The 67,670-nt window shown below is 40.4% G+C and overlaps 1 protein-coding gene across 4 annotated transcripts; it reads left to right on the forward strand.

Annotated features, from left to right (window-relative positions):
- The first annotated feature begins 6,162 nt into the window (after positions 1 to 6,162).
- On the forward strand, positions 6,163 to 56,635 carry angel2 (angel homolog 2 (Drosophila)). 4 transcript variants are annotated; one of them, XM_069931321.1, is made up of 11 exons: positions 6,164 to 6,373; positions 6,702 to 6,803; positions 10,126 to 10,625; positions 16,844 to 17,097; positions 37,934 to 38,003; positions 38,386 to 38,804; positions 39,499 to 39,610; positions 39,742 to 39,820; positions 44,810 to 44,928; positions 48,187 to 48,344; positions 51,637 to 56,635. In XM_069931321.1, the coding sequence occupies exons 2-11, from the start codon at positions 6,739 to 6,741 to the stop codon at positions 51,703 to 51,705; spliced, it is 1,845 nt and encodes a 614-aa protein (XP_069787422.1). In that variant the 5' UTR covers positions 6,164 to 6,373; positions 6,702 to 6,738; the 3' UTR covers positions 51,706 to 56,635. The 4 variants fall into 4 exon arrangements, 3 of the variants coding, with proteins under 3 accessions (XP_069787424.1, XP_069787422.1, XP_069787423.1); XM_069931323.1 differs by lacking the exon at positions 6,702 to 6,803 and having other exon boundaries at positions 6,163 to 6,373; XR_011355713.1 differs by lacking the exons at positions 44,810 to 44,928; positions 51,637 to 56,635 and adding an exon at positions 40,773 to 40,855 and having other exon boundaries at positions 6,166 to 6,803; positions 48,187 to 48,245.
- The last annotated feature ends 11,035 nt before the right edge of the window (positions 56,636 to 67,670 follow it).

Here is a 67,670-nt window from a genome sequence, read left to right on the forward strand (position 1 = left end):
ACTGACCAAGCTGGAAGATTTGTATTGGCACAATGTAAAATTATGCAGAATCATGGATGTTTATGAACATCTATGCACCAAATTATGATGATCAAAGATATATTTTTTAAAATAGTAGTGGTGACTTCAATTTTTGTCTAGATGAAATACTGGATAAATCAGCTAGAACATTAGGGTACATGGTTCACATACAAGGATTGATTTGTTTTTAATGGCTGCCAAGTTTTTAAAAAAGTAGAGTAGTAAAAACAAAATATTTGGTGAGACTTCTATCAGATCATTCACCATTAACTAACTATTGCAATAATGGAAATACAAGAAAGTGGATGGAGATGGCATCTCAAAACCACACTGCTGAAAAGGAAGGACTTTTGTGAGTTTATTAAGAACTCTTCTGTGAAGCTAACCTTTCTTCTACTGATAATAGCTATTTTTAATATGGGATATGCTTAAAGCTTATCTAAGAGGACAAATTATTACTTATACAAAAAATCATAGCCACAAAGCTGGATAGGCTAGAGAAAGATATAACAAAATTGGAAAAAGAATATCAGAGAACAGGGTCACAAGAAAAATATAGGCTGTTGGAGAATTTAAAAAATTACAAAAGTATAGAATGGATAAAATATATTAAAAACCAAACAAAAATATTATGCATTAGGAGAACAGGTGCACAGTTTTACCTTGGCAGTTAAAGGCAGAGGAGTCATCTAGAATGATAAATGCAATAAAAATAGAGGCCAATATGATAGCATATCATCAAAAAGAAATAAATAATTTTAGTCAAATTTTATACAAAATTATAGAAATCAAAATTATTAGGAGATGAAAATGAGATGGATGACTTTTTTTTAACCAAAGGTTGATCTTCCAAAATTAGAAGATAGAGAATGAATTTATTTGGATTCATCTTTCACAAGAGAAGAAATTGAGGAAGCCTTGGGTGCTTTACAAGCTAACAAATCTGTGGGGGAGGATGGGTTTATTGATCCCTCTTATGATGGATGTATTGGACCAGGCAGTTGAGACCCAATCCCTCCCAGATCCTTTCTCAAATGCTATAATTACAATGCTACTGAAGAAAGGTGGAGACCCAGTAAAAACTTAATCATATATCACTCCTTAATCCTGATTATTAAATATTGGCAAAGGCATTAGTTAATAGACTGGGACAATATCTAATTAATACATGCAGATTAGGTGGGATTTTTCAGAGGAAGACAATCTTCAAAAAGTCTAAGTAGACAATTTAATATAATAAATACGGAAAAATCAAAGATGAATCCAAATAAAACCATCTCTCTAGATGCAGAAAAAGCATTCGACCGACTGGAATGCTTTTTCTTTTTTAAAACATTGGAAAAATTTGGTATATGCAGAAAATTTATAAACTGGAAAAGAACTCTATCATAAACCACAAGCCAAAAGTATAACAATCAAATGTCAGTGCTTTTTCCCTTGAGTAGATCGAGTAGATGTGGGTGTCCTCCTCCAGCACTTTATCCTAGCTATTGAACCACTGGCAGTGATTATAAGGAGAGATCCAAATATTAATGGCTTCAAAGTTGGAGAGGAAGAACATACAATTAGTTTATTTGCTGATGATGACCTGGCTGCATCCTTGATAAAATTACAAAAATTAAAAATTAGAAAAATATGGAAAAATATCAGGTTATAAAATAAATATGGAAAGAGTGAGATAATGCCATTGAAAAATTTTGATTATGAAAGATATCAAAAAGTTAGTAGATTAAAATACAAGATAGATGGAATCAAATATTTAGGAATAATAATTTATAGAACTTGTATAAATGTAATTACACCACTTTTTTTTGGAAAAAATAGAGAAAGATTGATAGAAATGGAAAGACCTGCCAATTACTCTAGAGGGAAGAGTAAATTGTATTAAAATGAATGTGAAACCAAGGTTAATCTTTTTCAATTGTTGCCTATTGCACTACCTAAAATTTTCTTAAATTATTGAATAATTACATAAAAATTCCTATGGAATAATAAAGAGCCAAGAATTTAATAGCGGTGAAGTCTTGGATATGGGGCACAGGATAAATGTCCGGTATGGTGGCCTCATTGAGGCGTCACTAGTCTCTGCATGGCCTCCTACCACCTGCTGCCTTGGGAACCAAGGACTATCAGAGTGCCGCACAATTCCGAGTTCCTCCAATTTTTTGAACTCGTCCCTAATTAGGTTGAGTTTCTTGGGGGCATTGAGGGGAGGGCCCTCTGTAACGACTTGGTGCCTCACCCCATGTTTGGATTCTGCCAAATGGAAGTGAGGCGTGGTGATGGAGGGGAATTCTGCTAGGACCAAAATTAGTTTCAGCAGTACTCACTGAGTGCAGGTGGGCCTGGTGAGTTCAGTGTCCTTGAGCGAGAGTGACTGAAATGTCTGGGTGTGCACCAGCTGGCACCCCTTAATATCCACCAGGAGTGGGTTGGCCCACAGGAAATCTGCTCCCAGTAATGGTTGTTGTACGGCTGCCACTGTAAAATTCCAAGTGAATTGTCTGTCCCCGAAGCATAGGGGAATGGTGCAGGTGCTGAATGTTTGGATGTTGGAGCCCTTTGCCACTCAGAGCTCATACCCCACCTTGCTGCAGCGGGCCTCCAGGATGGGTGGGGGAATGATGCTGTATTGCACCTGTGTCCACCAAGAAATGTTGGCCCGGCAGGGTGTCTTGAATGTTTTGCGGGCTATGCAGTTGGCCAATTATCACAGCCTGAGCATTTCCCTGGAGAGCAGCATCGACAGGTCTCGGAACCCCACCATCGGTGATAGAAGCAATACTGCTCACTGGTGGGGCGTGGCGTTCGGGAGGTCAGTCAGACTGTCAGTTGGCAGTCTTCCTGGCCGGGTGCTGATAACGCTGTTCTATAACCTGCTCAAGCAAAGCATAAGCTTCCCTCTTCGCCACCCATAGTAGGTCTGCTCAGACAGCCACCTTCCTGGGATCATCAAAATCTTCCTCTGCGATGAGCAGCCGGATGTCCTCAGGGAGCCTCTCCAGGAAGATCTGCTGGAACAGTGAGCAGGAGGTATGGCCATTGTTGAGAGCAAGCATGTCACTCATGAGGGCAGAAGGGGCCCTATCCCCGAAACCATGAATATGCAACAGTCGGGCAGCTTGCTCGCGCTTTGAGAGCCCAGAAGTGTGGGTTAACAGCTCTTTGATGGCCACATAGCTCCCTTGTTCCGGGGGCTGCTGGAGGGAGTTGATGATGCAGGCTGCGGTGTCCTGATTGAGGGCGCTGACCACGTGGTAGTAGCGCATATCGTTGGCAGAGATTGTCGAATGGTGAACTGTGCTTCGGTTGTGATGTGCAGAAGCCTGGTGGCTTCAACACTACACCATTGATCACAGGTTGGTCTTCTGTCTTCGGATCCAAAGCGCCATTTGGACCAGTCGGGGGGTCACCACTGTAGCGAGGTTGCTACGGCTACAGCTAGGTTATAGCCCTAAGGCTGTAGGTCAAATTCGCAGAAGACAGAGTGTATTTGACAGTTTATTCGTTGGCAGTTCTGCCGTTTATAGTCAGCTCGGCTGCTTGAGTGAGCTGGCTGCCGATTGGTTACCTTGGATGCCCAGGCCCCGATTGGCCCCCTGTCATCCTAGATCCTGTGATTGCCAGTTTCACCACTCTCCTGGGTGCCCACAGAAACGAGTGCTTCAGCCCGCACGATACTTTGCTGGTTACCATGTTCAACGGCCATTTCCTGTGTCAGTCCAAGGTACGGGCCACTACAATGACATAGTTATTAAAATATGGCAGCCATACTTGGATCATTGCAGGACCCAAATGTAATAATAAATGCTGCTATAGTATAAATGCAAGTGACTGGGGGGAGGGGGGGTTGGTTTTGTTTGTTTTTTGTAAACAAAAAGTTTAGATATTTATTTACATATATTTGTGTGAGAGATGAGTAAAACTGATATAAAAATATGAAGATGAGGAAACTAGTATAGATATATGTGTAATGAATAAAGCCAGTATGAATAGGATAAGAATAGATATTAGAATGTAGGAAGTAAAGTTAGTCTGAATAAGATAAGGGTCTTCTAGCCTTTTATTTTTTTAGACAAAATCAGCAAGTTCACCATGAATAAGATAAGGATAGATAATAGATAATAGAATGGAATAAAGTTAGTCTGAATAAGATAAGGGTCTTCTAGCCTTAGACGAATTTGCAAGTTCTGCATAAGATTTAGTCAGTCAGCCCTGAGAGTCGGGAAGGTGTGAATAAGGACAATGACATGATGGGACACCAACAGGATACCCCCTGGTCCAAGTTCACAACTCTAGGCAGGCAGGATTGCCTAATGCCAAACTCATCCAGGAGGCAGAAGAATGTAAGGGGGGGGAGGGGTACTTCTATACTGAAATCAACTGTATAAAAGTTGGGTGAGCCCCAGTAGCACCCAACTTTGCATTGTTGTATAATAAATGTTCTTTGTTCTCAATTTTTGTCTCGAGCAATTTCTGTGAAGGTACTTCTGTTTCTAACATTTGGAATTGGAGAGTTTTTCTATGTATATTTATGGAAATATACTCTTTGCAGACGATGCTGCTTTAGTTGCCCATTCAGAGCCAGCTCTTCAGCGCTTGACGTCCTGTTTTGCGGAAACTGCCAAAATGTTTGGCCTGGAAGTCAGCCTGAAGAAAACTGAGGTCCTCCATCAGCCAGCCCCCCCACATCTCCATCGGGCACACAAAACTCAAAACGGTCAACCAGTTTACCTATCTCGGCTGCACCATTTCATCAGATGCAAGGATCGACAACGAGATAGAGAACAGACTCGCCAAGGCAAATAGCGCCTTTGGAAGACTACACAAAAGAGTCTGGAAAAACAACCAACTGAAAAACCTCACAAAGATAAGCGTATACAGAGCCGTTGTCATACCCACACTCCTGTTCGGCTCCAAATCATGGGTCCTCTACCAGCATCACCTACGGCTCCTAGAACGCTTCCACCAGCGTTGTCTCCGCTCCATCCTCAACATTCATTGGAGCGCTTTCATTCCTAACGTTAAAGTACTCGAGATGGCAGAGGTCGACAGCATCGAGTCCATGCTGCTGAAGATCCAGCTGCGCTGGGTGGGTCACGTCTCCAGAATGGAGGACCATCGCCTTCCCAAGATCGTGTTATATGGCGAGCTCTCCACTGGCCACCGTGACAGAGGTGCACCAAAGAAAAGGTACAAGGACTGCCTAAAGAAATCTCTTGGTGCCTGCCACATTGACCACCGCCAGTGGGCTGATCTCGCCTCAAACCGTGCATCTTGGCACCTCACAGTTCGGCGGGCAGCAACCTCCTTTGAAGAAGACCGCAGAGCACACCTCACTGACAAAAGGCAAAGGAGGAATAACCCAACACCCAACCCCAACCCACCAATTTTCCCCTGCAACCGTGTCTGCCTGTCCCGCATTGGACTTGTCAGCCACAAACGAGCCTGCAGCTGACGTGGACATTTTACCCCCTCCATAAATCTTCGTATGCGAAGCCAAGCCAAAGATTTATGGAAATAAACAAAAATATTTTAAAAATAGGATGACTAAATGCTAATGTGTACTGGATTACAGTTCGTACTTTTTCAGGAGATTTATTTTCATTAGACATACTTCCATCCACAGCAAATCTAACTCAATCCCAGTGTTGTAAGTTATAAAAATGAGTCAAGATGGTGTTTTACTCTGAATCGAACACACGAAGGGAATGATCGCAGGTGGAATTTAATGCAGACAAGTGTGAGGTGTCGCATTTTGGGAGGATAAACCAAGAAAGAATCCACAGGTCGCCTTCCTTTGTGCGGTACCTCCTGCATGGTTATTAATGAGTCTCATTTTACCCAAGATACAATTTCAGTAGATTGAAGGTCATTAATATTGTGAAATGGACTCGTCCAGTCAGGACCGAAACAAAACAGCCCACGAACGTAGAAACGATGCACAATTTACAACTTGACCCCCCCCACCCCACCCCACCCCACCCCGCGGGGGACGGAGACTGGGATTCGGAGGGAGGTCTGAATTCGCGACGTTTTTTTTTGCTCGCCGCCTCCGCCATTTTCGCCGAGACGCACCTTCCGCTCGATCTGACCCGCGCGAGCACCGTCGCCACCCCGGCGCGCGCGCTTGCAGTTCTCTCTTGCCCCGCTGCGAGGAGGCGGCGCACTCGCTGTTCCCAGAATTCCCAGCCCGCCGCTTCTTGATGGCGGTCGGTCGAGAAACGTGGAGGGTTCGATTCGGCATGAAAAGGTCGCTACCTTTCAGGCCTCCAGTTTTTGGCCAGTGAACGAGCAGATGAAAATCGGATTCTCTTTCAATCGAACATGGTGACTTTTCTCTCTCAATTCCGTAAGTGGCAGTTTTTATCGTCTTTTCTGGGGATCCCAAACAACCCTGTCTTACGTCATAGTGATGGGAGATGGAGGTTGTCGAAAGTCCATGTTGTCGTTGTTGGTGGCTGGAGAATCGCCTTTTTGATGTGTTTCAAGTTCCATTATTATCCTCCACGCTTTTGCACAAAAATATATACCGCGCCCTACCCGAGCAACTCTATTTTATGCCCTCCTCGTAGTTCAGTGAACCATTCAACAATAAAGATATGGATTTGGATTGAGTTGCATATTGAAGATCTGGAATTTTTTGTTTTACCTGATTGTTTGTGAGTTTCAATTGGTAGATACTAGAAGAAGAGAGTTTGGAAAGCAGTTCGAAGAATGAATGGCCATAGATTTGTACCTTTTGGGTACTCTGCTGGGCTGAATACACAAGACTTCAGAGGGTAGGAATTCACTTGGCATTCATATCCATGTCATCAAATATAATTTACATGTAGAGAAGTTTTGTATTAAATGCTGAAGAAGCTCAGCATTTCTATGTTTTTACTCCAATCACACCATCTGTAGACTTTCATGTTTCAAGATAAAGTTGTCCATATTTTTCTTCCTCCTGCCACAATTCAATTTTAAATTCTGGTTGATGCTAATTGTGTTCCATTGGCAGGTTTATCAGCTCCATGACAAAGTGTATCCTCATCAGACCCGACCATTTCTACCTTCTTGCACATAAATTATTCTTTCATCTCAATGTAGTCTCACTGTAGAAATGTTCACTTATAATGAAGCTGTATTTTCTTCAGTAGTTAAGTATACTAATTAGAACTACATTCTCCTGGTAACGAAGTGATCTAAAAAATTATCGTATTTTTGAAAGCTATTAGCAAAACATTAACTTCCATTCAAGTTGACTTTCATTTGCAGGGACTTTTTTAATGCTTTAGCATTGTTAAAAATGAACTTTAATTTGAGTTGCTATTCACTGCTTCACATTGTACTGAGGTTCATTACATTGCAGTAACAAAAAAAAGTTTTGGAAGTAGTGTTACAATAAGTCAATTTGTATTGTGACAACTATAAAAACATACTGCAAAGTGAGGAGAAAAGTACATTTAAAAAAAAAAAAAATGCATGGGCATCATCATTTGCCAGGGAAAGAACCATTTATGAGTGATAACTGAAGGAAACAAATATTGAATCTGGAGGTTTGTGTTTTCAACCTTGTCTATCTTTTGCTTGATGAAAGAAGAGAGTATGAACTGTGCTACTATGCTAACTATGCCACCATCATAATTTAACCCTCCCCACACATTTACAGATAAAGCCTTACTAATAGACAATGATTTGCCAATAAAGATAAAGCAGAGATAAGGAGAGTCACCAGAACATCGAGATGCTTCAACCAGCTTTTCATCCTGAGTGATGCCATTTTAACCAGATGACCATATTAACAATTACAGCACAGAAACAGGCCAACTTGGCCCTTCTAGTCCATGCCAAACACTTTCTTCCATCTAACCCCATTGACCTACACTCAACCCATAACTCTCCATTCCTTTCCTGTCCATAAACATATCCAAATTCTCCTTAAATACTAATATCGAGCCTGCCTCCATTACATCGTCTGGAAGCTTGTTGCACACACCCACCACTCCATGGGTAAAGAAGTACTCTCATGTTTCCTCTAAACTTTTGCTCCCTAACTATCAGCTCATGTCCTCTTGTTTGTATCTCCCCCTTAAAGGAAAAAGCTTCTTCATGCCCACTCTATCTATACCCCTAATAATTTTAAATATCTCAGTCAAATCCCCTCTCAACCTTCTACACTCCAAAGGATAAAGACCTAACTTATTTAACCTTTCCCTATAACTTGTACCCTGTAATCCCAGAAACAATCTAGTAAATCTTCTCTGCATTCTCCATATTGTTAATATCTTTCCTATACTTTGGTGATCAAAACTGCACACAATACTCCAAATTTGGCCTCGCCAATACCTTCCACAATTTTAACATAACATCCTAGTTCCTGCACTTTGCTCTAATTTATAAAAGCCAACATCCCTTAAGCTTTCTTCACCATCCTATCCACGTGACTTCACCTTCAAGGAAATATGTACCATTATTCTTACTCTGTTCTACTTCTTTAATCATCATCCTTTCCATAACTTCCCTACTTATTTCCCTTACTTTACACAGATCAATATCCTCCTTAATGAATACTGAAGAAAAAAAACTTCAAAATCTCCCCCATTTCCTTTGGCTCCACGCATAACCATCCACTCTCATTCTCTCGGGGACCAATTTTATCCCTCACTATCCTTTTGTTTCTAATATATTTGTAGAAACCCTTTGGATTTATTTTCACCTTGCTTGACAAAGCAACCTCATATCTCCTCGTATCCTTTTTAATTTGCTTACGATTCTTTTTACATTCTTTATAATCCTCTAACACCTCATTTACTTCGTGCTGTCTATAATTTTTGTACACCTCTCTTTTTCTGAACCATATTTCCAATAACCCTTGAAAAACAAGGCTCCCTAAAACTTTTAACATTTCCTTTCATCCTAACAGGAACATGCTGTCTCTTTGAGACAGTAAAATTTTAAAATTTCACCTTTGAATTCACTCCATTTTCCTTTTACATCCTTCTCATAAAACAATTTATCCCAGTCCACACCTTCCAAATTCATTCTCATCTCAAAATTAGCCTTTCTCCAATCAACAATCTCAACCCTGTGTCCAGACCTATCGTTCCCCATAATTTTTTTTGGAACCAATAGTATTGTGATCACTGGACCCAAAATGCTCCCCAGCACACATCTCTGTCACCTGACCTAGCTCATTTCCCAATAGCAGATCCAATACTGCCCCTTCTCGGATTGGTACCTCTATATATTGATGTAGAAAACTGTCCTGCACACATTTAACAAACTCCAAACCATCCAACCCATTTACAGTAAGGGCGTCCCAGTCAATATGTGGAGAGTTAAAATCTTCGACAATCACTACCCAGAGCTTACTACAAATATCTGCTATTTCCTTACAAATTTGTTCCTCCAGTTCTCTCTTCACATTAGGTGGTTGATAATCCACCCCCATAAGTGTTAGCATTTATTCAAACAATTTTATTCAAACAACTTCTCTGAGCAAAGCACAACTAAAGCACTTCGCTGGTTGAATATTTGTTTCCATCTCCAATTATTTATTTTACATACATACATACATACATACACACACACACACACACACACACACACACACACACACACACACACACACACACACACACACACACACCCTTTTTTTTGCTAGTTGCTTGAATTCCAGATAACGGATTTTACTGTACCTGTATTTACTTTTGGACCCTGGGAGGTTTCAGGTTTTTTAAAAAAAACAGTAACAGCCTTTTAAACCAAAAAATGTTGAATGGTTAGCTAAAATTTGCCTTCATTCTTTAAAAAGTTGTAAAAATGGGCAACATTTATTTTTTTGCTTGGCTTCATGGAGTTTTGCTGAATCTTCACAAATATAAGCTTGCTGAATGTTATGATGATTTGAGCTTGCCGACTCCCTTCCAGTTGGTCACACAACTCCGAGGAGAATTATGCAGAGAGGTTAAAGAAATTTTAGATTATAGAAATTGGTCCTGCAATACAGACTATTTTCTTGTAGTTAAATTTAACTTGTAGTTAAATTTTAAAAAATCACTTGTTGCAATACTTTATAGATACATTTTGCCCTGGTAAATAAATATTTGTGTTTTCCAGCTACCACATGATTACTCATCATCTACAGAACTTTGGAAGGAGCAGCATTGTTCACTCATCAGTCCCTCGATGGTTTTATAACATTTCAAACTTTTCCTGTCCTCGTTGGATGTCCAATTTTTCCCCTCGGATGGTAAACCCATATGGTTTTGGAAGTTCTCTCCCCTTGCATTGGACTCCAACTTTCTACTGGAATCTGTCTTCCTATCAGAGACCACCATTGTTCTTTCATGGTGGCTCAATGGCAAGGAGTGGATCCTCACAACAAACTTTTAATTCTTACACAAGTCGATCACTAGGTTGTTCAATGGAGACAAATGTGGACACACCTCAAGCTAAACGAAGAAAACATGATCCAGCAAATGAGAAGGAAGAAAACCTTTTGGAAATAAACAATGCAGTTCAGGATAAAACTGACCCAGTTGCTTTGCAAGACCATGAACTGGAAAATTCATGTAGCTCTAGCATGGTTGAAGATGAAAAAACTAAAAATATAAAAGGTAAAAATAAAGCATAATCTTGTTTAATTCGTTTTGGTGTGAAGTACTTCATGATTTGTATAATCTTATGAGGGCTTCATGCTTTTAACATCCATAATTGGAAGTGCGATTGCAATGCCATTCTGTCCTCCGATCAAAATTGGATAGGGGAGGTTTATATAATGGTCTTTTCTCACATCTGTTCTAATGTGTTTTAAAATCTTCCCCATTTCTTTTCCACTCTGCCAATGTTAACAAAATGACAGTTAACCATAAGTATTCAGTCCCAGTTTTTTTTGTACAATAGCCTTATCAGTGGATTTTTTTTGAGAATTAATACATCACACTTGTTCAATATTCTATCTACCTTTTTTAAAATATAGTGACTGCATGTGTATCATCCACAAAGTACACAGCATTTACAATGTTGGCTCAGTTTTGACACGCAAGGGAAAAATTTGGACAGGTACATGGATGGGGGGAACGAAATGGTGCAGGTCAGTGGGACTAGACGAAGGTTCTTTTTCTGGGCTGTAATGTTCTATGTTTTGAAGGAAATGAGGACTAGAGGAACTAACATAGAAGAGGATTGAGATCAGCATAGAAATTATGTTGAATGGTGGGGCAGATTTGGAGGACCAGGTAGCCTACCCTTTCACCTATTTTCTCGAGTTCTTGCAACCTACACCATCACTACCACATCACTACTATCAGATACCGTTCGTATGAGTACTCCAACACACTTTTGGTTCACTTTAAATGTTGGAGAGAAGGTAAATGTTTCAGTAAATTTGGTAAGTTCAAAGGGAGTGTTGGAGTCAGGGTGCAGGTGAGCCCCAAGGAAGTTTGCAGACTAGTTCCCTGGAATGTGGCAAGTGTAACCCAATGAGTCAGACCTGAACCATCCAGTTTTCTAAATAGATAGTGTATTAGATAGAGTTTTACTGTATGTTGTCTTGTCACTGGATCTAAATCCCAGTGCCACCTACCAAACAGCATTATGGTAGCACCTGAAGTATATGGTCAGAGCAGTTTAAATTGGGTATAATCCACTATCTCAAAGACAACTGGCAATAAATGCTAATTTTATCAATGATGTAATGAACCAAAAATATATATATAAATAAATAATGATCCCGATCTTTCTTTCAATCTATATACAGGTATATGTACCAAACTAAAGTACATTCCCAAAATGTGTTGCTTCCTGAAACCCTGACATTTTTCAATATCCATTTCAACTACTAGCTAACTGCTCAGTATCAAGTGGGATACTGCTACTAGAAATATATAGTAACTGCACGGAAAAAAAACATGAAATTTTGTTTAAGATCTTGGTAACTGATAGATAATGAATTATTTGATGGCATACAGTCCCCGGATATGTGAGACCCCGCACCCATTTCAGCAGGGAATATTAAGAAGAATGTTTTTCATTCCGTTCTCTCTCACTTTGCTGTGTGGCTTCCCGCCAGGCTGTCCAGCCCCAGAGCCCTGGGTTCACACCAGCAACCTGCAGGTGATGGCGAATGAGTTCCTCCTGCACCTCTTGAGCTGCTGGGGTGGGGGGCCTTCTCTCCAAGGAAAGTGAACGGAGGTGGCTCTGGAAAGCACGGTCTTGTGCTACTGGCAGGATCCTCTGTGGTCTGCCTTCTCACTGGAGGAAATGAGTGGCTGCAGTGGTTCCGGAAAGCACGGGGTAACACTGCTGGCGGGGATGTTATGGTTGGCCTTCTCACCGGGAGAAGGGAGCAGAGCCGGCTCAACCTTCTCACTAGGGTAAATAAGCAGCGGATCCTGAAAGCACAGATTTGCGGCGGGGGCCGCCATGGTTTCACCGGGGAAGTGAGCTGCGGCAACTCTGGAAAACACGGTCTTGCACAGCTGGCGGGGGCTGCCATGGTTGGCCTTCTTACTGGGGGGGAGAGAGCAGTGGTTCCGGAAACCACGGGCCACCCGAGGGAAGGTGGCCCACAAAGCTGTGGGTCCACTTCCTGGAGAGCCGCAGACCTCTGCAGGCTTCTCAAAGCTGGGCAAGAAGCCAGCAACTTGCTCAGTGGTTATTACAGCAATGCTAGCGCATGACAGCGGCGGAATCCCCCCCTGATACTGAGCCATGTAATGACAATAATCACTGTTGTCATTGCTCACCATAACTTCACAAGTAAAATGCGGGGGATATTTTGGTGGGGGGGGGGGTCTTGTATACTGACAAATATGGTGCTTGTGAATGGAGAAAGAGGCTATCAACTACCTGCTGAGTTGTTGGCCAATCTCTAGAATGCGCATGTATTAAAAGTGACAGGACGTAATTACCACCTTAGATTTGTTTTGGAATGCACTTCACTCTTTGTGTCCAATAGGAAGTGAACATAAGTAAAATTATACCATTCACTGAAATTCTTGACCTCCGAGTTAATACCAGTATAATCCTATAACTTGCTGTCTGGATGTGTACTTGCCCTCATGTTTTCTGATGAGAGATTTATTCTGTAGAAAATTGTCAGAAATAATTCAGTGAATTTGTTGTCAATGTCTCTTTAAAAAAAAATACTTCTAGCTACCTGAAAGTAAATAAAGTCTTCAATGGAGTTCCCAGCTGAATTTAACTGTACCATTCAGTGGAACTGCATTCCAATAAATAAGTGCTTAGTTCCTAAATCCAATATATGAGTTGTACTTGAGCTTGAATTAATGTATTTTCACACTTTCAACAAGTATCTATGGAATAGGATTTAACTAAACCTGGCAAAGAGCCATGATTTGTAGCCCTAAGGAAATAAGCACGTAACCTGATTTGAGATTCCTCGCACCCAGACTGTCCATACTTGTGGCTTTTTCATCTTGTGGCTAGTGAAATTAATAATGAGTTTTCCATGTTGATTCTTAATTTAGATAATCAGTCCAAGATGTGATGCAATAAATCTGCCCAATATCAGTGAATTGTACAGATTTGCACTTTTATCTTAGATCAACAACTATGCCATGTAAGGTGGTAACTGGAAAGAATTGTAAACTCCGCTGTTTAGAAATACAAAGGAATGGCTTTCAGGTACCCTAGAATGACCATTATTGAAACTTGATTTATTGGCTTTAATATGCCAAGAGGTTCAAAATTGCATTGAAAATAAGTAAGAGATAAAAATTGTAACAGTCCATTTTTATTTGAAAGAAACTGCAGCTCTTGTAAAAGTTTTTACCACACTTAGTGGGTTTAAAGGATGGGAAGAAAGGAATGAATTAAACATGAATTATGTTTGAGTCAGATACAAACCATTTAAAACAGACTATTTTATATCTAATACAATCATAATGGCAAAGCCAATGGGGACATGGAGGTAAGTAAGTGACTGAAATCTTGCCCCATGAACTATGAGATGTTGTGGCCGTTACGGAGATGACATGAGGAAGGGCAGGATTGGCTGATGCAGGTACCAGACTAATAGGATGGGAGGTAAGGGAAGGGGTAGCTTTATTGTACTAGGAGTAGTTTATAGGCCCCAAATAGCTCTCAGGACACCAATAAGCAGACAGAATTTGGAATGGTGCAGAAAAATCACTGTTTTAATTGTACCTAAATGACTTGTTATGTACATGGTTTCATAACTCCAAATGAAATGGGCCAACGACAATTTTTCTCAAGCAAAATATTTCAGTAACAATTGGGTCAAGAGCAATGGTTCTCAACCTACCCTTCCCACTCATACCAACTTAAGCAATCCCTTACTAATCACAGAGCACTTATGGCAGAGGGTATACTTAAGATGCAATGTGAGATTTTTAAAAAAAGGTTGCCCACCCCTGACCTAGATGAAGGAGCAAAACGATAGGTCAATAAGTTTGTGGCTAATAAGAAGGTTGGAGCTGTGGATGGTGCTGAAAGTTGTCATGGGTTACAAAAGGATAGAGATGATGCAGAATTGGGCAGAACTGTGGCAGATGGAGTTCAATCCAGATAAGTGTCAGATGATCCATTTTGGAAGGACAAATCAGAAGGCTGAGTACAGGGTTCATGGTTAGTTACTTAAGAGTGTGGATGAACAGACGAACATTAGGGTCCAAATCCATACATCCCTCAAGATTGATGTGCAGGTTGATGGGATAGTTAAGATTACCAATGGGATGTTGGGCTTCATTGATAGAGGGTTTGAATTCAAGAGTCAAGAGGTCATGTTGGAATTTTCAAATCTTTGATGAGACCACACTTGGAGTATTGTGTTCAGTTCCGGTCACCTTATTAAAGGATGGATGTGGAAGCTTATGGAGAAGATGCAGAGGAGATTAACCAGGATGTTGAGTGGATTGGAAAATGTGCTTGATGAGGCAAGGTTAGCAGAGCTGGGACTTTTCTCTTTGGATCATAGAAGGATGAGAGGTCTTCAAGATTATGAGAGGCATAGATAGGGTGGACAGCCACTGCCTTTTACCCCAGGGCAGTAATAGCAAACACCAGCGGACATGTGTACAGAGCGAAGGGAGGCAAGTTTAGGGGAAATATCAGGGGTAAAGTTTTTACACAGAGAGTTGTGGGTACCTGGAATGCCTTGCCAGGGATGGTGGTGGAGGCTAAAACATTTGGGGCATTTAAGAGACACTTCATCAGGCACATGGAGGAAAGTAAAATAGAGGGTTACAGGGTAAGAAGGGTTGACTACGATTTTTAAAGGAATATATGAATTGTAACAGCATCGAGGACCTAAGGGCCTGCACTGTGCTGTAGTGTTCTCTGTTACATTAATGGGAAGATGAAAAAAGGAAGCTGCCAAAGTGTTACTGAGAGATTCTGTGTCACTGGTAGATGATGATCATGTGGGATGATTCTCAAGAAATTCACTGCTTATCATATTTTGTGTTTTGATTTGAACTCCTATTTGGTGTTGGATATTTATTGATTCTATTGACCTTCATTATGTATTGAACATGTTGTGATTTATCCTTGCTCCCATCAGGAGACATGAAGGGGACACTCAGTGACTGATGAAAGTAAATTGTCCAAGCAAACTGTTTCTACACCTAAAGAGTCTGTTAGACTACAGAGAAACTGGGGAATGACATTAACCTAAAGGGATAACAGAATTCAAACAACATATTCTGGAAATCTGAAGTAAAAGCAGAAAATGTAGCATCTGTGGAAAGGAAAAGAGTGATGTTTTAGGAACGGTCCTTTATCCAAAATGAGAAGGAGCAAAAATGGGTTAATTTTCTCACCTTGCCTTCTGTAAAGACTCCATTCTCCAAGTTCCTCCTTTTTCCATGTTTGTTCTCTGGTGCTACATGTGGAACTGAAATCTCTATGCCATAGTGGATAAACCTCTAAGTGCATATAACCATTTACAGAGCGGAAACAGGCCATGTCGGCCTTTCGAGTCCGCACCGGTTCACTTGAACAACTCCACTAGCTCAATCCTCTCGCTCTCCGCCAATATCCCTCCAATCCCCTCACCTCCATGTACACATCCAACTTTCTCCTAAATGACAGAAGGAACCCTGCCGCAATTATCTCATTCGGAAGAACATTCCATTCTGCCACCACTCTGAGTGAAGAAGCATCCTCTAATATTTCTCCTAAAGTTTTGCCCTCTTACCTTTAACTCATGCCCTTTTGTTGCAACTGTCCTTGCCCTCAGGGTCTCTATTTATTTCTCACACTTCTGTTCTCCTCCCCACCCCAATCCCTCTTTTCCTGGTCAGAGGAAGAATCAAGTTCTCCTTCCACTCATCATCCTTTGCATTACAGCAGATCAACCATTACAATTTCCATTTGTTCGAACATGATGGCACCACCCACCCCCCCCCCCCCCACCAGACATTTGTTTCTCGCCTTTCATATTTGAACTGCTGCAGTTCATCCAAAACCAAGATCTAGATATCAATATATCAATAAGAAACTCCATTAGGGAACTTATGACTCTCTCTCTCTCTCTCTCTCTCTCTCTCTCTCTCTCTCTCTCTCTCTCTCTCTCTCTCTGTCTCTCTCTCTCTCTCTCTCTCCTCCCATCCCAAATTAAATGCATAGTCTGGCTTCCTGTTGGAAAATCTATACAGAGTGAAGGGTGACAAGTTTAGGGGAAATATTTAAAGTGGTTCAGACTGCAAAATGTTAAAAGAACATTGGGAGCAATTTTCACTATGGTGATTATCAATAAATGTCTCTGGATAATCAACTATAATACAGCTATGTAATTGTACTATGGAATACATACCTTTTTTGGATTTTCTCACGTTTGATCTCTTTCCAGTAGGGGCAATACATAGAAAATGGGAGGATTTTACATCATTGTGCAAGAGCAGCCAAGGATCAAGTGAATCAAAAGAAACTTCAAAAGGAAAAGAAAAGGAAATTTTTGATTTTTCAGTACTGTCGTATAATATTCTGGCACAAGATTTATTGGAGGACAACAGTTACTTGTATAGACATTGCAGTCAGCCATTATTGCAGTGGGGATTCCGATTTCCTAACATCCTTAAGGAGGTGAAACAATTTGATGCAGATGTAAGTAGCTCAATTAAATGCACACATGTTCATCCTCCTAGTGGTTCAATGCATAAATACATTTCATTACAGTATATATTACATAGAACAGGAGATTATTGAGACAAGGAAGCAGGGAAAAGTCCTTTACAAGCTGGCCTAAGGAATACGTATGAATCTTCCAGAGTTCTTGCTAATTATTTATTCATGTACTGAAAAATTATTCGAAGAATAAACAGTTTTTTAACTATTACTTCAGATTTTTTTGTTGAAGCTGCAAAAATAGCCACTGGCAAGTCAAACTCTGCCTGTGAGGTCGTATCCCCATAACAAATAAATATATGGGAGAAGGTATAATGTGAAAATTGCAGTGGTGTGCATTTGATAAAGATGCCATGTAGAAGCCTAGGCCACAAAGTAAAGGGTCATAATATTCAGGAAATGTGTTAATAAGGGTTGAAGATTAGTTATCAAATAGAAGACAGTTGGAATAATCAGATTTTATTCAGTGTGGGAGGATGTAACAAGTGGAATGCCAGAAGACTCTTATCTACTATCTATGTTAATTTATTGAGGGCGGGCAGAGTGAAAAGTAGACAAGTTTGCTGATGACACCAAAGTAAGGCCCTGTAACCTTTGATACCCCAACTGTTCAGATACCTATCAATCTCTGTCTTAAATACGCCCAATGACTTTGATCTCTACAGTCATTTATGGTAGCAAATTCCAGAGGCTTAAAAAATTCCTCTGCATTTCTTTTTTAAAAAGGCACCCTTCAAACTTGAAATTGTCCTTCCTTGTCCTAAACTCCTACCATGGGAAACAACTTTGCCATATCTACTCTGTTCAAGCCTTTCAACATTCAAAATACTTTTGAGGTCCCTCCTCATTCATCCGATCCCCATGATGTACAGTCCAAGAGCCATCAAACGTTCCTCATATGCTAATCATGAGATTATGCTACGATGAGGATATAGTACAACTGCGATTATCCAAAGTCAGATTCTCTGACATCCTCATTTATCAAATTTTTTTAAAAATTTTCAGATAAATTAGGATATCCCAAACAAATCAGAAATCCTCGTTTATCCAAAATTTTTTCAGACCTGAACTGACTGGGGACCTCTGGCTCCTGGCGGCAGCTGCAGACCTCAGGCTCCTAGCACAAACAGGGCCTCGGTAGAGAGGTGTCGGTGATCAGTGATGACCAGCATTTTTTTTTTGTGTGAATTAAAAATGATTTTAATGGTTAAACAGCTTTATTTGTTGCTTGTTTTTATATAAACAAGTGATTTACTGTTGTTACTGTATTGTTTTTTTTTAAATGACCAGTTCGCCAAAAAGATCATTTATCTGAAATAGGCCCGGTCCTGTCTATTTCGGATAATCGGAGTAGTACTGTATTTGATTTCTGTGCTAGAATTATAGATTGGTGTAATGAATGAGCAAAAATTTGATGAATGGCGTTTAATGTAGGGAAGTCTTGCACTGTGGTAAGAGGAAGAGGAGAAAATTTGTAAATGAGTAGAGCAATCCAGGAGTTTTTGTGCATGGACCCAAATTTGCACGTAGATTCAACATAAACAGTAGAATCCCCATTATCTGGCACATACTGGGATCGCAGATGTTTAATATGCGACTTTTCTGATTGAGTAATGCTCATTTTTCCAATGCCTAATACACCTGCATTAAAATAGATACAGTGCGAAATGTAATTTGAATAAATCAGTACAGTATTGTGGTCTTTAATTATGTAAAGTTCACTTTAATCAGGCCATAACTTAAAAAATTTAAATTCAAACCCCAGTCACTGATGTTGTAACAGCATTGCATTAACTGCTACGCCAACCATGCCTCCATTATAATTAACCCCCACCCCAGGTTTCTGATAAAGCCATACTAATATACCTAATACTAATAAAGATACAGGTACTCATTCCTTTATCTGGACATCTAAAATCCGGAAAGCTCCAAAATTCAACGAGTGGGGACTGGCAGTTGGGGGAGGTGGCCGGGCAGCCGAGGGACCGGCGGTCAGGGGAGGCGGCTGAGGGACTTGCGGTCGGGGGAGACGTCCGGGCAACTGGAAAGGGGTGGGGGTGGATACGGCAGCACAATTCATGTGGGCTTTTCGAAATCCGGAAAAATCTGAAATTCGAAACACACTCTCCCCCAAGGGTCCCGGATAAAGGACCTGTACAGGCTAAGCAAGGTCAGAGAGACACTTTTGGGAAAATCACCCCAGCAGCAAGCAGCATCAGTCGGTTCTTCATCCTAGGCGCCACGGGTGGGGCACGACCGGGGTGCTCTGCTGGCTGAATGTTTCCTCCCATCTTCACCAAGGGGTTATGTGTTACTTCGGAGAACATTTACTTTTACAATTTTAAAATTTTATTTACATTTCTATTCTTATTTATTTTATATTACATTTCTAACTTTTAAATTTAGACATACAGCATGGTAACGGGCCATTTTGGCCCACGAGTCCACGCCGCCCAATTTATATCCAATTAACCTACATCCCCAGTATGTTTTGAACGGTGGGAGGAAACCAGATCACCCAGGGAAAACCCATACAAACATGTGGTAAAGGTACAAACTCCTTTCAGACAGTGCAGGATTTGAACCTCGGTCCCATTTGCTGGTGCTAACCGCTATGCCAACCATGACACCCCTATTTTTCACTTAAATCATGTAATTCCTGTAACTTACAAAATTTGCATTTAATTTCAAAACACTGAACAAACTGCATGACTTTCTGCAAATGTAATTGTACAAAAGTACATTTTCTCAAAATATAAGCGCATGGATGAAATGTTAAACATAGTGCAGTTGTCTTCTTTGGCTTGGCTTCGCGGACGAAGATTTATGGAGGGGGTAAAAAGTCCACGTCAGCTGCAGGCTCGTTTGTGGCTGACAAGTCCGATGCGGGACAGGCAGACACGATTGCAGCGGTTGCAAGGGAAAATTGGTTGGTTGGGGTTGGGTGTTGGGTTTTTCCTCCTTTGCCTTTTGTCAGTGAGGTGGGCTCTGCGGTCTTCTTCAAAGGAGGTTGCTGCCCGCCAAACTGTGAGGCGCCAAGATGCACGGTTTGAGGGGTTATCAGCCCACTGGCGGTGGTCAATGTGGCAGGCACCAAGAGATTTCTTTAGGCAGTCCTTGTACCTTTTCTTTGGTGCACCTCTGTCACGGTGGCCAGTGGAGAGCTCGCCATATAACACGATCTTGGGAAGGCGATGGTCCTCCATTCTGGAGACGTGACCCATCCAGCGCAGCTGGATCTTCAGCAGCGTGGACTCGATGCTGTCGACCTCTGCCATCTCGAGTACTTCGACGTTAGGGGTGTAAGCGCTCCAATGGATGTTGAGGATGGAGCGGAGACAACACTGGTGGAAGCGTTCTAGGAGCCGTAGGTGGTGCCGGTAGAGGACCCATGATTCGGAGCCGAACAGGAGTGTGGGTATGACAACGGCTCTGTATACGCTTATCTTTGTGAGGTTTTTCAGTTGGTTGTTTTTCCAGACTCTTTTGTGTAGTCTTCCAAAGGCGCTATTTGCCTTGGCGAGTCTGTTGTCTATCTCATTGTCGATCCTTGCATCTGATGAAATGGTGCAGTTGTATAGTGTGGGCTTTAGGTGGCAGTGTTTACCTCAGATTCATATAATATCAGAACTGTTCAACTCAAGCCAAGTTTATTGTCATCCGAACAAGTACAACCTGATGAAACAGCGTTCTCTGGTTCTTGGTGCAAAACATGCAGACACACAGCCAGGCATAATACACATACAGATAAACAATACATATGTAGGACAAGTATTTATAGATTCAATAAATATTGTTTCTGAATATGAGAGTCTCAGGTGATTAGTGGGAGTAGTTCCTTTGGTCATTCAGCATTCTCTCTGTCTTTCAGTCAGGCTTTCCTTTTATATCTGTCACACACTAAGTAGGTTGTAGATCCTTTGAAAAGCAGTAACAGCTTTTCATTAAATTACTGTTGTGTGCCAATCCTGTAGGATGCTGATGACAAGATTGCTTCTCTGCTTTTGGGAACATCTCTGAATGTTCATTATGGATTCCAAGTCAAATAGGACCCCATGTATCCCATCTACAGAAACTTGCAACTCTGGACGATTTTATTTTGTGGGAAGCCCCTGGCAACTCATCCTTTCATGAACTGACAAGAAAACATCAAAAGAGAATTAAATAGAATTTAAACTTGTCAGACCAAGAATGGCCTAAGGGAGACTGGGGAAAAGATGATTAATGAAGTACTTCATACAGCATCTGAGGTTTCATAATTGTAGCTAGCTGTGTGTTTTTGTTTATTTTCCAGTTATAAAAGACAGGGTTCCTTGGTGTGCACCTGGCGGAGGATCTCTCCTGATCCCCCAATACCAGGACAATTGCCATGAAAGCCTAACAACACCTTTACATCCAGTGGAGGTTGAGGAAATTTCAGCTTCCACCCTCCACCCTCAACGCTCACTATATTCTACAGGGGATGCATTGAGAGCATCCTATGTAACTGCATCACTGCCTGGTTCAGGAACTCTACCATCTCAACGCAAGTTCCTGCAGCAGGTAGTAAAGACTGCTGAGGGGATTATTGGGGTCCCTCTTCCTGCCACGATGGACATTTATAACAGCCGTTGTTTGCAGAAAGCCATAAACGTGAAGGACTCAACACACTCCTCTGCAATCTGTTCTCCCTCCTGCCATCCGGGAAGAGGTACTGAAGCATTTGGGCCCTCAAGACCAGAATACGAAACAGCTTTTTCCCCCAAGCCATAAGACTTCTGAACTCCAAGGACACAGGACTAGCATATGTAACATGATACATTATTCATAAAAATTGTTTCTCAGGTCATTTATCCATGTAAGTAACCAGCTCCATGGACTGGAGAAACACTATCTTATTTTCACTGTACACTGCAAGATTTATGGTATGAACAACAAACAAACTTGACTTGAAGTGGCTTCCTTACAAAAAAAATATTTGTATGGGAGGCTGGTACTCATGACCTGTAGTATAAAAGGCATTAGCATAATGATAGTAGCATATGCTCAAGATTATTAGATAAAATTGTTTTGCCAAAGTAGAATTTTGTAATTTGCCCATAGATTTCTATGATTAAATTAGACAAATTCCCTTTATAAATATGCTTGACAAGCTTTGTTGCAGTTAGGAATTCTCCAAGAAAAAAAATCCTCAGAACCTTTGAGCTGTTATAATTGGCTTTTAATATGCTTGGATAATTCTTGGAGCATTTCCAAATAATAATTTAAAATATGATTTTAAAATAATGCCATTCAATAAGATCACGATTGGTCGTTTAAAGGGCATCAGTTTACTGTGCTAACTCCATATCCCTCGAACATTTGAAGCTCCAGAATCCTCTTTCAAATGTGTATTCCAAATGTTCTCTACTCTTTAGGGGTATTCTCATCACAGTTCTGAATGATCTATTGCTTATAGTGGATTGAGTCTAGTCACCCTAGCCATTTAAGCCCTGAAAAAATCCTGTGTGCTGCAATGAGATTGCTGTCTAGAGTTGAGAAGAAAGATCTTTTTAGACCCACTCTACTTAATCCCTTCTTTCGTTGTACTCCTGCTATCTCAAATATATCTTTCTTTCATGTTAAAGTAAAATATATTCAAGTTTGAAAAGAAGTTCCTTATTAGGTGGTTTTGGCAATATGATAGGGTGTGCTGGTTGAGAGGTGTGGTCATTTGGAAAGAGTAAAATTAGGACATTATGCAAAAGATCACTATCATCAGGACCAGTTTGTTGAGCAAAGCCCAAGGTGTGTATTGGAAAGTAAAAAAAATATAACTATTGCACCTTAAACTTGGAAAATGTTAAGCATTTCACAAAAATGTAATGCAACAAAATTGAGGTTGGTCAGAAGTAGATACGAAAAACAATCTTAAAATGCAGAGGAAAAAAAAATCTTGGAGGTCTTCCAGAATAAGGAGGCTAAAGTCAAAGATGGAAAAAGTGAAATAAGGTGATTGAGGAATACTAAAAGTAAGAATTGGAGGCTCAGAATTGTTTCAGAGCTGGAGGTGGTGATGGGTAAAGAGAAACAAAGTTTCAGCAGGCTTGGAAAAAATAGGGTTTAAAATTGAGCCTTTAGACCTGAGATCAATGTTACACAACAAACTTGGGGATTAGTTGATGAATAGGACCGTGCAGGTTAAGATGTGTGAAACAGAGTATTGAATTGGTTCAAAATTGTGCCTGATGGCCAGATGGAATACGGGAATATATGGATTCTGGAGGTGAAAAAATTATGGATGTAGTCTTCTATAGCAGGTGCGGAGGCAGGTGATCTTGTAGAAGCAAACTATGTAGAGTTACATTGAGATATGATGGTAATGTAGATTTGATTATTGTTGATGTGTGAACAGAGCTAATGCCATTTCTTGGGACCATGTCCCTGAAAAGTGCTAAAGACGCCTTCCAAGTCACCAAAAGCAAAGAAAATCATTGCAGGAGGTTCTTGGTTACGATAGGGTCCAATCTCAATAAATTTTCCAAGAAGAAAATTTCCTTGAGACCTTGCATTTGTTTTATCAAGCATGCACCTCTGAAAGGTAATTCCTAAAACCATAAGGCACTTTCAGGTGGCCAAAATCTCCTGATATAAAGCAGCATATTATGCCCATATGCAGCTGTCGGGAGGCCACTCAAAAGCGTAGGAGGCACATGCGAGGCGAACTTTGTAATCCTCCTCCGGGAGGTATAACCGCTGCAGCACTGAGGTCCCACCCGGCACCTGAATGTAGCCGCCTGAAAGCGGATGCTAAGGGGATGACAATCAGCTGGTGAGTGCCTGACAGCCCCCCTCCCCGCTGCCACTGTCTCTTGGCATGGGACATCAGGGCTAGGGCAGCTGGCGTGGGCAGTCAGAGTTGGGGCAGCCCATGTGGGACATCCCCATACTGATCCCACTGCCCTGTATCAGTCCCCACACCATGGGGCGGCTGGCGCAGGACGTCCCCATACTGATCCCACAGCTCTGTATCAGTCCCCACACTGTGGGGCGGCCGCACGGGACGTCCCCATACTGATCCCACTGCCCTGTATCAGTCCCCACACTGTGAGGCGGCCGGCACGGGACATCCCCAAACTGATCCCACTGCCCTGTGCTCTCCCCACAGCCCTGTTTCAGTCCCCACACTGTGGGGCGGCCGGCTCGGGATGTCTCCATACTGATCCCTTTGCTCTCCCCACATGTGTATCAGTCCCCACACTGTGGAATGGCCAGTGCGGGATGTCCCCATACTGATCCCACTGCCCTGTGCTCTGCCCACAGCCCTGCATTAATCCCCACAATGTGGGGCTGCCGACGCCGGCCGCCCCAGCACTGACAGTCCACGCCGGCTTCTTCACAGTGTGGGGACTGATACATGTCTGTGGGGAGAGCACGCAGTGGGATCAGTGTGGGGACGTCCTGCGCTGGCTGCCCCAGCTCAGACAGCCAGCCACCCCAACTCTGATAGCCCGAAGGGACAGGAGCTGGAGTGCGCTCCGAGGCGCCTCCCGTGAAGCTGTCCCTTTTAGATGGCCAACACTGCCACCTGAACGACCATTCCATAGGTCTGAATCCGCTTCTGCAGGCGCATTCTTGGCGGAGAATGCACCTGAAGAAGCCTATATATTCTCAAGGTGGGCCATAAGCCCCACTGGAGGGGCATGGGAATATTTTGGTGGGGCGTGGGGCTTAAGAATATTTTAGTGGGGTGTAGGAATATTTTGGGAAATAATTAAAAAGTTGGTTTGACCATTTGAAAATGTTGGTTACCAACTTCAATGATAGATTTTGTGATTTAAAGGCAATGGATTTACCCTCTTGATTAACTCAGCCATTGCTGGTGGACTTATCTGAAGTTCCAATGCAATATCAGGAGGAGTTATCTGAGTTGGATCATGATGAATCTGAAAACTCCATTCAAAGTGAAAGGAACCATGATGTGGCTGCCTAACGAGATTGAAAAGAAAGACCTAAACTCAACTACTTTAGCAAGGGAACTATTGATACATTTTCCAGAATATGACTACAAGCAAAGAGAAACTGCCTGGAAATTACAAAACATGGAGATTCAAGGTTGAAATTAATAAAATTAGTCCCTCGATCAAAAAAAATCTAGAGCCAGTATCAGGGGCAAGGTTTCCACTGAACTGTCAACAATTGTTGAATGCGTGTTTGAGACATATTGAAGTAGTAGTTGAACATGAAATGTGTGTTCCAGTGTATTTCCGAACTTAATTGCTTTGAAATACACTTGCAATAAATTATTAAAACTTCTTTTGAAAATTAATTTTTTTCTGCTAATGGTGGGGCATACATTTTTTTTTGAAAAATTAATGTGGGGCCTAAGACAAAAATGGTTGAGAACCACTGCTATAAACTGAGGTCAGAACAATACAATCCATGCATGTCAGCTGTTGAGTTGAAATGCAAGAATATACTCATCAAATTAACTTGAAGGGCCTCTGCTTTGTTCACCAATTGCAATGTGGGATTATCCAGAAGTTTCATGGCCCAGCTATTTACAAGGTGCATCAATAGTTGTGCTACAGGGACTGAGCTTGCTGTGGCACAAATCTAAGTGGAAATGTGAGCAGTGAGGATGCAAAAAGGCTTAAATGGATGATGGACAAAACTAAGTGTGATTTTAAAAACACAATAGATGGAGTTAAGCATGGAACAATATTATAAATATTCAGTAAAACAAATTCTGAATATTCATAACTGGTAAGAAATTGGGTAATGTTGATGCTCAAAGAGACCTGGATGTTCTTTACATAGTCATTGAACACTAGCATTCAGGTCCAGTAAGCAATTTGGAAAGTTTGCAGGCCCTCATTGCAAGCGATTATGAGTGCAACAGTAAAAACATCATGTTTTATGGGGTTTGTGACCATGCCTGGAGTAATGTGTATAATTATGGTGTCTGTACCTATTTTTTAAAAAGTAGTATTTTAGCTACAGATGGAATACACACAGTGTTCACCTGACTGGTTCCGGGAATTGTGGGTCTGTCACATAAGAGATGAAATGGGCTAAGATGCTATTTTAAAGTTCTGATGGTGGATGACTACATTGAAACATGCTTAAAAAAAACCTTTTTTTAAACTTTGAAGATAATTAATTTTTGGAACTCTACCTAAGTCAAATGTGGTTGATTGTATTTAAAACTGAGATTAATACATTTTGGGAGGTGAGATTAATCAGGCAATATAGGGATAGAATACAGTAGCAGATTTTTTTTGAAGTAGAAGATCACGATCTTTATCATCATGGAGCAAATTCAGAGAGCTAATGGCTTGTTCCTTCTGTGAGTGTTCTTAATTTGAATTTATTCAGAGAAGACTTGCTCTCATCCTCTTTTCTAATTGACTAATTATTTTGCATAGGATCACCTCCTTTTCCATAACATTTTTAGACATATTTTGACTATTTTCTCCCCACAATACTTGTTAATTTAGCTGAGCTCATTTCCAAGAACGAGTTCAACTAAGTCAGCTTCTTTGTGACAACGCAAATGTCAGGCCAAGAAGGTTCTCCTGAATATTTTGCAGACGTTTCTTCCTGGATTTGCTCTTAACATTGTTGCTATTTTTTTTTTAAGTTGTGTCTCTGCTACCAGAAAGTCTTAATCCCAGTGATTAATTGTGCCTGCAGTCCCCAACCATTTTAACGTTCTTCTAAAATTTATAGTGCGTGTACGTAAATACACCTTAGACTTCCTTGTACACCAGTCACTTCCTATCCAAAACATTGTATTTCTTTAGTCATTACCTCTCTTAATTTTCTGTATTTTTCATCTATGTTGCTTTGCCAAATTAGTTTAAACCATCGTGGCACCCTTCCTCCCTCCCACCAGCCTCCACTCAGTATCAGTGAGTGTGTTGTAAGGACATTTGTCCAAGTTGTGTTGAGGTGCAATCCATATAGGTGCCACCTCCCTTAGACCTGGTCCCAGGAATCTTAAACCATCTCTTCTCCGCTCCTTTTAAGCCGTGCATTTAAATATGCTGTCCTACTTCTCATTGACAACTGTTGGACCACCCAGGGTACTAGGTTCTTGGTCTGGTGCTGAAATGGAGACAGTAGACAGCTTTAAGTTCCTAGTGAAAACCTTTCCAGTGACTTGTCCTGGTCCACCCAGGACAATGGCCAAGAAAGTGGACCGGCATCTCAAAAGCCTGAGGAAACTTTTGTGTGTAACAAGAGAAATTGATGAAGGTAAGGCATTTGACAAGGTCCCCCATGAGAGACTCATTCAGAAAATCTTGAGGCAGGGATCCATGGAGCCTTGGGTGTGTGAATTAAAAATTGGCTTATATGTAAAAAGCAGAGAGTAGTAGCAGACCAAGTCTTGAGTTCTGCAGGGATCTATTCTGGGATCCTGCTCTTTGTGATTTTTATAAATGACCTAGATAAAAAAGCAGAAGGATGGGTCAGTAAATTTACAAATGATACGAAGGTTGGAGGAGTTGTGAATAGTGCTGAAGGTTGTCATAAGTTATAAAAGGATATAGGCAGGATGCAGAGTTGGGCAGAAGAGTGGCAGATGGAGTTCAATATGGGTAAGTGTGAGATGATGCATTTTGGAAGGTCAAATCAGAAGGCTGATTGGATACTAAAAGTGTGGAAGAACAGAGGAACCTTGGGGTCCAAATGCATGTATCTCTCAAGGTTCCTGTGCAGGTTGATAGGATAGTTTAAAGTCTTGGGGGTTTTGGGCTTCATTAATATGAGGATTGAGTTCAAGAGTCAAGAGGTCATGTTGCAACTCTATAAATCTCTGGTGAGACCACACTTGGAGTATTGTGTTCAGTTCTGGTCACCTTATTATAGGAAGGACTTGGAAGCTATGGGGAGGGTGCAGAAGAGACTTACCAGGATGTTGCATGAATTAGAAAATAAGTTTTGTGAGGCAAGGTAGCAGAGGTGGGACTTTTTTCTTTGGAGCACAGAACAATGAGAGGATATACTTAATACAAGATTTTGAGAGGCATAGATAAGGTGGACAGCCAGCACCTTTTTCCCAGGATAGGAATGATCAACATCAAGGAACATCTCTACAAAGTGAAGGGAGGAAAGTTTAGGGGAGACATCAAAAATACTTTTTTTTTTCCCCACAGAGTTGTTGGTGCCTGGAATGCCTTGCTGGGATTGGTGGTGAAGGCTGAAACATTAGGAGCATATAAGAGACTCTTAGACAGGCATGTGGATGAAAGATATGGGGTTACAGATAGAAGGGATTAGTACTTTTTTTTGGTAGGAATATATAGATGGCACAATATAAAGGACTGTAATATTCTAGTTTCTCTTCCACCTTTTTACCTACTGGTCTCACAAAACAACCTCTCACTGTATTTTTAATACATGTGACAATAAACATGAACTTTGCTCCATTAGCACTCTGAAATGAATATTGGTTAAAATGAAATGTGTTTCAGTTCCTGAACTACCTGCATTTTCTTATTGTACGTTAGCCACCTATTCCCCTTCCACCTTCACTCCTTTAAGCTACAGAGTGACAATCTCTTGAATTCTGCTCTCCATGCAGTACTCTGTGTCTTGGTTAAAACGTAGCGACATCAGTCGTGGCTCAAACTTCAAAGCCAGAGATAGTACACCTCCACTTGAGTACATTTTCTTGCACCTCTTATGATACAGTAAGTGGTTTTCGAGTTTTCCCATGGCACAGCACTGGTCTGAGATGCCCTGCCTTGTATTTGTTTGTTATATTAGCTCAAGTTGCAGATAAAAAGTACAATTAAAATATTGATAGTAAATTGCTTAGTGTTTTATTTATGATATGCTTGTTAAATTCCTTGACTTTACTTAAGCTAAGTGTTTAAACAGACGTGGTTCCTCACCTTTTTTGCTCTAGGCCCCACTTTAATTTTTCCAAAAAAACCATATTTCTCCGCACCCCCCACCCAATTAGCGGAAAAAAAGTTATATTCAAAAGAAGTTTTAATTAAATAATTTGCTGCAAGTGTATTTCAATGCAATTAAGGTTGGGAATACTGGAACAGATTTATTCAACTACTATTCCAATATGTCAACAATCTGAAACCTTGCCCTTGACACTGGCTGCAGATTTTTTCGATTCGAAGGACTAATTTTGTTAGTTTCAACCTTAAATCTCCATGTTTCCATAATCTCCAGTCGATTTCTCTTAGCTTGTAGCAAATCACTCGCAGCACTAAAGCCACATTCTACTAAATAAGATGATGGAAAATGTATCAATAGTTCCCTTGCTAAAGTAGACGAGTTTGGGTTTTTCTTTTCGATTTTGTTAAACAGTCACATCATGGTTCCTTTCTCTTTGAACAGAGTTTTCACAGATTCATCAGGTTGCAACTCAAATAACTGCTCTTGCACTGAAACTTCAGTTAAGTCTATCATTAAGTCTAATGGTTATTTAAAAAAAAATCTATTTTCAAATTCTCTTTCAGTGATTTAAAATATTCCAATTTTTAATTGACATGCTTAGGATGTTTTACCCTCAAATGAGCTTCAAGACACCCTGCATTCATTGATTTATCAAAGTCTGTTGGCATAATATGCAAAGAATTGCACATTCATCGTGTACCCAAAGTTCAAGAACTCCTGAATATTGACAAATCTTTTGCTTGCTTGGTCTGCTCATTTTGAATATACAACAACACAAGATCCCTGTGTGACAGAATATAGATACGATTTTGGGAGATAAATTGGGGCAGGTTTTATTTTAAGAGTAGGTCACAAACAAATATTTTAAAACAGATCTTATTTAAAATACTGGAGCTCTGCTCATGCTAGACATATCAGCCAGAGCCTTTGCAAAAGCTTTGGAGAGTGCCCAAGAGACTTCACTAATGAATTATTGTTTACAAAAAGGCAACAGGTTAAATAACTTGTCGGAGCCACAAATGGAACTTGCTGTTCTAAGAGGATCATGTGATTTTGCAAGCAGAGAGAGTCGAACAAGCTTTCTCTCTGTGTGAGAGGGAGAGAGAGACACTCACAGAGATCAGTTCTGCAAAGATACAGTCAGCAGCAGCAGCTGGCAAGCTTGTGAAAAACCCCATTTGGAAGACAGGTTGTGACTGCTTAGATCAGCCTGGTCAAAACCCTTGTGGTTCATGCTAGAGGAGAGGACTGGCTGTCTAATGTTTCACTTGAAATAAGAGAAACAAAAAGGAACTCTGTGGAGCCTGAAAGAAAGAGGTTATCATCTGGAGAACCCTGAGGGGGATAGTTTCTTCAGCAAGACACTGAAGTGACTGATTAAAAGGGAATCAGTTGTGGGCGTCCAGCGTACAACATATCTCTCTGAAAACCAACAAGAACCTTCCTGAGCGGTAACCATTTACCTGTCAAGCACCAAAGCCTGGTGAACTTTATAAATGTTGAATTCAGTTCACAGTATAAGAATTGCCTGCAACCAGTGAACTTGGAGAAATGAGATTAGACTGTGAACCAAATAACTTTTCTGAACTTTCACACACACAGTACATATACATGTGCTTAGAATTAGAAGGGGGTTAAGTTAGGTTAGTTAAGTCAATAGTAATAAGTTAAAGTGTGATTCTGTTTACATGTTTAAAGATAATTAAAAGCAACTTTTGTTTAAGTAACCATTTGTCTTAGTGAATATCTATTGCTGCTGGGTTTTGGGGTCCTCTGGGCTCGTAACACCTGGAACAGATTAATCAGTATTTTGTCTTAGAATTGAAAAATTTAATAAAAGTAATGATCAAATCAAAGGAAGAATACTGACCCTAAAAAAACAAGAAAAAACTACTAGTGCGGTTTCTGAGATTTTTTTCTCACAGAGTGCATTTAAACTGCACTAGCCTTGTGCTTTACTTTCTGGGGTCCCTATTTTTTTTCCCAATTTTGGCATCCCCCTCAGGCTGGCGCCTGGGGTGGATCCCCCATTAATACGCTAGTGCACAAAGATGCATACAGATACAGGTCTCACTCAGTACTGAACTGAAAATGTAAAGAGATAAAGATAATTTGAAATCCTTGTTGCCAGTGAGATGATTTGGAATGGATGATAATAAGACCGGTCAGAAAAAATATAATGTTAACCAAGGATAGCAACAATTAAAATAAGAGAAAGAACAGATAAACCTCAGAAGAGCAAAAAAACACCTTGTGAAAATAAAAAGAACTATGATTTTACTTGGAAGTTTCCACAATTGTGTTGTATTGACAGTGTTGCCAAGTCACCTCTTTCACACCAACATAACGAGTTTAATTTTTTCAAACCAACTTTTTAATTATTTTCCAAAATATTCCTACACCCCACTAAAATCTTCTTAAGCCCCGCACCCCACAAAAATATTCCCATGCCCCACCTTGAGAATCTATGGGAGAGCACTCATTTCTTTCTTCTCTTTGGCTTGGCTTCGCGGACGAAGATTTATGGAGGGGGTAAATGTCCACGTCAGCTGCAGGCTCGATTGTGGCTGACAAGTCTGATGCGGGACAGGCAGACACGGTTGCAGGGGAAAATTGGTTGGTTGGGGTTGGGTGTTGGGTTTGACAAAGACCTCCTTTGTCTTTTGTCAGTGAGGTGGGCTCTGCGGTCTTCTTCAAAGGAGGTTGCTGCCTGCCAAACTGTGAGGCGCCAAGATGCACGGTTTGAGGCGATATCAGCCCACTGGCGGTGGTCAATGTGGCAGGCACCAAGAGATTTCTTTAGGCAGTCCTTGTACCTCTTCTTTGGTGCACCTCTGTCACGGTGGCCAGTGGAGAGCTCACCATATAACACGATCTTGGGAAGGCGATGGTCCTCCATTCTGGAGACGTGACCCACCCAGCGCAGCTGGATCTTCAGCAGCGTGGACTCGATGCTGTCGGCCTCTGCCATCTCGAGTACTTCGATGTTAGGGATGAAGGCGCTCCAATGAATGTTGAGGATGGAGCAGAGACAACGCTGGTGGAAGCGTTCTAGGAGCCGTAGGTGATGCCAGTAGAGGACCCATGATTCGGAGCCGAACAGGAGTGTGGGTATGACAACGGCTCTGTATACGCTTATCTTTGTGAGGTTTTTCAGTTGGTTGTTTTTCCAGACTCTTTTGTGTAGTCTTCCAAAGGCGCTATTTGCCTTGGCGAGTCTGTTGTCTATCTCGTTGTCGATCCTTGCATCTGATTAAATGGTGCAGCCGAGATAGGTAAACTGGTTGACCGTATTGAGTTTTGTGTGCCCGATGGAGATGTGGGGAGGCTGGTAGTCATGGTGGGGAGCTGGCTGATGGAGGACCTCCATTTTCTTCAGGCTGACTTCCAGGCCAAACATTTTGGCAGTTTCCGCAAAACAGGACGTCAATTTACTCAATGGAAATCCACCTCCCACATTTCTGATACTCACAACAGGTTGTATTTCTTTACATCAAAATTCTGCCTCCCAAATGTACTTAAATCTCAGTAGTGTACTTTTAAATCATTCAATTATTTGTTGTGGCACTACAATAACTACATATAGTTCTACATGGCCACTTCATACTTTGTTTACCTCTCATTTTTGCTTCCTCATCACCACCTTTCCCCCATATCCATTTGTTTTTTTTGAACGCACTGTAAGACAACATTTCTAAAACATAAAATATTTCCACTATTCCCACATCTAAAATTTCCTTAACCCCAAATGTCCCCCCCCCCCTCTCTGAATTGCCCCTTGTCTCTTGCCGGGCAACCACAACTCCCCTCTCCATTTGGATTGCGAACCCGCTCGCGTGTCAACTGATTTCGCAGTGACTGTTATTCTCTCCCACCCAACCCCCTCCAGAAAAGACTTTTATCTTCACATATAACAAAGCTCACCCTCTTAATTCCCCCCTTACTTCCTTTCTTCCCTTTTCTTCCCCTCCTTAGTTCTTACTGATGCATTATTTTTATTCTTTATATGTAGTTTGTTGTCGTTCTTTGTTCTTATTACATCTCTTCATCTCTCTTTCTGTCTTGCAGGCATTCTGCAAATTCTCGTGTTTTCTCTGGATCCGAGAACAGTCTTGTTTTGCTGCCCCAGGATAACTATTTTAAGTACCGTTGGATATCTTAACATAAATTTATAGCCTTTCTTCCATAGGATCGATTTTGCTGCATTAAACTCCTTCCTCTTCTTTAGGAGCTCAAAACTTATGTCTGGGTAGAAAATTTTTTTTGACCTTTGTATTCCAGTGGCTTTTTGTCTTCTCTCATTTTATTCATTGCTTTGACCTTTGTATTCCAGTGGCTTTTTGTCTTCTCTCATTTTTTTCATTGCCTTCTCCAATTTTCTTTTGTCGTAGATCTCAGGAATTTTATTAGAATGGATCTTGGTTTTTGTTGTGGCTGTGGTTTTGGGGCTAATGTTCTGTGTGCCCTTTCTATTTCCATTCCTTCCTGCATTTCTGGCATTCCCAGGACCTTGGGGATCCATTCTTTTATAAATTATTTCATATCTTTGCCTTCTTCATCTTCCTTAAGGCCCAATATCTTTATATTGTTTCACCTATCATAGTTTTCCATTATATCCATCTTCTGAGCTAACAACTCCTGTGTTTCTTTAACTTTTTTATCAGTTTCTTCCAAGTTTCTTTTTAAGTCGTTCACTTCCATTTCTATGGCTGTTTCTCATTCTTCCACCTTGTCTAATCTTTTCCCTATTTCTGTTATGACCAGCTCTATTCTACTCACTTTTTCTTCTGTACTTTTCATTTTTCTTTTTGTTTCACTAAATTCTCGTGTCAGCCATTCTTTTAATGCTTCCATATATTCTTGAAATTTTTTTTTATCTATGTACTGTCCATTCACTTTATCTTCTATTTCTCTGTGCAGAGCTTGATGTTCTCCTTCTTCTTCTGTGTCTGCTCTAGGGTTTGTGTCTTCTACTTCTCTTCCTTGTATCTGTGTCTCTGATGACTTTCTTGTTGGGCTGCTTGTCTCAGTTTGTGGGGTATTTTTTTTATGGTGTCTTGATGTTGGTCCTCTTCTGGGCTGGTTATCTGTTATGTCTCTGGGTTCCTTTTTTCTTTCTCACCCCTTCTGTTCCCATTATTTTCTGTATCTTCCAGCTGGGTTGCCCTGCTGTCGGGTCTTTCTCAGCTGTTCGTGCTGTAGAGTTCCACTCCACAGCTGGTCCCCCCTCCCGTCTTAACTGTCTGTGTTGTCTTTGTCGTGCGCATCGTGCATGCGCGATGGCGCACCTCTGTTTGGCTCCGTGAGCCATCTTTGCAGTCCTGCGTTCGATGGGTCGCGACCCTGCAGGGTATCCAGTGACCTCAGGGAGTGGGCTCCTCTTTCCACGGCGGGTCCCTGCTTCTTCGTACAGGTAAGGCCTTCACCTTTCTCTTCTGGCGTCTTTCTTTCTTCTTTTCTTGGCGTTATTTTTGGCTTTTCTTTCTTTGGTGCCATTTTCTCCAAACCTTTATTTTTTATTTGTTGTGATTTGTGTGTCTGGCGCTTTGTTTTTTCCTCACTTTTTTCCTTCTTTTCTGGAGAGGGCTGGTATTCTCCTACCGGCCTCTACTCCATCACGTGACTCCCTCCCGTCTAAGAGCCTTTTCAATGTCCCTATTGCACTAGCCTCCACCACTACCACTGGCAATGCATTCCATACACCCACTACTCTCTGTGTATATTTTAAAAAAAAACTTATCCCTAACGTCTACCCAAAATGTTCCTCCCGTCAGCTTGTATGGATGTCCTCTGGTGTTTGCTACTTTTGCCCCAGGAAAGAAAGGTGCTGTCTATTCATCTTATCTATGCCTCTTATAATCTTATAGACCTCTAACTCACCTCTCATCCTTTGCTTCAAAGAGAAATCTTGCTTCATAAAACGCATTCTCCAATCCAGGCATCACTTCTGCACTCTCTTCGTAGCTTCCACATCCTTCCTGTCGTGAGGCAACCGTAACTGAATGCAATATTCTAAGTGTGATCTAACCAGAGCTTTATAGAGCCAGCAACATTACCTCTCAACACTTGAACTCAATCTCTGACTAATGAAGGCCAGCATACAATAAGCCGCTTTAACTACCCTATCAAACTGCATGGCAACCTTGAGAGATCTATGGATTTAGACATCCACACTGTTAAGAATCCTGCCAAAAACTTCAAGGCAGAGTACATGGTTAAACCTTCCAAAATGCATCAGGTGAGATGCTGCAGACTTGAGGATGTCTAATGATATGACTTTTAAAAAGGCTGCAAGGTTAAGCCAGGGACATGCAGGCAAATGAGCCCAATGTCACTTGTGGACAAGTTACTTGAGGGTATTCTGAGAGAGAGAATCAACTTGCATTTGGAAGGTCAAAAGCTGTTACAGGGTGATTGGATACTTTTTGCCTCAGAAATCAGTGCTAGGTCCATTTTGTTTGTCATTTATATTAACAGCCTGGATGTCAATGTAGTTGGCATGGTTGAAAACTTTGTGGATGACAGTAGTATTCAGATCAACTAGGGAAGTGGGCCAAGGAATGGCAGATGGAAGTTAACTTGGACAGTGCAAGGTGTTGCTCTTTAGTTGGTTAAACCAGGGAGGGATTCGTACAGTGAAAGATAGGGCCCTGGGGAGTGTTGTGGAACAAAGAGCCTTGGGGGTTTGCATGAGGGACTCGCTTTTCCTTCCCTTTCTCTTGCTATAAGGGGTGCCAGGCAATACAATAACAACTCTTTGTCTTATGGCAAACTAAAGGAAATGTGGTAAAATACTACATTTTCTGTTTTACTACATAACAATAAAAGAATCTTGAACTGCAGCTGAAAGATAAAAAGGAAACGGTTCCATTATTGTCACGTAGTCCTACATTTAGAATGTAACAAAAAAATTTTTGACTTTTGGTCTACCAAAAGGCAGACAGAGAGTCACCAATTTGTCCAGAGGCCCTCACAGAAACCTATAGCACCAAGTGTTCCTAAGCAGTCTCCCCTCCAAGTACTGACCAGGCCTGAGCTTGCTTAGCTTCTGAGATCAAACAATCTCAGGCTTTTAGGTTCCAGGTAAACAGGGTGGTGAAGATGGCATTTGGCATGCTTGACTTTATTGATCAGGGCAAGGAGTACAGTGGCAGAGAGGTCATGATGCAACTGTACAGGATATTGGTGAGATCACACTTGGTGTATTGTGCATAGTTATAGGAATTATATCATTAATCTTGAAAAGGTACAGAAAAGATTCATGATAATGTTGCCAGGACTGGTGAGCTTGAATTATAAGGAGAAGCTGGATGAGCTAGAACTTTTCTCCCTGAAACATATGAAGCTAAGGGATGTTTATCAAATCATGACGGGCAAAGATAAGGTAAATAGTTGTCTTTTTTTTCCCCAGAATAGGGAAATCTGAAATTAGAGGTCATAGATTTAAGGTAAAGGGGAGAAAGTTTAAAAGAAACCTGAGAGGCATCTTTACACAGAGGGTGTTGGGTATTGTTAGGTCTGCTTTGTTCATGAATGAGTGAGACAAACACCAGGCTGAGTCGAAATCAGGGTTCTTTGTTCTTTATTACCGGATTGTAACACTTGCGACTAACAAAGTTAGTCGGAGAATGCATTCTGCCGTTATCAGCAAAATGGTGATTTTTTATACCCTTGGATACATGCTTAGAACATCATCATATCATTACTTGTCCAATGACTAAAACTGTTGCTATCCTTTCCCTGCTAGCTTCCTGCCTCTCAATCCATCAATGTCTCTCTTATCTTGTAAGTACAAGGATGCATTTACATCTTGTTACAGCCCTGTACATTCCCATCTCATGATGTTTTACCTAACAGGAGTACAAGGACACCTCCCCTTCTTGTTACTGCCCTGTACAGGGTAACTCCCTACACATTCCCATCTCATGATGTTTTACCTTACAGTATGTGGAGAAATCTAATGCATGTTGAAAAAATTAGTTTGATCCTTACAACATTTTGGTTGCCTCCATCCCACCTGGCTATTATGCGAGCATTTGTGCATGGCTTACAAGCATTTTACTTTTCACTTCCCATGACCTAAAGTTGTTCATTTTCAAGGATTAAAATTACCCTTATTGTTTCTGCAAGGTGAATTTGGCATGGATATTTTGTGTCTTATGGGAATACCTCAGAAAATCTGAATTAGTAACTGCATTAGGACTTGATGTCAAGCAAAAATTGTCAAGAGCAGCTCAGCTCTTGTTCAATGTCATTCAATAATTACACATCATTTAATTAATTTTCAATATGTAATTGTGTGGCACACTCATAATAATTACAGTTGTATAATTAAAAAAATAATGAGCATGAAAATCTGGTTAATGCCTAATTCCTATGTCACTGTGAATTACAATATTTCACCAATTTCAATTGCACACAGGTATTTGCAACCACTAAACAATGGGATTATTTTTTACAGGGAAGAAGAAGTTGAAGGTCGATTATGAGTTCATGTTTAACTTCAATTCAAACAAACGTATAATACCAGTGTTCATGTGACACCACAGAATAGGCCAATTGGTGACATTACTCATTTGCAGAAATAAAATAATTATGGGTTGTTTGTTGGGTGGGCAAACTACATTTTATTCTGAACAATACTGAAAGGATTAAAAAATTAAGTGTAAAGGAAAAACTGAAGCGAGTGCATAATTTGCTTTTGTTTAAGCTTTCCATCGCTGTAATAGGAATAATTTTTAAAAGGGTAAAAAATTGACTATGCTTTTCAAATTCTTGCCTCCTTTACAGCTTTGTGGTAGCTTTGAAGAGACAATTGTAACATTCATTTAAAATGAAGCAAAACAATTTCTGCATATATGATTTTTACATGATGCCTGATAAATGCCTGATGAACAAGTCACTGAGTGGAATCACTGTTGATCTATTCTAGATTATGTGTTTACAAGAAGTTCAGAATAACCACTATGGAATGCAACTGAAACCAATAATGGAATCATTAGGTAAGTTATTGTTATGGTGGTACACTCCACAGGCCTTAACTTGCATTCTTCTTTGCATAAATCTAAGTGCACAAAATAAAGTCTTAAGATTTGATTTGCTTTTAAATGTTGCTTGATTGAAGAAATTTATGCATCCCATAATCCTTGCAATTTGGAATCGTCCCAGAGATCTTTCACTAAGCCCTCTCCTTTATCAAATTTAAAAAAATAGGTTTGTTTTAGGAAATCATTCTCATAAATTCTACGAATTGTCAAAATTAAATAGATTAAATTGAACTTTTCCTGTCTCAAGTTCAATTTCATTACTCTGAAATCTATTCTAACAAATTTTAAAAGATGTGCCAATTGTTATGATGGAAACATGTTTCTATTTATCGTACAGGTTATCATTGTGAGTACAAAATGCGGACAGGAAACAAGAGAGATGGCTGTGCCATATGTTTCAAACGCTCAAAGTTTTCACTCGTCTCTGTTAGCCCAGTGGAGTTTTATCGCCCTATGATCCAGATACTGGACAGAGACAATGTTGGACTTGTTGTGCTACTACAACCAACACTTTCTCAATCTGCTGCTCGACTATGCGTGGCAAATACTCATCTCTTGTACAATCCACGTCGAGGGGACATCAAGCTGGCTCAGCTTGCAATTCTCCTGGCTGAAATTAACAAACTGGCATCTGATGGGAAAGGTGGTCACTGGCCAATTATTCTGTGTGGAGACTTCAACTCTGTTCCTGATTCCCCATTGTACAACTTTATTAGGAATGGGAAACTTATTTACGATGGACTTCCAATTGGAAAGGTACAACTTATAACTAATTGAAAATACTTTTTTTTAAAAAGGTTTGATAGTGGGGTATCCTTTCCAGAAACTAGAACAGCAAATGCACACAAACTATATTAATAACTTGTAAATCGAAAGATACATTCCACAAAGGAGAATGTAACCTTGTGATAACAAAAATCACTTTTCAAATTAAAAAAAAGACTTGTTTTTTTTATTGTCATGTGACTAGTCAATCGTGGTCACAGCCCTTCTGATGCTAAAGTGACTAATTGGAAGGATAAGTCACATGATGATAACCAATTAGATTGGAAGCAAGGAATTATAACTTTTGCTTTTTTTTATATAGTTTGACTTCGCTGACATTATTGCAACTATTTACACTAGTTTCCAGTAAAAGCAGGATTTGGAGGATAATTAGTCAATAATTACTTTTCATATAATATATTGTCTATGAGAAAACTAATGGGGTATTTAACTGGAAGTAGACCTAAAAACAAAAGGGAGATTACAAATTTTGTTAAATGGTTGGACTTTGAAGAGGATCTAGTTGAAAGGATTTTTAAGAACTAGGGAATTTCTAGGCAATTCATTCATAGACATAACTGGTATCAATTATGATCCTCTTTGAAACGTATCAGTTTGGACCAGATTTTTGATTTCTCAAAGCAAGTGTGCTGTGTTACTTTTCATAACATGCTATCATTGATAGGTGTCAGGTCAGGAGCAAAGTCACAGGGGCCAGAGAGCTTTGATGAAGCCACTTTGGCCACCTAGTCTTGGAATTTCGACAGAGTGCCAATATGAAACCTTGAAAGATACAGGTATGATTTCTGTGTTCTTGCCAAAGGGCCACTTAAAAAGTATGGCACGGAACCTGTTTTCAGTATATCTATTAACGGTAGAATTCCTGTTTCAAAATGCTGATAGATCAAAATTTTTGTTCAATTTAAAGAAAATCCTGTACATGATCTGGACAATTCAAATGAGCTAAAGGATTCAACAAGTGAGAAGAATTATCCCATGGATCAATTGTGAGTTAATTTTTTTGTTGAGGATTCAGTAATATGGCAAATATTAGTTCAAAGCTCAAACTTGTTTTGTTCCCTTCTTTATAGACATTGTTTTAACAAGAAAAGATTCTTTGCTAGTAAAGTGTGAAGATAGTTATTGCTTTCTTTAAAGGAGGGATAGGCTTGTACACAGCCTGAAAGCAGCTATATGTATCCTCAAGATCAGGAATAGCTGCCTCATTGTTATAACTTGAAACATGAAAGTCAGACTGGGAATTTTGAAGTTAGGGTTATGGGACCAAGTTACACATTTCCTGGAAAATTAAAAGTTGTATGTGTCCTCAGGCAATATTTAATAGAGAAAACTTGAGGGCCAGCTGTGGTTTTGAAATTCAGATTGAGGAAGACTTGAATAGATGGATGGCCTTGCCTATCACTCTGGTAGTCAGGGTCATTTGTGTTAAAATGAACGCATTGCTGAGACTTCAATACCTCTTTCGGACTTTGCCTGTGGCAAAACCTACACTCGCATCTGAGAAGATTTCTTTGGAATTGTAAGGTAGCCAGGGTCTCCATGGAGAAATTAACATGGGACTATTGGGCAGCTCAGTCAAGGTATATCACTTCTTTCTTTGAGGGGGGAAAGGTGTACCATCCTGGGCACAAATTGATCTGCACATGATGGGCAAGAAAGTAGCAGGGGATGTTTATTTATAAATGGAATACTAAATTGTTATCTGGCAAAAGGGACTGCCTCATACTAATGTCATCATTATTTGGAATAAAATTAATCAGTGTATAGGAGTAAAAGTGGGATTGTCTCCCAAAAACACCCCTTACTCTGAATAGGTTAATCGCTTTGGCAGTAGAGAACAAGATCCTAGACACCTTGTGCCAGAAAGTGATCAGGTGTATCAAGGACTGTTATGAGCAGGGACAACTAATAAATATGCTGTTCCTCTGCTACCTTCAGATAAGATCTTTCTTGATGGACAGATTAGGTCCATCGATGACCTTACCACGATATACAGTGTCATGGAGACCATGATTTGAAAGGTGAACACAAAAATTTATTTTAGCAATGTATTTCCTGCTCCAAACGGCATCCAAAACCAGGCCTCAATGAATTGAGGCAAAGGTGAGAGTCGGATTTAGGAATAGCAATTAATGAGTAGTTCTGGTCAGACCTGTGTCAAATTAGCATGACAGCAATTATAAATGCAATGCTGGTACAATATAATTTCCTTCACTGGTTATATTTAACACCACAGAAATTGAACAAGGCTAAGCCAGAATATTCAGACCAATGCTTTAGGTGTGGCATAACAGTAAGAACCTTTGTACATGTGATCTGAACATATGAGGCCCTTTTGGGTAGATCTGGACCAATTCCTGGAAAGAATTATAGGTAAAGAGTTCCCACAGAATCCCAAGTTGTTCCTGCTGGGGAACAAGCTGGACTTAAGAATTATGATGAAGCTGTTCCAATTTCAAGTACAATTCATAATGATCGCATTGGCAGTGGGCAGGAAGTGCATAGCGGTTACCTGGAAATCTGACGCCCATCTAGACATTGCACGTCGGAACATGGAAATGCAAAACTGCGTTCCCTTGGAGAAAATTAAAAAATTACGTTCCCTGAAATTTGGCAACCATATTTAAATTACCATATTTTCACTCGTATAACACGCACACGCATATAACGAGCAGAAAATCATAAATTGTGTAAGAAATATATTTATATAACATGCAGAAAAATCATAAGTTGTATAAAATTATTTTTGAATAACACACACACACACATATATATAATGCGTGAGTGTCGTATTCTAAATTCCAACTGCAAAAGCATGGGGTGGGGTACCTAGTTTGTAAAATATGCATATAACGTGCACTATATGAGTAAAAATACAGTACATTAGAGCTCAAGTATAGTGTGGGTCTATGTGCCTCCACCCCTATTCCACCTATCTACCCTTCCATTGGTGGGGGACTAAGGAGGTTGTTCCATCATACCACAATCAACAGCTTTGGCGCTGGCTGCTGAGATATGGCGAATCCTCAAACCTTATTTATCAGTTAATTTCTTTTCCATTTTCTCCTTTGTTCCTGTTAGGTTGGGTGTGGTGTACGAATGTGGATGTCCAATATTGTCTTGATGTGTGTCTGACTCTAAATGGATTAGTATGTATAGAAAGAGCCCCAGAGCTAAGAAGCTACTTAAAAAAAATAAGGGGCAGGGACGATTCCAATGCTGATTCCCTTACCTATGTTGTAGACAACCTGTATGTGGAGGGTTGGAGGGAGGGGGATAGGGAAATGGCAGTTGATTTTGTACATGGCTATAATTATATTTGTAAATATTTGAATATGGAAACTTTGAGTTGAAATATTTTTTTAAATCCAAAAGTGTTGATGGAGAAGTAAGCAATTAAAGTAATTAAAGCAATTTAAAGCAACTTTTGTAAAACAGTGGGTAAGGGTATCGAAGTAGTATACCACCTATGTGACCTAAATTCCTACACCTTGTACATTATTTAGTGTGTTTATACTGGATGACTTAAAAGTACAGTACACAACATCTAATCAATTTGGTAATTAATTGGTTGCTATGATTAGGATTGTTTTGCTTGCAGGAGCAAACTATTTACACTAATGTTCTTTTAAAAAAAATAAATCCAAATGCCAATGCCCATCATGCGATATAGGGTTAATTCTAAAATGGTTTGTTTTCTTCATTAAAAGTTCTTGCCTTTTGGGGCATGGAATCTATTAATTGTCAATGAGTATTAGTTTCAAATGAAGTGTAGCATGTCACAACACTAAGGCTTTGTGATAGCAACCATTAATTTGTAGAAATACATTTTTGTATGTATTTGGAACATAAGAAATAAGAGCAGGAGTTGGCCATCCAGCCCATCGAGCCTGCTCTGCCATTCAATAAGATCATAGCTCATCTGATCATTGACTCAACTCCACCTACCTGCCTTTTCCCCATATCCCTTAATTCCTTTTTTTTTATCTAAAAATATACAATTGAACCTTAACTATGTTTAATGAAGTAGCCTCAACTGCTTCCTTGGGCAGAGAATTCCACAGATTCACTACTCTCTGGGAAAAACAGTTTTTCCTCATCTCTGCCTTACATCTACTCCTCTGAATTTTGAAGCTGTGTCCCCCTAGTTCTGGTCTCACCTATCAGTGAAAACAATTTTCCTGCCTCGATCTATCATAATTTTGTATGTTTCTATAAGCTCTTTCATTCTTCTGAATTTGAGTGAGTATAATCCCAGGTGATTTAGTCTCTCCTCGTAGGTCAACCACTTCATCTCTGGGATCAACCTGGTGAACCTCCTCTGGACTGACTCCAAAGCCAGTATATTTTGCCTCAAGTATGGAGACCAGAAATGCACACAGTCCCCCCAAATGTGGCCTCACCAATACCTTGTAGAGTTGCAGCATGACCTCCCTGCTCTTGAATTCAATTCCTCTAGCGATGAAGGCCAACATTCCATTTGCTTCCTCAATAACCTGTTGTAGTGGCAACCCAAGTCCTTCTGCAAGACAGCATGCTACAGTCTTTCACCATTTAAATAATAATTTGCTCTTCTATTTTTCCTACCAAAGTGGATGACCTCACATTGACTAGCATTGTACTCCATCTGCCAAACCTTTGACCACTCACCTAACTTAACTAAATCCTTCTGTAGCCTCTCCACATCCTCTGTAGTATTTTCTTTTCCATTCAATTTAGTATCATTCACAAACTTGGCTACTCTACACGCTGTCCTCTCTTCCAAATGTAAATGGTAAACAACTGTGGGCCCAGCACTGACCACTGTGGCACCCCACTTACCACTGTCTGCTAATAAGAAAAACACCCATTTATCCTGACTCTCTGCCTCTGTCAGTTAACCAATCCTCAATCCATGCCAATGTACTTTCCTTGACTCCATTCATCTGTATCTTATTGCTAAATCTCTTTTGCGGCATGTTACAAGCCCAAAGGACCCCAAAACCCAGCAGCAATAGGTATTCATCATGACAAATGGTTACCTAAACAAAAGTTGCTTTTAATTACCTTTAAACATGAAAACAGGATCACACTTTAACTTATCACTATTAACTAACCTAACTTAGCCCCCTTCTAATTATAAGCGCACATGTATGTAATGTTCAGAAAAGTTCTTTGATTAACAGTCCAATCTCCAAATTCACTGGTTGCAGGCAATTCTTACACTGTGCACAGAATTTAACATTTATGAAGTTCACCAGGCTTTGTTGCTTGAAAGGTAAATGGTTACCGCTCAGAAAGGTTCTTGTCGGTTTTCAGAGAGAGATTTGTTGTTCCTGGACACAAACTGATCCTTTTTAATCAGTCATGTCTGTGTTCTTGCCCAAGAAACTTGCCCCAATCAGGGTTTTCCACATGATAACCTCTTTCTTTCAGGTCACCATAGAGTTCCTTTTTCGTTTCTCTTATTTCAAGTGAACATTAGGCAGCCAGTCCTCTCCTCTTGTATGGACCACAAGGGCTTTGACCAGGCTGAACTTAGCACTCACAACCCGTCTTCCAAATGGGATTTTTCACAAACTTGCCAGCTTGTCCTGTTCCAGTCCCAGTTGCTGCTAACTCTATCACTGCAGAACTGATCTCTGTGTGCCCCCCCCCTCTCTCTCTCTCTCTCTCTCTCTCTCTCTCTGAGAGAAAACCTGTTTGACCTCTCTGCTTGCAAAACCACATGACCCCCTTAGAACAGCACATTCTCTTCCAGAACTTCTGAACTACTCCTCCAATCTCTTTCACCTGTTGCTTTTCAAAACAACAATCCATTAGTGAAATCTCTTGGGCATGCCCCAAAGTTTTTGCAAAGGCCCGCCAGGAGATGCCCTGACTGGCTTGAGCAGAGCTCCAGTATTTTAAATGAAATCTGTTTTAAAATGTTTGTATGTGACCTACACTAAAAAACTTACCCCAATTTATCTCCCCAAAACATATCTATATTTTAGGGTAGTTTTAGGGAAGACCAAGGAGGGGCCTAAAGTTGAGGTTCTGGATTGGAGAAGAGCAAATTTCGAAGGAATAAGAAGGGATTTGGGGAGTATTGAGTGGGACAGGATATTTTCAGGTAAGGATGTAAATGAAAAATGGAGGATATTCAAAACAGAAATTTTGAGGGTACAGAGTAGAAATGTCCCAGTGAGGATCAAAGGAAAGGCTGGAAGTCATAGGGAGAGGTTTTTGAGGAATATTGGAAATTTGGTTAGGAGAAAAAGGGAAGTGTACAAGAGGTATAAAGAGCAGGGAGCTGAGAATTTGAAGGAGGACTACAAGGAGTGTAGAAGGAATCTTAAGAAAGAAATTAGAAAGGCCAAAAAAAGGCACGAAGAGCCTTTGGCAGACAGAGTAAAAATAAATCCAAAGGGTTTCTATAGGTACATTAAAAGTAAAAGATTAGTGAGGGATAAAATTGGACCTCTTGTAGATAACGAGGATAGGCTGAGTGAGAAGTCAGTGGAAATGGGGGAAATTTTGAATGATTTCTTTGCCTCGGTATTCACTAGGGAAAAAAAATTGAACCAGTTGAAGTAAAGAAAAATAATGGGGAGGTTATGAAGCATATAAGGATAACCGAGGAGGTAGTGATGGCTGTGTTGAAAAAGATAAAGGTAGATAAATCTCCGGGACCGGACAAAATATTCCCAAGGACACTCAGGGAGGCTTGTGGACAGATAGTGGGGTCATTAACAGATATATTTAGGATGTCACTGGCCACGGGGGTAGTGGCATAGGATTGGAGGGTGGCGCATGTGGTTCCGCTGTTTAGGAAAGGGTCCAAATGTAAACCTGGGAATTATAGGCCCGTGAGTCTGACGTCTGTGGTGGGCAAGTTGATGGAAAGTGTTCTGAGAGATGGTATTTACAAATATTTGGAGGTACAGGGATTGATAGGGAGTAATCAGCATGGTTTTGTCAGGGGTAGATCATGCTTGACAAACCTGATTTGAGTTTTTCAAGGGGGTTACAAAAAAGGTTGATGAAGGGAAAGCTGTGGATGTTGTCTATTTAGACTTTAGTAAAAGCTTTTTGGCCACCGTGACAGAGGTGCACCAAAGAAGAGGTACAAGGACTGCCACATTGACCACCGCCAGTGGGGTGATATCGCCTCAAACCGTGCATCTTGGCGCCTCACAGTTCGGCGGGCAGCAACCTCCTTTGAAGAAGACCGCAGAGCCCACCTCACTGACAAAAGACAAAGGAGGAAAAACCCAACACCCAACCCCAACCAACCAATTTTCCCCTGCAAACGTGTCTGCCTGTCCCGCATCGGACTTGTCAGCCACAAACGAGCCTGCAGCTGATGTGGACATTTACCCCTCCATAAATCTTTGTCCACGAAGCCAAGCCAAAGAAGATATAAAGCTTTTGCCAAAGTTCCCCACAGGAGGTTAGGAAAAAAGGTGGAGGTATTAGGTATAAATAAGGAGGTAGTGAAATGGATTCAGCAATGGTTGGATGGGAGGTGTCAGAGAGTAGTGGTAGAATATTGTTTGTTAAATTGGAGGCTGGTGACTAGTGGAGTTCCTCAGGGATCGGTCCTGGGTCCACTATTGTTTGTTATATATATTAACGATCTGGAGGAAGGGGTGGAGAATTGGATAAGCAAGTTTGCGGATGATACAAAGATTGGTGGTGGTGTGGACAGTGAGGAAGATTAAGTAAAGGTGATTTAGAAAGGCTGGAGGTGTGGGCTGAGAAATCGCTGATGGAATTTAATACAGATAAGTGTGAGGTGTTACATTTTGGAAAGGCAAATCTAAATAGGTCATATGCATTAAATGGTAGGCTATTGAGATGTGCAGAGCAACAAAGAGATTTAGGAGTGATGGTAAATAGTACCCTCAAGGCTGATACTCAGGTAGATGGTGTGGTGAAGAAGGCATTTGGAATGTTGGCCTTCATAAATCGGAGTATTGAATTCAAGAGTAGGGAGGTTATGATAAAATTGTACAAGGCATTGGTGAGGCCAGATTTGGAGTACTGTGTACATTTTTGGTCAGCAAATTATAGGAAAGGTATAAACAAAATAGAGAGAGTGCAGAGAAGGTTCACGAGAATGTTGACAGGATTTCAAGGTTTGAGTTACAGGGAAAGGTTGTGCAGACTGGGGCTTTTTTCTCTGGAGCGTAGAAGATTGAAGGGGGAACTTGATAGAGGTGTTTAAGATTTTAAAAGGGACAGAGTAAATGTGGATAGGCTTTTTCAATTAAGAGTGGGGGAGATTCAAACTAGAGGGCATGGTTTAAGATTGAAGGGGGAAAATTATAAGGGGAACATGAGGGGAAATTTCTTTACACAGAGGGTGGTAGGGATGTGGAATGAGCTTTCGTTAGATGTGGTCGAGGTGGGATCATTGGTTACATTTAAGGAAAGACTGGATCGTTACATGGAGAGGAGAGGACTGGTGGGGTATGGACTGGGTGCTGGTCAGTGGGACTAGGAGGGTGGGGATTTGTTACGGCATGGACTAGTAGGGCCGAACTGGCCTGTTCTGTGCTGTAAGTGGTTATATGGTTAAATACAAACACAAACACAGGCACCTTATCAAATGCCTTCTGGAAATCCAAATATACAGCATCAACCTGTTTCCCTCTATCTACTGCACCCATTATATCCTCAAAAAACTCCAGTAAGTTTGTCAAACAAGATATGCCCTTTCTGAATCCATGCTACGTCTGTCTGATGGAACCCCTTTGTTCTAAATGCCTCGCAATTTCATCCTTAATGACAGCTTCAAGCATTTTCCCGACTACAGACATTAAGCCGATAGTTACCCATCTTCTGCCTACATCCCTTTTTAAGAAGTGATGAAACATTTGCTGTCTTCCAGTCTACTGGGACCTGCCCAAAATCCAGAGGATTTTGGTAAATGACTACCAATGCATCAACTATACCTCTCACCTATGATCTAATCAGATTTATTGCAAATCATGAGAGAAATTATGGGATAGAGGTTGGATCATCAACCTTTGATAATGTTTGTTAAAATTGGGCAATGACAAAATCAAATTCATTGTTGATTTCTACTTACTGAGCCATTAATTTCAGTGCAGACTCAATCAGCTAAATAAGTACTTGGTTAAATTAAAAAAAATGTTCTTCTCCCTTGTTCTGTGACTCGAGGTACTTCATGAGTAATAAGTTTGAAATTTGTCTGGTATCCTTTGAGTCTATTCTCGTCTGTAAATGTATTACTTTCAAATCTGACTTGACTAAATTAATATTAAATTAAACAAGGTGACATACATGTACTCTAAACATTAATATAACAATGTACAGCAACTGCAAATAAAGGTCAATTAAAAAATGAATTATTGTTTTTTAGGACTTCTGCTATTCAGCACAAATTTAAGCTGCTTTCTGTGTATTCGCATTATCTTCCTGAAACTAATAAATATGAGGTCACCACTTGTCATTCCAAAACTGCCATCACTGTGGATTATATATTTTATTCAACGGCAAAGAATGATGCTACAGAGTCAGGTAATGAAAAAAAAAATTTTTTTAAATTTAGGATTATTTGTTCAAATATTTATCAAGATTTTAAATTAAAGTGGGAAAATGGTTTTGTTTTAAATGAATCTTTATTGCAGATATCTAGTACAAGAAGGCCTCACATTAACCATAAGATGTAGAAGCAGGTCAGGCCATTCAGCCTGCCATTCAAGTCATGGCTGATATATTTTCATTTCATCATTATTCTGTTGCATTCTCCCCATAACTGAAAACACCCGTACTGATTAAAAACCTACTGATCTTAATATACCCAATGATTGGGCTTACACAGCTGACTAGCAACAGAATCCACAGATTCACAATTCTCTGGTGAAGAAATTTCTCCTCCTCTCTCTTTTAAAGGAACCTCCTTTTGTTTGAACTGTGCTCTTTGGTCCAAGATTCTCCCACTTTTGGACGCATCTTCTCCATGCCCTTTCTATTCACCTCTTTCAACATTCAGGTTTCAATGTCCTTCTAAACTCTAGCAAGTACAAGGCCCAGAGCAATCAAATGTTAACCCTCTCATCTCCAGGATTATTCTCATAAAACTCTGGATCTTCTCCAATGCCAGCACATTCTTTTTTCAAATATGTGGCCCAAAACTGCTCACAATACACCAAATATGGATGACCAATGTTTGATAAAGATTCAGCATTGCATCCTTGCTTTTATATTTCCAATCCTCTTGAAATGAATGCTAACATTACATTTGCCTTCCTTACTGTTGACTCAACATCGGGCTCCCAGATCCCTTTGGACTCCTGCTTTCTGTAATCTATCTGTCACATTTTTGCCGGTCCCTCTAAAGAGGGACTGCTTCCTTAACACGACCTGCCTCTCCACCTAGCTTCACATCATTTGAAAATTTGGCCGTGAAGCCATCAATTCCATCATCCAAATAATTTACATATAATATGAAAAGTAGCAGGAACACTGACAGTCAGCCAATCTTTATCCATGCTGGTACCTTTCCTGTAATACCATAGTCTCCTATCTTATTCAGCACTTGTCAAAGGACTTCTGAAAATCCAAGCAAATATCCACTGATTCTCCTTTGTCTATCCTGCTTGTTACATCCTCAAAGAACTGTGACAGATTTGTCAGGCAAGATCTACCCTCAAGATAGACTTCAGCCTATTTTACCTTGTGCTTTCAAGTACCCTGAAATCTCTTCCTATATAATGGACTCTATAATCTTGCCAACCACTAAAGTCAGGTTAACCGTCGTATAATTTTGCCTCCCTCCTCCTTAAAGAGTGGTGTCACTGCGAGACTTGCAGAGTTTCTCCAGTACTTTTGTGTATTGGAGCAACATTTGCAATTTTCTTGTCCTGGAACCATTACTGAATCTAGCAATTCTTTTAGACCAGTATTAATATAGTCACAATCATTTCAGCAACTTCTTTCCAAATTCTGGGATCTGGACCATGTAAATTATCCACCTTCTGCCTCCCATAGTAATATTCCTACACTCACTTATGCCTGACTCTCAAACTAGTGGTTTCTTCCATAGTGAAGACTGATGCAAAATATCTTTTCAATTTATCTACCGTTTCTTTGTTCCCCATTACCACTTCTGTAATGTCATTTTCCAGTGGTCTGATGTACACTCTTCCTCTCTTTTACTCTTTGCATAGCTCTAAAAACTTACGGTGTCATTTTATTATTTGCTAGCTTACATTCATACTTCACCTTCTTTCCTTTTTTTTTGTTGACTTCTGTTGATTTTTTTTAAAGCTACCCAATCCTCTGGCGTCCCACTAATTTTTTTTCCATATGGTACCATATGTTCCATATGGTTTTCTTTTTATGCTGTCTTTGACTTGCCTTGCCGAACACTCCCTTTAGAATACTGTTGCTGCTCTGGCATTAATCAATCTTGTGCCTTCAGAATGACTTCCCAAAAAGGGAATTCATCTATCCTGTGCCTTCAGAATGACTTCCCAAAACTTCTGCCATTGCTGTTCTACTGTCTTCTCTGCTAGGGTTCTGTTCCAATCAACTTTGGCTACCTCCTTTCTCATGTGTCTGTAGTTACCTTTCCTTGACTGTAATCTTCCTTCAGGCCATGTTATGCCCACATTTTCGTATCTGCCAATTTCTAACTGTCCTTTAAACTCATCAACTTTGTTTCATAAATTGTGTGTATTTTTACATTTGTCTCCATTTCCTGAGATTAAATTCATAACCTTTTCTAAACTTTGTCACATTTTTGTTATATTCTGGAGACTTCAATATTGCCTGAGCTCTCCTTCCCTTTAGCTTTATCTTCCTTGCCAAGGTAAACTTGGAAAACTATAAACCTATATCAGCAACACCAATCCTCATTAATGGTGATTTTGAGGAGCCCAGAATTAATAATTAGTCTTATGCCCTCAAAAATATTGCCTACCCCCAGCTCCCAATGATCATCTTTCAAAAGGTTTAATCCTAGGAGCACCTGCCAGATTCCACCAGCGTTGAGGGCTCAAAACTAACTCCCAGCACTCACTGGACATGTAAAATACATTTAAATTAAATGGATCCAGTCTACAAAACATGTTCTAATATCTGGCTGGTTCCATTAGGCAAGTGCTAGATCTACAAATTATTCTCTACAACTAAAAAGCATAATATTGTTGACATCCAAAGTGAAATATTAACAAACTTTGGAATGTGCTTGAGCTAAAAAGAGAATAAGAACCTCACAATTACTACTTTAGCATAGTCAGAAGTTAGCATATGGTTAATGCAATGCTGTTACAGTGGTAGCGATCGGATCTGGGGTTCAAATCCCGCACTGTCTCTAACTGTGTGGGTTTTACCCAGGGGCTCTAGTTTCCTCGCACCATTGGAAAATACCTGGGGTTGTAGGTTATTTGGGTGTTAATGGGCAGCATGGGCTTGTGGGCCGAAAAGACCTGTCACTGTGTTGTATATCAAAATTTAAATTAAAAAAAAAATTTAAAGTGACAATGACTGACACACCAGGCAAGTTCACATGATGACTGAATGCTGTGATCTGCTCTCAGAACATGAATTAGCTTTCACAACTCGTCTGTCCAGCAGACTGATCGATCAAGGAAGTCAGATGCTCTGACAAAAATGGAAGTTTGCAAATGGAACAGATGGCAAAATGATACACGACTAAAAATGGTGCATAATTAAACAAAAAAAAACTATGAATAATTGTGCACTGGGAGGATTTTGTTTTCATACTTTGTTCCAAACTTTTTATAATCTTTGATATTAACTTGCTTACCTTGTTAATGAAGATAACACCTTTTTCTTTCTGTAGGAGAGGATGGCCGCTTGGAGCTTCTTGGGAAACTTGCACTACTTACAGAACAAGACCTTTGGACTGTAAATAGATTACCCAATGAAAACAATTCTTCAGATCATCTGCCTTTATTAGCTAAATTTAGACACAAACTTTAATATTAAGTTAACAGTAATTTCTTTGCTCTATTTGGTATTTGATCAAAAAAATCTTTATTTTATGGAGTACAACAATTTTGTTTAATATTTGGGGCTTTTATAAAATTCTAAAAGACTTTAAACATGTCCAAAAAAAAAATAAAGTTTTTTATACCTTTAATTATAATCTTGTACAAATATTTCCAACTGTTGTTAGTCCAAATATATAACCACAAATACTAGGAGATGTTTTACATTGTGTTCAAAATCAGACAAATTCAAATAATGGCAAGAGATTTCAGGAATCCTTTTGTGTTGGAATCCAGCAAAAGTAAAGATTTACTCATTTGAAGTTTAGGTCGTGATAAAATAAGTCACAGCAACTTCAATTTACCATGCAGAAGCAGTTGGTAAGAGTTCAGCAGTTAAAAGATGGTAACATCTTAACAGAAGTTGGGATGGGAAGCTTAGAAACAACTTAGGAGAAAAGTAAAAGTATTGAAAGGAGGAACAAAAACATTAAATGTGACAGAGGATGTGACAAAGCTGGACAAGATGGTACAGGAATTAGAATGACTTTTTACATGATGTGCAACTTCATTCTCTCATCATCCACCTGCCATTTTAGCAGCAGCAATTTCCCATCCAGCTTTCATTTTGTCTTCCAGACATTAAATGGGAAATTAAGTGTTTTTAAATCTCCTGAAATGGTAATATTGATGATGTTACTCTTGGTGTGGCATGTTAAAACTATCTACAAAACTTTTTAATTTATCTGTGCTGCCCAATTTACACCCATTTGACCTCCACCCCCGGAACATTTTGAATGGAGGGAGGGAACCAAAGTCTCTGGGGAAAACAAGGGGCGAATGTACAAACTCCTTAAAGATAGCATGGGATTTGAACCCCTGTTCTGATCACTGGTGCTGTAAAGGCATTGTGCTAACCTCTACACCATCTGTGCTTTCCTCAAACTTTTAAACCGTTGTCCTGGGGATTCTACAGCTCTACCAAACAATATGGTAACAGCTCAAGAAAACACTTGTGGAAATTTAGGGAGAAAAAGGATGGAAGTGGAGGGACATGCAAAAAAAAAAAGCAAAATCATTGGTAGGATTTCACTTTTTTTTTAAACTTTATTTATTCGTTCAAAATACAGATAATAAGTAACATATGTAACAATAAACAAAGCATGAACGTTATATTTTATATATATTAAAAAAAAGAAAGAAAAGCCCCCCTCTTTCAGCCAACTCTCCAAAGGAGAGCCATAAAGAAAAAAGAAAAAAAATAAAGAAAAGTAAAGCATACTTATTAAAATCTAGTCAATATAAATCAAAATGTAAATATTCTGAATATAACAACCACCTATTAATAAAAAAAACTAGTTATCCGTGAAATATATGTAATTTTTTTCCATTATTAAACAATATTTCATCTCATTATGCCAAAAGTCTCAAATTTAATCATTTCAGGTAAAATCGTATCTCTACCGAACACGTTTTACCAAAGATCGAACTTGATAAAAATACGCTTATGCTTAATCGGATTGTTTAAACCCCGAACATTAAAAGTAGCAAACTTCAACTTTGACATATCCACTAATATTAGTAAAAACTAATAATATCAATATATAAAGACTCCGATCAATGTAAATTGGCCCTCCAATAGGAAAAAAAGAAACCACAAATTAAGGTCTAAATAAAATGAAAATAGAAAAAAGATAAAAAGAAACCCACCCCCCCAAAAAAAAACTACCAAAAGGTAGTAATCCCTAAACAAAAGTTGGGTGTGGATCACCCACCAGTGTGGATCACCCACAAGTAGAACATAGAGCAAATTTCTCCCTCCCCAGCCAAACAAAGAATAACAAGAAGATATCATAATGACATAAAAAGAAAATAAAAATAAAAAAGTTCTTCTATTCATCCAAGAAATTCCAGACTCGGCGACCCCATTTCAAGGAAATGGACTCTTCACATTCCCATTTCTCCCATTTCTGCCATTTCTTCCATTTCCAGAACAACCAGATTTTTCTTTAGGAGACAATGGTGGGCTACGTCTTTGTCCTCTTGCATCTGGCAACGAGTCAGCAAAACTCATTGCTTCACACTCATTCTCAAAAAAACGAGATTGATAGTCTCCACAAAACACCTTCAACACTACCGGATAGCGAAAAGTAGACTTATAACCTTTACGCCACAAAACTTCTTTAACTGACGCCGACGCTGAATAACCTCTTGACTCAAATCAGGATAGAAAAAAATCTCTACTATTCTGAATCATTAACAGAGCTTGTCGTTGTCTCGCGTTTTGCACTGCTAAATGAAGTATCATTTCTCTGTCCAAATAATTCAAACATTGAATTATCATGGGTCTCGGTGGTTGACCAGGCTTCTTCTTAAGGCTCTATGAGCTCTTTCCAATACCAGACCTCCAGAGAAATATTCCTGCCCCAGTATTTGTGGAATCCATTCGGTAAAAAACCCAAAAAGGATCTTGTTCTTCCATATCTTCTGGCAAACCAACAATCTTCACATTATTCCTTCTACTTTGATTCTCCAAATGATCTACTTTCCCCTCTAACTCCCTCTCACGTTCTTGCAATTCTTTAACGGATTCTTCCACCTCCAACACTTTTTCTGTATTAGAAGCCACTTGTTGACATTTCAAAAAAGCAGCCTGAAATTGTTTAAAATCCTCACAAGATGCTTCCACACGTATTTTAAATGTATCCAGTTCCAAACTGAGCCTCTGAGACATTTCATTCAGCATAGGCTGAATGATAAGGCTTAGCTGTTTACACTGTAATTCAGAAAAGCCCAGCCCTGCTTTCTCTTGCGTAGTGGCAGAACCAGGTAACTGCAGCTCCTGCTGCATCTCAACAACAGGCAGTTTAACAGTTTTACTGCGGGTCTGGACTCCCAGCAACGGCACCCCGACTTCCTCAGGGGGCCAACGCTGTTCTCCCCTGCAACCCGTTGTTGCTTCAAAAACTCACAAAAAATACCAAAATATTCAGATTGAAGTATATCCTGGGGTATTTCAAGCAATGGAGTAGTCTTCTTGCGTGCCCCCTCTGTTAAAGTCAGCAGGCTGCCAGAATTAGGATCCACATCGGGGGCATACGCACCTTCCTCCTGAGAATGGGTAATTCCAGCGATGTCCTGGTGAGTAGTAGTCACTTTTTCAGCTCCCACAGGCAATCTCTGTGGTTTAGGCTTGAAAGAAAGCAAACCTGAAGTTGTAGCAGACTGTTTAGGCTCTAAATCTTCAACACTCTGAAAATGTAATTTCTTCTGTAATTGAGGTTTACTCTTTTTACCATTAATAGCCATAACAATTCCTTGATACTTTAAACTAAGTTTTAAAAAATTTAAACCTGAAAACAAAGAGTTAAAAACGGGTTCTTAAAAGTCTGGCCAGAGAGGTCAAGATTACACGTCTCGACTCTACGCCATTTTGCCATGCCCCCCCGGTTTTCACATATTTTATTGTGAATGGAACATGAATATCAGTTGCAAGAACAGCCTTCAATATCCTTCACTAATTTCCACTGAACTAAGGGGATAAACAAAAGCTAACTACATTATGAATTTAGACATTCATGCTTGAGCAGCTGAGCATGAGGTGTTTTTGCTTAAAATCATCCCACAAAAAATTTCAGTACAGAAAGGATTCAACAACAAATAGAATTAAAGCACTTACATAATTCAGCTAGTCTTTTAATTGCCTGCTGCATTTGTGACTACAATGGCATTTCACTGAATTTTGTAGTATGGTTTGGTGAGTTCTGAGATCATGAAAATTTAATCTGCACTTGCCACTGTTTGCTAATGTTCAGGGTTTGGATTTCAAAAGTAATGCTCACCCAACAGATTGAAACAAAAATTAAAAATGGTGACGCACATGCGTGGATGCCATATTTCCATCAGGGGAATTGCATTCTGTTAACATTCTGACCCTAATCCAAGGTTTTGAGATCAATGTATATAGTGTCTCAACTGCAACTCTGACTCCACTAAAATCCTGTTCAAATCAACTATCATCTGTAGAAGGAATTGCTATAGTTGGAGTGGTGGTAGGATTGTGGTAAAGGCTGCAGCCCTGGTGTACTACTTGTGAGTAGGCAAAGCATCTTTCATTCTCCAGAGGTTGCTCACCTGATTTGTATAATTTCACATCACTCTGGCCCTGTGCATGATCTGGATAACTCCCCATCACCAGTTTCTGTTCCGGATTACTCTGCTACACTCTGACCCCATGCACATCCACTACGAATCCGGTCTGGATAACTCCACATCGCTCTGATCCCATGCGCATTCACTACAGATCAGGACTGGATAACTCCACATCACTCTGACTTTGTGCACATCCATTACCGATCCCAGTCTGGATAACTCAGCGTCACTTTGCCCCTCTGCACATCCTCACCAGATGTTTTGTTCTTTTCAACATACTTAATAGATGTATTACATACTTAATAGATGTATTAATTACTTAATGTAAATGCATTTTATGACTTCTTTCACAACCAAGCTTTAATGTTATAAAAAAAACTTTGAATGCTTTTCATCAAATAAATTATTCTTTACAAGTATTCTAGTATAGAAATGTAACATGAATATTGATCAAAGTTTCAAATTCTTGAGTATTTGTATTCCTTTAACACTGGAAATCTGAATCTTTTGCTACCTTTGAAGAAACACACAAGCAATGTATATTTTCTAAAATAATGTGACTGCATTGTATATTTGATAATTTTCTTGTTAAGTTAGTTGATTGTGTTTCATACCACAGTATTAGCAAACTGAATTTATTTTTAATTTTTCAGTGACTACTCAGGAAAATGCTTGTGGAAATTAAAGTAAATGAAATTTCCCTGTCTTTGTTACTTTATAAATAGTCCTGGCCATTAAAATAGAATTATAATTGTCTATTTTTTTCTGCAGCATGAGCTAAAATGTATGACAGTTTACATTTATCAGAGGATGTTCAGAATCATTAATGACTTTCTATTGTTTAACAGCCCTGAAATCTCAAGGCACAGGGGCTATTTACACGTTAAGATAATGGCAATTTTGTTTGGTGGCTTGTGCAAATTTTAAAAATCAGCATTGGAGCAAGGTAATTAAACTGTTGGAAAGTTTGAACTTCTATAGATATCAATCTAACTAAATTTGATCTTATTAGCTCAGTATGAAATTAGCCACCAGGAAATATTTTCAAGGAAAAGCCATCCTGCTTCCACTGGGAAATTAAAAATCTGAATAGGCAACAATGTAAAAGTTATCATGTTGTGCCGTGTGAGCTCTCTTGTATTCTCAAAAACAAAAACAGAATATTTTATTGTGTCCAAATTCAAGAACAACAAAGATTCAAGTGATTATAAATATTACTAAGGGCTCATGCACAGATATAAAAATAATTCAAAAGATGGTTGAAGTTTTGACCAATATGTCAATGTGAGGAGTTCTGTCTTAATTGTATGGATCTCATAGAGATTGCCCACAGTTTTAAACACCGGTTTTAGAAAGGAGGCAGTTTAGTTTTACCAGGTTAAATTGTGCAGACTAGGGGCAGAAACATTCCTTGTGTTACCTTGGGGTTTCGGTGGTTCTGGGATCATCTAGTTACTTGGAATGATTGGGTCTTCAGCCAGATGATTCATGGAAGCCATTTTCTCTGGTCGTGGAATCCAGACAAGGATTGTAACCTCAAAACGAGGAAGGCTTTTCAAGTGAAATCTTGCTTCACAAAAATAGTTGAAAAACTGTATAATATACAATTCATCCAAAATGGATGGACATGTTTGTTACATTTTAAAGACTGAATATTTGACTTGTTTAAGGATAAAATCACAAAAGTAGAGCTAAGTTGCAGATTGGGGTCCAAACACATAAAATCCAACTCCTGTTCCTATTCTCTTCTCCAACTTCAAAAACACTGTTGTAATACCAGTTAGTTTATTACATTTTTAGTGGCTTTCTATTGGCCAAGTTAAATTCAGTTTTATACTGTCCTTGTTACTTTGTTGAAACTGGCATAGGACAGCCAAGTATATATAATGTGAATCCTCTAGATCACACATGTCAAACTCTGGCCCGCGGGCCAAATTTGGCCCGCGATATAATTATATTTGGCCCGCAAGATCATTTCAAAAATGTATTAGAGGTGGCCCGCCCTGCAGCGAGAGCCGATGCTGTTTTTTGGTCATGTCACCCCCACCATCCTCCCCCTTCATTGCACATCCTTCCCCATTGTAACACGAGAAATTGTAACACGAGAAGTCTGTCGATGTCATCAGCCGGCAAGCCAGTTGGAAGGCTCCCTGCACAACCAGTCACTTCTCCCACCTGTCAAGCGGTGCGGCGGATGGGCGAGCGCCTGTGATTTCCTGTCGGCGCAACGGGCATGGCAGGCTGCGCACGGCCCCCGGGCAGCGCGAGCCCCGCACGACTGGCACTGGACGGTCCTTCCACAGCGCGAGCGCACTTCTCCCGGTCGCCACGGCCTTCAGCGCTTGCACCCGCGCGGACCCCAGGGACGGCTGGTTCGGCCCTGCACGTGAAGAGAGAGATGGTGGCTGTCCGCAAAGGCTGATCGGCAGCGCGCTGGGCCTGAGTGGGTGGGTAAGCAGGGGTGGGCAGAGGGTGTAGGTGAGGAGTAATGGGCAGGGGAAGTTATGGTGGTGCGAGGGGCAGTTAGAGGGAGGGATGAGTAGAAGGAGGGGTGGATAGGGAAGAGGTAAAAGGGGAGGGGCAGGGCGAGTAGGGGAGGGGTGATTAGAGGGTGAGAGATGGGTAGTGGGAGGAACAGGTTGAGGGGAGAGGCAGTAGAGGGGCGTGTATAGGATGGGGTGGGTAGAGGCAGAGCGAGTGGAGTGAGGGGTGAGTAGAGGTTGGGTAAAGGACTGGTCAGGTAGAGGGATGGTGGGTCGAGGGTGAATAGAGGCCTAGAGCCTGAGGAGTGAGCAGGAAATGCTGAGTCCTGATGCAGGCCAAAATGGACACAGCCTGTGAATGCTGACTACATCTCCACAGGGACCAAATATGTTTCCCTCAGGTCAAGCAAAGGGTGAGCTTGAGCTACCTACTCCTGACCTGTAACATTATCCTCCTAAAGTTATATCCTAAAGTTTAACATTACATATGTTGAAAGAAGAGAAAACATGCAGATGTTGTTGAAAATTTTCAATAAATGTTTAGTTTGGCCCTCGACTTAGTCCAAGTTTTTAATTTTGGCCCTCCATGAATTTGAGTTTGACACCCCTGCTCTAGATGGAATATGCTTACAAGTATCCCCTGCTTTTCAAAAGTTTGCCTTGTGCCATTTCACTTCTACAAAAGACCTATAATGGTACGTGCTTTGGCTAACCAAAATGAATTCGAAGAGGATTTTCACTTTTTATGAAAAAAGGTGAAAAGCAAAAAGAGCATTCAACATTTGTTTTACAGCGAGCTGTTATCGAGGCAGCATGAACCCTGAGCAGCAAGAGTGGTGTCATCAAGCTCCTTCCCCAGGAACTACATTCAGCATTAAGCTACCATTGCTTTGAACTGTGACTGAGCATCTGTGCTTTATCTCAATTTGTGCATCCATTAACCAGATGTGTCCTAAGATAGCAAAAAAGCCTGGAGAACTCGAAAGGATATTACGCTTGCATAAAACTGAACGTAATTAAGCATTTTGATCGTGTGAACAAAATAAAGATATCATTTTGAATGTGCATACATTGAACCTGCCTGCGTCCACCATTCGTACTATTTACACGCACAGAGATAGATTAGGTTTTATACATTAATTAATCTAATACATAAAGTTTTATGTGTTGGTGGGTTATTTTTTGTGTCTGGGAACGCTCAAAAATAATTTCCCATATAAATTAATGGTAATTTATGCCATTTCGGCTTGCAAAATGTTTCATAGGAACACTCTATTTTCAGATAGCATGGGAAATCTGTATTTACTACGGATCCTGTTGTGGCCCACACCATTCACTGAGTCTTTTACATGAATGATCGGAAAAAATGTTGGTTTGTGCTCATTTCAGAAACTCTCAATGCTAACAGTCTATTTTCCACCCACACTCTCAAACTTAAAATTAAAAGATGGCTGGACAACTTCATCCCTGTTCAGTACTTTCTCCAGATAGGCTTGGTATCAACTGTGTTAAATTAAAACTTGACCATGGAGCAAAGATATTCTGTAAAGGAGATTGGGAATTCTCAAGTGCTGTTTCAAGTTTAGGGACTGTCAAAGAAGAGGACACAGATTTTTTTTTTTTTTTACTGAGCTTAGGGCAAGCTTCCTGACAGTATAACCATATAACAATTACAGTACGGAAACAGGCCATATCAGCCCTCTAGTCCGCACCGATTTAAGGGCAACTCCACTAGTTCCATCTATCTGCTCCCTGCCAATAACCCTCCAACCCCCTCACATCCACGTATTCATCCAACCTCCTCTTAAATGACAAAATTAACCCTGCTGCAACCACCTCTTCCAGCAGGTCATTCCACTCAGCCCTATTCAGCCATGGATGTCAACTCTGTGGAAGGACCAGGCACAATGTTCTGCAAATGTCTCTAAATCAGATGGTCTATTGAAAAATACAAGGTCAGGTCAGGTTGGGTCCAAGTGCGAGACATAAAGACTGCTCCCACATCTTTCCCTCCTATTCCTTATTTACATCAAAATCAATGTCACATTGTTTCTCTATTACCACTCAGCACCCTTCTGATAGCTTTCTTGATTAACAAAGTTATCCCATGTCCTTTCCAGAAAAAAAAAATAAAGGAATCTTGAATAACCTTTAATATTGAGTTCACAGTTCGAATAATCCTGCAACCAGAACTGGGAAATCAACATCCCATCTGATTTAAGATTCCTGAAGTAATCAGAGAGAAGCAAGAGAAGATTTTCCATGTTTCTAAATATACAAAGTGAAAAATGATCTCCATCTGAATCGTAAACATCCTAAAAGTTGGAGATTGTAAAAATTGCTTAAAACACAAATGCATTGGATTGCTTTCATATCAATTCAAAAAATTCAGGTTTGATTAAGTAATAGGGTTCACTAATTCAGTCTGAATAAACCTATTTAAATAGTTATTGACTTTCATTAACACGGTGCTTAATCAACTAAACCACGCAAATATTTATGTGAGATTTGAGTCTCCCATGTTTCTCCACTGAATTCTATCAGGCTGACCCTTCTGTTCCCTTCTCCCTCAAATACTATTTTGTTCTCAGACATATCTGCACTTTTTGTCTCACCAAAGCACACATTAGCAAATCCACCTCCTCACTTTTCTCCACACAAAGTTTCTGCAATTTCTTCATTTCCATGTTAGTTTATTGATCCCCTTTGGTACTTCCTGATAATCATTGCAGCAAAACTTTTCATAATTTTAAAAGGTAATTATTGTTACCCACATTTTATTTGGGAGAAAGGCACGGCCTCTTCATCCTTTCCTGTTAAGTGCAAATCTTCTCCAATATCAGTGGTGTCATCTACTTTATTGTGATCCAGACTGTACACATTACTTTGTGTGAAATAAAGAATGCTCACAAGTTCACCATAAGTTCTGCACTATCTAATTATATTCCCTTGGAATTTATCCTTTGCTATTGATTTCCTGATGAATGGTGTTATTAATCTGTGACTTTGTACATACTTGTACTCCCAGATCACTTTGTCTGCCCTCCCTCCATTTAGGTTGGTATGGCCTCCATATTTTTCTCACTAAAATATATATTTACATTCATGCATATTTATAGACTTCAATTAGGCCAGGAGGTATGATTATTGTTACAAAGATATCTTCTGAAACTACTGTGAAATTGGTTAATTGATACAGGCAGTTAGGAGCAGAGTTTCAACAACAGTAAAAGTGTTTCTGTTTTTAATTCACTAGAATCTAGAGATCTATGCACAATTTCTAAACAATAGGCACATAAACAGCTTCTTCACCTCAGCCATCAGATTTCTGAATGGCCAATGAACCACAGACACTACTTCACTTTCTCTTTTTTCACTAATCTGTGTGTCATGTCTGGATGTGCGTCTGCGTGTTCTGCACTGAGGACCAGAGAACACTGAGAGGAGTCATGTGATGGAGTAGTGGCCGGTTGGAGAATACCAGCCCTCTCCAGAAAAGAAGAAAAAAAGTGAAGGAAACGCAAAGCTCAAGAAAGACAAAACACAACAAATAAAAGATAAAGGTGTGGAGAAAAGAAAATAAAATGGCACCTAAGAAAGAAAAACCAAAAACAACGGGAAAAAAAGACGGAAAGACGCCGGAAGAAAAAGGAGAAGGCCTTACTTGCACAAAGAAGCAGGGACTCGCCATGGACAGAGGAGCCAGCTCCCCGAGGTTAGGGGAGACCCCACAGGGTCACGACCTCCCGACCGCGGGACTGCAAAAATGGCTCACTGAGCCAAACAAAGGTGCGCAATGCGCACAACAAGGAAAAAGAGAACACTGATGGGAGGGGGGCCCAGCTGTGGAGTGAACCTACACAGCACGAACAGCTGAGAGAGATGCCCGACAGCAGGGCTCTCAGCTGGAAGAAGAGGAAAGCAATGGGAAAGGGAGGGATGAGAAAGAAAAACAGAACCAAGAGACCCAACAGATAACCAGCCCAGAAGAAGAGGACCAACATTAAGAAGCCATGAAAAAAAAACCTAACAAACTGAGGCAAGCAGCTCAACAAGAAAGTCAGAAGAGACACAAATACAAGGAAGAGAAGTAGAAGACACAAACCCAAGAGCAGACACAGAAGAAGAAGAAGACCACCAAGCTCTGCACAGAGGAATAGAAGGTAAAATGAATGGACAGTACATAGATTTAAAAAAATTTCAAGAACAAATGGAAGCATTAAAAGAATGGCTGACACTATGATTTAGTGAAATGAAAAGAAAAATGAAAAGTACAGAATAAAACGTGAGTAGAATAGAGCTGGTCATAACAGATGTAGGGAAAGGATTAGAAAATGTGGAAGAATGTGTAATGGCGGTAGAAATGGAAGTGAACGACTTAAAAAGAAAATTGGAAGAAAGTGACAAAAAAGTTAAAGAAACAGAAGTTGTTCGCTCAGAAGATGGATATAATGGAAAACTGTAGTAGGCGAAACAATATAAAGATAGTGGGCCTTAAGGAAGATGAAGAAGGCAAAGATATGAAAGAATTTATAAAAGAATGGATCCCAAAAGTCCTGGAAATGCCAGAAATGCAGGAAGGAATGGAAATAGAAAGAGCACACAGAATATTAGTCCAGAAACCACAGTCACAACAAAAACCAAGAACCGTTTTAGTAAAATTTCTAAGATACACGACAAGAGAAAATATATTGGAGAAGGCGATAAATAAAATTAGAGAAGACAAAAAAACCATTCGAGTACAAAGGTAAAAAAAAAATTTCTACCCAGACATACGTTTTGAACTCCTAAAGAAGAGGAAGGAGTTTAATGCAGCAAAATCGATCCTATGGAATAAAGGCTATAAATTTATGTTAAGACATCCAGCGGTGCTTAAAATAATTATCCCAGGGGAGCAAAACAGACTGTTCTCGGATCCGGAGAAAGGTTCATCAGGTTGTACTTGTGCAATTAGATGGCAATAAACTTAACTAAATTCTGATTCTGATAGGCAAATTAAGTCAGCTTCACTGATTTTCCTGAGGTCAGTTATTAGGAGTAATAAATATCAATTTAGTGTAATTTTATCAAAAAAATACATTGTTTAAAGCCTTCTATTTTCCACATATTTAGTGCCTCAATTAACACGATTTATCTAAGATATTATTTTCCAGAATTTAGGCATTAATTCTACTTCCAATTTTATTCAGCACTCTCTCTTTCATATTTTCATTTTAACAGCTAAAATATCTCTCAATTCATTATTTTTTTTCCAACTTTAATTTGGTTTTCTTGACATAAATTTTAAAAAATCGAGTGCTTGTTGTGAATGGCCCTTATGTGCTGATCCTTTCTGTTCTTACTTTATTCTCAGCACTTGTAACATTCGTGACAAAGAACATGGACACTGAAAATGGAATAAACACAATAGCTTTATGAGACCTAGAAATATCTTGGCAAAAACTGTGTATAGAGTGCATAACAAGCTGCAGTGTGCTGAACAATGGCCAGGCTCGTCTCTCTGTGAATCCACCAAACCTGATACTCTTCCAAGCACAACAATTGTCACTATGAGCAGACTTCAAAGAATTTCGGCTGGGTACATGAAGAGTACTAACCATGTGGGAGATTGTACCAGTGAGTGTATGTGTGGGTGTCCTGTTGAGTGCATGCGTTATGCTCACCAACGGGGGCAGCAAGAGGCGATGCACAGCTAGTAAAATGAATCCTGGGACTGGAATATTAAATCACTTGATGACCATCAAGTGTTCAGCCATTCAATGGCGTGGCTGGCAAGCCACATCATGCCGGTCGAATACATTGACAGGCTGGATCCCCACGATGAGAAGATAGGTCACCACGTGGTTTCACTCCTGGAGGAATCAGGGTTTCTCGAGACCAGGGGGAGTCATGGAGGAGCCCTATGGTTACCTATATCTGTACTTAGGCACCAGTGGGGTATCACATCCGATTTAAGTAATCAGGGTGCCCTGAAAGATAGGGAGATTGAATCCCTGTAGTGCTGTTGTGCACTACAGGAGGCAGTGCAGATTGCCCAAGTGTGAGTGACCAACCTAGAAATGAAAGTCATGGAGGCAGCTTCCAAGCTGATTGAAACAAAGCAGCTGCAAGCAGTTCATTGGCCTGGCTCGTAGCTTGACCTAAGCAAAGACCGAGCCAATGTCCAGCAGGGGGAAGGGATTGACACATGGTTGGGGATGGAAATGTGTGGTTAGATGATGATAACCATGAGGAAAATGAGTCCTACAACACACATCCTCCTCACTGTGTGTCTGAACCTTTGCAAGCCCGACCAGTGACCACCTGCCAATCCTCCAAAATGGGGAAGTAGCCGAAAATGGGGGGGGACCTCTGGTGGTACATATGTGATCACTGTGAAGTTATAGAGTCCTGGAACAACTCTGCTAAGAAGCTAACTGGGCGAGGGGATTGATACGACCAGTGAACACCAGATGAACACCTAGCCATGCCATTGCCACAGCTGTGGGACAAGGGAGGCCAAAATGTGAAGCCAAGACGCAGGATGCGGGAGCCAAGAGAGGGATCTGGCACCTCATGGATGACCTTGAAAGAAAAGTGGCACCTTACAGTTGCGGCTCTTTGCATGCAGCTCTGACAGGAATGATTAAATATCCCATTCAGAACTATTAAAATTCAAACCCAGAACCAGAACCCGTAAAATAAAGATACCCTAAGAATGCTGGCAGACCTCGGAATTGGAAGAATTGGCAGTCTCCATCAGACCATGGGACCTTTAAACAGCCGGCAATCAGGCAAGTTCAACACCGCATGAGTTTTAAACAGGCAGCGATTGGGCCATTTAAATCACAGGAGTCGCAAACAGCACATTTAAACATCCCAGGAGATTTAAAGGGACATCTCACGGACCATTTAAGTACTGTGGGAATTACCAGCAGCGGACCCATGGGCCATGTAAAGAAGACCTGACCATGTGGACACAGAGGCAATCTACAGCTGAGACACCGGGCCTTGAGGCTTCTGCTCCCTATCATCCTCCTGGCTAATGTACAATTCTTGAAGAACAAACTTGATGAACTCAAAGCCAGACTTCAACATCAGACATCAGGGAGTGCTATGTGATGCACTTTACAGAAACATGGTTAAACGCGGACATTCCAGACATGACACTTCAGCCTGTGGGCTACACCCTCCACCGCGCTGACCAGATAGTGGCACCAGAAAAAACCAGGGGAGGTGGCGTCCTGAGTCTGAGGACCACAGCACCAGTAGTGAAGACGGCAAAAGTATGGTTAAGGGAGGTGGAGGAGCATCTGCAGAACTGCTTTGAATCGGTGATGCGCCATCAATGACTCAAAAGACTGGAGTGGAGCAAAACTGATAGGCTTTTATTTGCAATAGAATGAAGGCACATCCCTGCTGGTCGACTGTCCCAAACTGATGAGGGGGCGGAGGGACAGTCACCTTTATTCAGGAGCCTGTGGGAAGAGCCACAGGTACAGTCAGCCAATGGGCGTGGGTGTGCCCAGACAGATAAATATATACATAGAGTGTTTGTGGTTCTGGAACATACTCAGGAGCTCATCCATAGACTTGAATGAATATGCAACGTGTCACCAATTTCATTAAGACCTTACAGTGGCGGCTCTTTGCATGCAGCTCTGAGAGGAGCACATACCGGGTATTCCCTAAGCAGAAGCCTTTAATGAATTAGAGGATTGGCAACCTAAAGTCAATGGCATTTAAGGATAGGGATCTAGAAGTCCAGGTACGACCTCCGGAAGGCCATCTCTGAAGCAAAGTGGAAATTCTGGAGGAAGCTAGAGGAAGAGACAGATACACGCCAGCTATGGCAGGGAGTGCAGGATATTACAGCCTACAAAGCAAAGGCAAGCACCATGGTTGTGATGCTTCATTACCCAATGCCCACTTTGAGAAAGTGAACCAAACAGTGCCTACTAGAATCCCTGCAAAGGCTGAGGACCACATCAGAACATCATATAAGAGGGTGAAACCTCGCAAGGCATCAGGACCTGATGGCGTACCTGGCAGGGTACTGAAAACTTGCACCAACCAACTAGCTGGAGTATTCACGGACATTTTCAACCTATCATTCCGGCAGACAGAGGTTCCCACCTGCTTCAAAAGGGCATCAATCATTCAAGAAGAACAGTGTGAGCTGCCTCAACGACTATTACCCAGCAGCACTAACTTCTACTGTGATTAAATGCTTTGAGAGGCTGGTCATGGCCAGAATTAACATGTACCTAAGCAAAGATCTGGACCCACTGCAATTCACCTATCATCATAATTGCTCCACAGCACATGCAATATCACTGGCTCTCCACTCAGCTCTGGATCATCTCAAAAACAGCAATTCATACATACGGCTGCACTTCATTCACTACACCTCAGCATACAACACCATTCTTCCCTCAGTGCTGGTCAAGAAGATACAAACTCTAGGCCTCTACATCTTCCTCTGCAACTGAATCCTTGACTTCCTCATTGGAAGACCACAATCAGCACGAATTGGAAACAACATCTGCTCCTCATTGATTACCAACACAGGCGCACCTCAAGAATGCGTGTTTAGCCCATTGGTTTACTCATTATACACCCATGACTGTCCAGCCAGGCACAATTCCAATGCCATCTACAAGTTTACTGATGTCAGCAGTTGTCAACAGAATCACAAGCGGCAATGAGGAAGTGTACAGAAGGGAGATACATCAGCTCGTTGAATGGTGTCACATCAAAAAACTTTGCACTCGACATTAGCAAAACCAAAGAGATAATTGTGGACTCCAGGAGGAAGTCAGGAGAACACACAGTTCTCATCGAGGGATCAGTGTTAGAGAGAGTCAAGAACTTCAAATTCCTGGGTGTTAACATCTCTGAGGATCTGTCCTGGAGCTGCCACGTTGAGGCAATCACGAAGAAAGCTCACCAGCAGTTATATTTTGTGAGGTGTTTGAGAAGATTTAGTATTTCACCGAAGACTCAAAAACTTCTACAGGTGTTCCATGGAGAGTATTCTGACTAGTATGAAGCCGCCAACTCTCAGGACAAGAAAAAGACTCCAGAGGGTTGTTAACTCGTCCTGTGACATCACAGGCACCAGACTTCACTCCATCGAGGTCATCAACAAGAGGTTGATGAGCTAACAACTCCTGTGTTTCTTTAACTTTTTTATCAGTTTTTTCCAATTTTCTTTTTAAGTCGTTCACTTCCATTTCTACGGCTGTTTCTCGTTCTTCCACCTTGTCTAT

Source organism: Narcine bancroftii, chromosome 4 (genome assembly GCF_036971445.1).
Source record: "Narcine bancroftii isolate sNarBan1 chromosome 4, sNarBan1.hap1, whole genome shotgun sequence".
Taxonomy (NCBI): Eukaryota; Metazoa; Chordata; class Chondrichthyes; order Torpediniformes; family Narcinidae; genus Narcine; species Narcine bancroftii.

Coding starts and splice junctions, on each gene's coding strand:
- angel2 (XM_069931321.1), top strand. CDS start 6,739: ATGAATGGCCATAGATTTGTACCTTTTGGGTACTCTGCTGGGCTGAAT. Junction 17,098..37,933: donor TGAAACAATTTGATGCAGAT/GTAAGTAGCTCA, acceptor GATCTATTCTAG/ATTATGTGTTTACAAGAAGT. Junction 39,611..39,741: donor TGAAACCTTGAAAGATACAG/GTATGATTTCTG, acceptor TTCAATTTAAAG/AAAATCCTGTACATGATCTG.